The following is a 72,089-nucleotide window of genomic DNA, read 5'->3' as shown; positions in this document are numbered from 1 at the left end:
GTTCAAGGATTTTAAATTTAGAATGGGTCTCACCGAACCGTCTGGTTTCGGTACCACAAACATTGTGGAATAGTAACCCCGTCCCTGTTGAAGGAGGGGAACCTTGATTATCACCTGCTGGAGGTACAGCTTGTGAATAGCCGCCAGTACTACCTCCCTTTCCCTGGGAGCAGCCGGCAAGGCTGATTTGAGGTAACGGCGAGGGGGAGTCGCCTCGAACTCCAGCTTGTATCCCTGAGATACAACTTGTACAACCCAGAGATCCACCTGTGAGCAAACCCACTGGTTGCTAAAGTTCCAGAGACGTGCCCCCGCCGCACCTGGCTCCACCTGTGGAGCCCCAGCGTCATGCGGTAGACTTAGTGGAAGCAGGGGAGGATTTTTGTTCTTGGGAACTGGCTGTTTGGTGCAGCTTCTTTCCCCTACCCCTGCCTCTGGGCAGAAAGGATGCGCCTCTGACCCGCTTGCCTTTCTGAGGTCGAAAGGACTGTACTTGATAATACGGTGCTTTCTTAGGCCGTGAGGGAACCTGAGGTAAAAAAGTCGACTTCCCAGCTGTTGCTGTGGATACGAGGTCCGAGAGATCGTCCCCAAACAATTCCTCACCCTTATAAGGCAAAACCTCCATGTGCCTTTTAGAATCAGCATCACCTGTCCACTGCCGAGTCCATAATTCTCTCCTGGCAGAAATGGACATTGCATTAATTCTGGATGCCAGCCGGCAAATGTCCCTCTGTGCATCCCTCATATATAAGACAACGTCCTTTATATGTTCTATGGTTCGCAAAATAGTATCCCTGTCTAGGGTATCAATGTTGTCTGACAGGGTATCAGACCATGCTGCTGCAGCACTACACATCCATGCTGAAGCAATAGCTGGTCTCAGTATAATGCCTGAGTGTGTATATACAGACTTCAGGATAGCCTCCTGCTTTCTATCCGCATGCTCCTTTAGGGCAGCCGTATCCTGAGACGGCAGTGCCACCTTTTTTGATAAGTGTGTGAGCGCCTTGTCCACCCTAGGGGATGTTTCCCAACGTAGCCTGTCCGTTGCCGGGAAAGGGTACGCCATCAGTAACCTCTTAGAAATCACTAGTTTCTTATCAGGGGAACACCACGCTTCTTCACACAATTCATTTAACTCATTAGATGGGGGAAAAGTTACAGGCAGCTTTTTCTCCCCAAACATAATACCCTTTATGGTGGTAACCGGGTTAATGTCAGAAATGTGCAATACATTCTTCATTGCAGTAATCATGCATCGGATGGCCCTTGTGGACTGTACATTTGTCTCATCCTCATCTACACTGGAGTCAGACTCCGTGTTGACATCTGTGTCTGCCATCTGAGCTAGCGGGCGTTTATGAGCCCCTGATGGCCTCTGAGACGCCTGGGCAAGGCGCAGGCTGAGACCCCGGCTGTCCCCAGGCTGCCGCTTCATCGAACCTTTTATGTAAGGAGTTGACACTGTCGGTTAATACCTTCCACATATCCATCCACTCCGGTGTCGGCCCCGTCGGGGGGGACACCACACTTATCTGCCCCCGCTCCGCCTCCACGTAACCCTCCTCATCAAACATGTCGACACAGCCGTACCGACACACCGCACACACACAGAGAATGCTCTGACTGAGGACAGGACCCCACAAAGTCCTTTGGGGAGACAGAGAGAGAGTATGCCAGCACACACCACAGCGCTATATAACACAGGGATTTACACTAAAAGGAGTGATTTTTCCCAATAGCTGTTTATATCACATTTGCACCTAAATTTATGTCCCCCCCCTCTCTTTTTTACCCTTGTTGTACTGGATACTGCAGGGGAGAGCCTGGGGAGCGTCCTTCCAGCAGAGCTGTGAAGAGAAAATGGAGCTGGTGTGCTGAGGAAGATAGCCCCGCCCCCTCAGCGGCGGGCTTCTCCCGCGTTTGTATAATGTTAATGACGGGGGATTTTGCACATATACAGTTTTATAGACTGTATTATGTGCCAAAAGGTAATCTAATTGCTGCCCAGGGCACCCCCCCACCCCCCAGCGCCCTGCACCCAACAGTGATCGGAGTGTGTGGTGTGCTATGGGAGCAATGGCGCACAGCTGCAGTGCTGTGCGCTACCTTAATGAAGACAGGAGTCTTCAGCCGCCGTTTTACGTCTTTGTCTTCTGTCTTCTGGCTCTGCAAGGGGGACGGCGGCGCGGCTCTGGGAACGGACGATCAAGGTCGGGCCCTGTGTTCAATCCCTCTGGAGCTAATGGTGTCCAGTAGCCTTAGAAGCACAAGCTAGCTGCAAGCAGGTAGGTTTGCTTCTCTCCCCTCAATCCCTCGTAGCAGTGAGTCTGTTGCCAGCAGATCTCACTGAAAATAAAAACCCTAACAAATACTTTCTTTTCTAGGAGCTCAGGAGAGCCCACTAGGAGCACCCAGCTCTGGCCGGGCACAGATTCTAACTGAGGTCTGGAGGAGGGGCATAGAGAGAGGAGCCAGTGCACACCAGATAGTACCTAATCTTTCTTTAGAGTGTACAGTCTCCTGCGGAGCCCGTCTATTCCCCATGGTCCTTACGGAGTTCCCAGCATCCAATAGGACGTCAGAGAAATGCATATAAATTAGGCACTCCACAAAAAACAATACTAATTATATTATATACATACATACATACATATATACACATTTATATATAATCACTAATAATAAACTTCTGCTTGTTATTTTTAATAACATTATACTGTTGTGTGTAATATCTACATGTGATATTTGTCATGGATAGCCTTGTGTTAGAAACACCCAACTGAGAACAGGGCTGATGGCGGAGGAGGGTGTAGGATAAGAGATTGCTGTAGTGACTGAGCAAGGAGAATATGTGACTTCTGTAATAAGTGTTTATTACTCACCTGTGCTGATATCTGTAGGGATCTCCTCCTCCTTACACTGCTGATCACCCCTCACATACGTGTCTTCTTCTCCCTCTGTATCTTCTGCCTTTATATCAGTCACACACGTCTCTTCTTCTCCCTCTGTATCTTCTGCCTTTATATCAGTCACATACATCTCTTCTTCTCCCTCTGTATATTCTGCCTTCATATCAGTCACATACCTCTCTTCTTCTCCCTCTATATCTTCTGCCTTTATATCAGTCACATACGTCTCTTCTTCTCCCTCTGTATCTTCTGCCTTTATATCAGTCACATACATCTCTTCTTCTCCCTCTATATCTTCTGCCTTTATATCAGTCACATACATCTCTTCTTGTCCCTCTATATCTTCTGCCTTTATATCAGTTACATACATCTCTTCTTCTCCCTCTATATCTTCTGCCTTTATATCAGTCACATACGTCTCTTCTTCTCCCTCTATATCTTCTGCCTTTATATCAGTCACATACGTCTCTTCTTCTCCCTCTATATCTTCTGCCTTTATATCAGTCACATACGTCTCTTCTTCTCCCTCTATATCTTCTGCCTTCATATCAGTCACATACGTCTCTTCTTCTCCCTCTATATCTTCTGCCTTTATATCAGTCACATACGTCTCTTCTTCTCCCTCTGTATCGTCTGTTTTAATATCAGACAGATGTTCTTCCTAAATAACCAAAAAATAATACAACAGCATTTGCATAGTGTTAGATTAAACTGAGCTGAAACAGTATAATATCAGTGTATAAGACACACACAGCTCCTCTACAGATCATATAGTGACAGTCACTTTGGAATATTGGTGAGACCCTAAATCCCACCTACCTGATCCTCCTGTGGGATCCTGGGATTCTCTTCTGTACAATCCTGGGAATACAGAGGACGGGAACATCTCTCTGGGGTATCTCTTTTACTGGGCCCATCTGTAGGAGACACGCAGTGACTGAGTACAGTGTATATATGTGATTATCAGATGATGTGTGTATATAGGGGGCCCCCATACCTGCTCTCCCCTGTACAATACATGACAGTCTCCTCTTACCCAGTGATGTGAGGGGCCGGTGATTCTCCATCATCACGTCCTTGTACAGACCCCTGTGTTCCTCTATATACTCCCCCTCCTGCATGGAGACATAGACAGTGACATCCTGACACCTTATAGGAACCTGACACACACAGTGATACAGTCATCACCCAGACACATTCACTGGTGTTACTGTATAATGTCCCATTCCCAGCAGTCACCTCTCCAGTCATCACCCGGACACATCCCCCGGTGTTACTGTATAATGCCCCACTCCCAGCAGTCACCTCTCCAGTCATCACCCAGACACATCCCCTGGTGTTACTGTATAATGTCCCATTCCCAGCAGTCACCTCTCCAGTCATCACTCAGACACATCCCCTGGTGTTACTGTATAATGCCCCATTCCCAGCAGTCACCTCTCCAGTCATCACACGGACACGTCCCCTGCTGTTACTGTATAATGCCCCATTCCCAGCAGTCACCTCTCCAGTCATCACCCGGACACATCCCCCTGTGTTACTGTATAATGCCCCATTCCCAGCAGTCACATCTCCAGTCATCACCCAGACACGTCCCCTGGTGCTACTGTATAATGCCCCATTTCCAGAAGTCACCTCTACAGTCATCATCCAGACACGTCCCCTGGTGTTACTGTATAATGTCCCATTCCCAGCAGCCACCTCTCCAGACATCACCCACACACGTCCCCCGGTGTTACTGTATAATGTCCCATTCCATGCAGTCACCTCTCCAGTCATCACCCAGACACGTCCCCTGGTGTTACTGTATAATGCCCCATTCCCAGCAGTCACCTCTCCAGTCATCACCCAGACACGTCCCCTGGTGTTACTGTATAATGTCCCATTCCAGCAGTCACCTCTCCAGTCATCACCCAGACAAGTCCCCCGGTGTCACTGTGTAATGTCAAGGGGTCAGCTTGCTGGTGGTAGCTTGCGTGGAATTTAACAAGTGTGGAATTAAGAAGTGTGTTATCCGAACAGTTAAATAAACAGTTGAACAAACATTGAGCACCATCAAGGAACGGTAACTTACTTAAACAACTTATTCCTACACCACTCAACCCAAAATTATCTCACAAACGACCACAGCATCTTCATCAAACTACTGTTTCTTATTTCAATTCATGGAATTCTCACCAAATGTAACACATTCTACACTCACCCTAAAACTCGCCCCTCTGTGCACATTACAGCTTCTATTCTCCACTCCCCTCTTCTAAATACTCATGAGCTTTATACTTACTTCTCTGCAAGTACTTTGACAACCACAATTGGCCACCAGAATAAACACTCGCAAACATCCACCAATATTTATCTCACTCTTCTGCTTTTATTAGCTGGTGCCATAACACCAAATCCAGGCCCCAACCACCTGTCCCTCTCACACTCAGCTATCTCAAAACAACATAGAAATCCATCTAACCTCATAAATATCACGTCTCCCATCCCCCTCCAAGTCACTAAAATGTGGCTTATGGAATGCACGATCTGTTTGTAACAAATTACCATCCATCCATAACCTCTTCATATCTCACAACTTTAATCTGCTGGATATAACAGAAACCTGGCTCACACAATCAGACACGGCCTCCCCTGCAGCACTGTCACACGGTGGTTTCCACTTCACACACACCCCCAGGCCTGGTAATAGTAAAGGTGGAGGTGGGTTGGAATTTTACTGTCCCAATATTTCACATACACTGTTCTACCTCAGGTTCCATCACTCGCATTCACATCATTTGAAGTTCACTCTATCAGGATTTTCACCCCCTTTTCTCTGCATTTTGCAGCTATCTATCGCCCTCCTGGGCAACCCAAACAACAATTTCTAGAAGATTTTTCTGCCTGGCTCCCTCACTTCCTCTCCTCTGACATCTCCACCATCATTATGGGTCGATATCAATATAGCTCTTGACAGTGCACAATCTGTTCATGCCTCCAAACTCCTCTCTCTAACCTCCTCTCTGGGCCTCACCCAATGGTCTGACACCTCTGCACACCAGGAAGGCCACTGCATTGATCTTGTGTTCACCAGGCTCTGCTCAGTTTCTGAATTCATTAACACTCCTTTCCCTCTCTCTGATCACAACATGATCACCTTCACGACATGATCACCTTCACAATCTCTTCTATGATCACCTTCACAATCTCTTCTATTACTCTAAATTCTATGACACTAAAACCTAGCAAGCCTCCTCTAACCCACAGAAATACTAACAGTATACATTTTCAACAACTTTCCACTTCTCTGCAACAACTGCTCTCACCAATCTCTACATTTATCACACCTGACACTTGTATCACACCTGCACAAGACCCTAGAGAGTGCCCTTGATGAAGTGGCTCCAGCTTCCCATCACACTCCACGTAGGCTTAGATGCCAACCATGGCACTCTAAATCATCAAGACACCTACAAAAACTGTCACGTAAAGTAGAACGTCAGTGGCGTAAATCTCAGAATCCAAGTGACTTCCTCACATATAAGTACTAGGATATAGAGAGATAGACGGATCTCTAGTGGTATGCCAGTCCCACTCTCCCGGCGCTTATATATATATATATATATATATATATATATATATATATATATATATATATATATATAAAAAAATATATAATAAATATAATCTTTTCTATATAAAAATATAACCAGTATAGGCAGACAGCAGCGAATGTCTCGAGACTTGGTCAGAGTCTCTAGCATAAACTAAACAAAGAAAGATCTATAAGACATCGCGCTTAGGAATGTATACTATAATTATATAATATAACATAACAATATAGCAAAAAAAAATTTTAGTTTTGGAAAAATGGCTGTGAAGTAGTCAGAAATGAGGTTGGGAGACTGTTTATAGATAATAAAAAAGATACATTTTATTTTATACCAAATAATCCATCATATGAAAGATAAAATATCCTTGTGTATCAATGCCTATTTCCCCATAGATTGTAAGCTTGCAGGCAGGGCCTTCCTACCTTTGTGTCTGTCTGTTTTTACCCAGTTTTGTTCAATAACTGCTGCTGTAATTGTAAAGCACAACAGAATATGCTGCGCCATATAAGAAACTGCTAATAAATACAACACAGGCCGCTGCACCTGTATATTATGACAACACAGGCCACTCCCCTTGTATACTATGACAGCACAGGATGCTACCCCTGTATATTATGACAACACAGGCCGCTCCCCCTGTATACTATGACAGCACAGGATGCTACCCCTGTATATTATGACAACACAGGCCACGCATTCTGTATAGAAAGAAAATACATTCCGCCCACCCTATATAATAATAGTAACAAGACACCACAGGCCCTTCCGCCTGTATATTATGACAACACAGGCCGCTCCCCCTGTATATCATGACAACACAGGCCGCTCCACCTGTATAATATGACAACACAGGCCGCTCCACCTGTATAATATGACAACACAGGCCGCTCCCCCTGTTTACTATGACAGCACAGGATGCTACCCCTGTATATTATAGCAACACAGGCCGTTCCCCCTGTATATTATGACAGCACAGGCCGCTCCCCTGTATACAATGACGGCACAGGATGATACCCCTCTATATTATGACAATACAGGCTGCTCCCCCTGTATACTATGACAGCACAGGCCGCTCCCCCTTTATATCATGACAACACAGGCCGCTCCACCTGTATAATATGACAACACAGGCTGCTCCCCCTGTATACTATGACAGCACAGGCCGCTCCCCCTGTATATCATGACAACACAGGCCGCTCCACCTGTATAATATGGCAACACAGGCCGCTCCACCTGTATAATATGACAACACAGGCCGCTCCACCTGTATAATATGACAACACAGGCCGCTCCCCCTGTTTACTATGACAGCACAGGATGCTACCCCTGTATATTATAGCAACACAGGCCGCTCCCCCTGTATACTATGACAGCACAGGATGCTACCCCTGTATATTATGACAACACAGGCCACGCATTCTGTATAGAAAGAAAATACATTCCGCCCACCCTATATAATAATAGTAACAAGACACCACAGGCCCCTCCGCCTGTATATTATAGCAACACAGGCCGCTCCCCCTGTATATCATGACAACACAGGCCGCTCCACCTGTATAATATGACAACACAGGCCGCTCCCCCTGTTTACTATGACAGCACAGGATGCTACCCCTGTATATTATAGCAACACAGGCCGTTCCCCCTGTATATTATGACAGCACAGGCCGCTCCCCTGTATAATATGACAACACAGGCCGCTCCCCCTGTTTACTATGACGCACAGGATGCTACCCCTGTATATTATAGCAACACAGGCCGTTCCCCCTGTATATTATGACAGCACAGGCCGCTCCCCTGTATACAATGACGGCACAGGATGATACCCCTCTATATTATGACAATACAGGCTGCTCCCCCTGTATACTATGACAGCACAGGCCGCTCCCCCTTTATATCATGACAACACAGGCCGCTCCACCTGTATAATATGACAACACAGGCTGCTCCCCCTGTATACTATGACAGCACAGGATGATAACCCTCTATATTATGAAAACACAGGCCGTTCCCCCTGTATATTATGACAACACAGGCCACTCCCCCTGTATACTATGACAACACAGGCCACTCCTGTCACAACTGAGGCCTGGAGACCGTGACTGGTAGCCTCAGTTGTAGGAACTGACGGGTACTAGAATTTAGGAGGAGCTATGGGACTCCTGGACATGCGTAATGACAGTAGCAATGAATGCCCGAGGGCGTGACCACGACAACTGGAATTGCCTTCAGTGCTTTTATTAAATAAAAAGTCAAATAACGTGCAAGAGAATAATAGAAAGTCACAAATGACAATTAGGTGCACGACTGATTAAGACCAGGAACCTGGAATATGGAGGAAAGTTCTGGAAACAATAAATGAAGCTAGGGTTCGCTGGAAGATGAAGCTGGGGTTCGTAGGTAACTGAGGACTGAAGCTGGAGTGCGCAGGAATACAGAGAATGTAAATGGAGGAAGGCTGCTGGAAAGCCGGAGTTCAGACACAGGTGAATCAGGGTAGACTGTAGAGGGTTAATCACTGGAGAGTCGGGTTACACTGCAGAGTATAATCACCAGGGAGTCAGGCTGTATTGCAGATAAAGTCCATGGGAGAACTGCACACTGGAATCACTGAAGACAATTGAAGCACTGACATCCTTCAGTGCTGGGACAGGCTATTTAAACCCACAGGTTAGCAGGGATTGGTGGGCAATTAGGCTCAGCACTTGTCAGCACCGAGGATAGGAGAAACAATGTCATGTGACTGAAGTCCAACATGGATGCCCATGAATACACACAGAAGGGGAATAAACTACTATAGGAAAGGAATAGCAGAATCACATGCGCCCAGACGCGCACAGCGGCCACAGGTACAGTCACAGGAGGCATTTGGAAGTAACATACTAATAAGGAATTACCTGGATCGTGACAACTCCCCCTGTATATTATGACAACACATACCACTCCTTCTGTATAGAAAGACTATACATGCTGCTTACCCTATATAATAATAGTAACAAGACATCACAGGCACCTCCCCCTGTATAAAAGGGCAACACAGGTCGCTCACAGGTCGCTCCCCATGTAGAGTAGGACAACACATAGCGCTCCCCTTTATAGTACAATGCCATTATATGTATAGAATAGCGGTAACGGCGGGGTCTGCTCCACCTGTATTACAGTAACGGCGGGGTCTGCGCCACCTGTATTACGGTAACGGCGGGGTCTGCGCCACCTGTATTACGGTAATGGCGGGGTCTGCGCCACCTGTATTACGGTAACGGCGGGATCTGCGCCAACTGTATTACGGTAAAAGCGGGGTCTGCGCCACCTGTATTACGGTAATGGCGGGGTCTGCGCCACCTGTATTACTGTAACAGCGGGGTCTGTGCAACTTGTATTACGGTAACAGCGGGGTCTGCACCACCTGTATTATGGTAACAGCGGGGCCTGCGCTACCTGTATTACGGTAACGGCAGGGTCTGCGCCACCTGAATTATGGTAACGACAGGGTCGGCGCCACCTGTAATACCGTAATGGCGGAGTTTGCGCCACCTGTCTTATGTTAATAGCGGGGTCTGCGCCATCTGTATTACGGTAACGGCAGGGTCTGCGTCACTTGTATTACGGTAACGGTGCGGTCTGCGCCACCTGTATTACGGTAATGGTGGGGTCTGCGCCACCTGTATTACGGTAACGGCGGGGTCTGCACCACCTGTATTACGGTAACGGCGGGGTCTGCGCCACCTGTATTACGGTAACGGTGCGGTCTGCGCACCTTGTATTACGGTAACGGCGGGGTCTGCGCCACCTGTATTACGGTAATGGCGGGCTCTGCGCCACCTATATTACGGTAACAGTGGAGTCTGCGCTACCTGTATTATGTTAACGGTGGGGTCTGCGTCACTTGTATTACGGTAACGGTGCGGTCTGCGCCACCTGTATTACGGTAACGGCGGGGTTTGCGCCACCTGTATTACGGTAACGGCGGGCTCTGCGCCACCTGTATTACGGTAACGTTGGGGCCTGCGCCACCTGTATTACGGTAACTGCGGGATCTGCGCCAACTGTATTACGGTAACGGCGGGGTCTGCGCCACCTGTATTACGGTAATGGCGGGGTCTGCGCCACCTGTATTACGGTAACGGATGGGTCTGCGCACCTTGTATTTCGGTAACGGCGGGGTCTGCACCACCTGTATTACTGTAACGGCGGAGTCTGCGTCACTTGTATTACGGTAACGGCGGGGTCTGCGCCACCTGTGTTATGTTAATGGCGGAGTCTGCGTCACTTGTATTACGGTAACGGCGGGGTCTGCGCCACCTGTATTACTGTAACGGCGGGGTCTGCGCCATTTGTATTACAGTAACGGCGGGGTCTGCGCCACCTGTATTACGGTAACGGCGGGGTTTGCGCCACCTGTATTACGGTAACGGCGGGGTCTGCGCCACCTGTATTACGGTAACGCCGGGGTCTGCGCCACCTGTATTACGGTAACGCCGGGGTCTGCGCCACCTGTATTACGGTAACGCCGGGGTCTGCGCCACCTGTATTACGGTAACACCGGGGTCTGCGCCACCTGTATTATGGTAACGCCGGGGTCTCCTGTATTACAGTAATAGGACACTAGAGTGTCAGCCACCTGTACAGGGATAATGCAGCACCAGAGGCTGCTCCAGCTGCACTATAACAAGGCACCAAAGGCTGCTCCAGCTGCACTATAACAAGGCACCAGAGGCTGCTCCCCCTGTAGTACAGAACCTGACACCAGAGCTGCTCAGCCTATAGAATAATAATAATAATAATATCATTACCTGCTGCCAGACACAGCAATGGCTGCTCTCTGCTCCTGCTGCCTTGTGGGAATGATATGAGGAAGGCGGAGCTCAGACCAGGGGAAAATGGCCGCCGCTCCTGACGTCACTACACGGCCAGGGAACCTATTGCTGCTGCAGCTGCTGCCGGACTGGTCTACAAGAAAATAGCCGCCGGCCTCCTGCACTGAGGACATGTATGGTAAACGTCATTATAGAGGGCGGGGCTGTGGGCAGGGTGAAGGAGGGGAGGGGCTAGTAACCAGGAAGCTGCCTGTGGCAACCATGCCCTACTTCCTGCCTGTGCGTTCCACCTTACTTCCGGATGTGCGTTCCACATACCGGAAGTTAGTTTTCATTGACTGCTGCAGCCTCGCAGTGTCCGTGTAGATCAGGTAAAGGCGTCTTACTATACAGGGGGAGCAGCCTGTGGTGTCCTGTTATTATTACTATACAGGAGGAGCAGCCTGTGGTGTCCTGTTATTATTATTATACAGGGGGAGCGGCCTGTGGTGTCCTGTTATTATTATAATACAGAGGGAGCGGCCTGTGGTGTCCTGTTATTATTATAATACAGAGGGAGCGGCCTGTGGTGTCCTGTTGTTATTAGTGTTATATAGAGGGAGCAGGTTTTTGTGTACTGTTATTATAATTAATATGCATTGGGAGTGGTGGTGGTGTCCTGCTTTTAAAGACGTCTGTCTTTATTTTTATACTGGGGTGCAGCCTTTAGTGTCGTTATTATTATTATTTATTATTATTAATTTTATTTTATATAATTGTGGGGATTGAAAATATTGCTCAGTATGAAGCAAATGTATATCACACATCTGGGAGCGTCATTGTGGCATCACTTATCTATAGTCATAGTACAGGGACATGACTGGGGAGGTGAGGAAATCTGGGAGTGTCACAGTGACATCACTTATATCGGGTTCAGTATGGTATGCCGGCGGTCGGGCTCCTGGCGACCAGCATACTGGCGTCGGGGGCCCGACCGCCGGCTTACCGACAGTGTGGCGAGCGCAAATGAGCCCCTTGCGGGCTCGCCATGCTACGGGCACGGTGGCGCGCCACGCTATTTTATTCTCCCTCCAGAGGGTCGTGGACCCCCACGAGGAAGAATAAGTGTCGGTATGCCGGCTGTCGGGATTTCGGCGCTGGTATACTGTGCGCCGGGATCCCGTCAGTCGGCATACTGAGGATCACCCCTTATATCTATAGTAATAATACCGGGACATGACTGGGGAGGTGAGGAAATCTGGGAGTGTCACTGTGACATCACTTATATCTATAGTAATAATACAGGGACATGACTGGGGAGGTGAGGGGAACTGGGAGTGTCACAGTGATATCATTTATATCTATAGTAATAATACAGGGACATGACTGGGGAGGTGAGGGGATCTGGGAGCATCACTGTGACATCACATATCTATAGTAATGTAAACCCTCTTTTACCTGGGGGTACAGTGTATATGTGCAATGTGCCTCCATCCAAGCTATTTAGAGCCCAATACTCTAATCGCTTAAGAAATAACCTACCCCTGTAGTAGTCGCCTATAACATTAGTATGTGATGTAACCAGATAGGACTATGCACATTTACCTATCGTACCTTTCCTTTGTGATTTCAGGCTCTTCCACAGATACGGAGACCGTTCCACAGGTAAGTATACTAGTTTTAATATGTAACAAGTTATAGGCCACCTTATACAGTTATATCATATAATACTCAAACCATGAACCGTTCTAGTAATATACCCCACCTATACATAATAATATACCCCACCTATAGATAATAATATACCCCACCTATACATAAGGTAATGCATACAATACATAAAATACGATTCCACAAGAAAGTTGTGGGGCTGCGTTTGATAAACCACCATGGATCTCTTACTATAATCGTGCATGGTTGGGGCCCTTTCGTGTCTGTGTATAAGAAGTACTCTGGGTTATATGGGTCTCCACTTGGAGCAATTGTCCTCACGATTGTTGAGCAATCCTTACTTCATGGCAATGAATAGCATGGTTTCCATGGAAGATCTAATTGTAGCGCTCCTAGACAACCTGAAACAGGAAGGTAGTACGTGGAGCTGTCCACCCTGGAATCCCTGACACCCGTGGTCTACTCGTTACATATAGTGGGGTGATGATCTGTGTTACCTGTCCCAGTATAAGCATTGCCCCACTTTAGATCCGTGGGGGTGGCTCCAGAACATACAGAAGTCCCGGTTATTGGCACCTGTCTCTGATAGGTGAGGGGTGCTTAGTCTCCCCAGTGTATCATTTCCAAGTTTAGGCGACCCTGCGCACTCTCCGAGCTGCTTTCATCATTATACACCACCGCACTCTTTATGACTGCTACCCGGCTGGTCATTATCTAATGTATATGGAATCTCTAGAGGTGATATTCATACTCCTCAGATCCACCGATGCTGCTGGTCCCTGTGTTACTGTGCTGGGGGCTGGTACTTTAATAGTTAAAGGATGATAGGGGAGTATGCAGATTAGCAGGATTTATAGGGGGATATCCTGCACTTACAATGATAGTGTGCCCGGTCTGGACCTCCCTCCGACTCCGCCTCCACCAACAACCGGGCTCTCCCTGCGGGTTGGGTGGGATGAGGGACACAGCTCTGCCTCGGGGGGGAAACTGTCTGCTACTGCTGGACTCCTGGTAGCTGCTGCCCGCACTGCGGTCTCCTTCCATGTACTAGCCTGCCCCGCCAGCACTCCGCCTCCCAGCACTCTCCATGACAACCAGGTACCGGGACTTCCCTGATCGGCGTCCACCAGGGGAAATTAACACAGCGCTTCTCACCTGCAGCGGGAGACATCCAATTCCTTTCCCCCACAGGGGCTCTCTCACTCGCAGGGAACCGCCTTCCTGTAATCTCCCTTGTCTCAGCCGCCAGCCTTTTTCTCTCCCCTTAGTCAGCCCACCAACAAAACCGCCACTACACGCGCCCAGCCACCTCTCTCAGCACACGGGACCTCTGGAAGCTTCTCCACGATCTCCACTACGCGCTTACCAGAGTCCCCTCACCTTCACCAGGCACAGAATAATAACATGCATAAACACTATACATTATTGGATCACTAGAAAGATCCAAGTTATTATCACATATATGGTATACATCAGTTGGCAGCATCTCTATTACCTTATAGATCTACACATTCATTCATTGATTTGCCCCCTCATAGTGTCCCAAGGCCTTCAGATCACTAGGGTACTACAGTAATAATACAGGGACATGACTGGGGAGGTGAGGGGATCTGGGAGCGTCACAATAACATCACTTATATATATAGTAATAATACAGGGACATGACTGGGGAGGAGAGGGGATCTGGGAGCATCACAATAACGTCACTTCTATCTATAGTAATAATACAGGGAAGTGACTGGGGTCTGAGGAGACTTGTGAGTACAGTAATACCGGGGGATGTGTCTTGGTGATGACTAGAGAGCTGACTGCTGGGAATGGGGCATTATACAGTAACACCAGGGGATGTGTCTGGGTGATGACTGGTGAGGTGACTGCTGGGAATGGGGCATTATACAGTAACACCAGGGGATGTGTCTGGGTGATGACTGGAGAGCTGACTGCTGGGAATGGGGCATTATACAGTAACACCAGGGGATGTGTCTGGGTGATGACTGGTGAGGTGACTGCTGGGAATGGGGCATTATACAGTAACACCAGGGGATGTGTCTGGGTGATGACTGGAGAGGTGACTGCTGGGAATGGGGCATTATACAGTAACACCAGGGGGGGGGGGTGTCTGGGTGATGACTGGAGAGGTGACTGCTGGGATTGGGACATTATACAGTAACACCAGGGGATGTGTCTGGGTGATGACTGGAGAGGTGACTGCTGGGAATGGGACATTATACAGTAACACCAGGGGGTGTGTCTGGGTGATGGCTGGAGAGGTGACTGCTGGGAATGGGACATTATACAGTAACACCAGGGGGTGTGTCTGGGTGATGGCTGGAGAGGTGACTGCTGGGAATGGGGCATTATACAGTAACACCAGGGGACGTGTCTGGGTGATGACAGGAGAGGTGACTGCTGGAAATGGGACATTATACAGTAACACCAGGGGGTGTGTCTGGGTGATGACTGGAGAGGTGACTGCTGGGATTGGGACATTATACAGTAACACCAGGGGATGTGTCTGGGTGATGACTGGAGAGGTGACTGCTGGGAATGGGACATTATACAGTAACACCAGGGGACGTGTCTGGGTGATGACTGGAGAGGTGACTGCTGGGAATGGGACATTATACAGTAACACCAGGGGATGTGTCTGGGTGATGACTGGAGAGGTGACTGCTGGGAATGGGAAATTATACAGTAACACCAGGGGATGTGTCTGGGTGATGGCTGGAGAGGTGACTGCTGGGAATGGGGCATTATACAGTAACACCAGGGGACGTGTCTGGGTGATGACAGGAGAGGTGACTGCTGGAAATGGGACATTATACAGTAACACCAGGGGACGTGTCTGGGTGATGACTGGAGAGGTGACTGCTGGGAATGGGACATTATACAGTAACACCAGGGGATGTGTCTGGGTGATGACTGGAGAGGTGACTGCTGGGAATGGGACATTATACAGTAACACCAGGGGGGGTGTCTGGGTGATGGCTGGAGAGGTGACTGCTGGGAATGGGACATTATACAGTAACACCGGGGGACGTGTCTGGGTGATGACTGGAGAGGTGACTGCTGGGAATGGGACATTATACAGTAACACCAGGGGATGTGTCTGGGTAATGACTGGGGAGGTGACTGCTGGGAATGGGACATTATACAGTAACACCAGGGGATGTGTCTGGGTGATGACTGGAGAGGTGACTGCTGGGAATGGGACATTATACAGTAACACCAGGGGATGTGTCTGGGTGATGACTGGAGAGGTGACTGCTGGGAATGGGACATTATACAGTAACACCAGGGGATGTGTCTGGGTGATGACTGGAGAGGTGACTGCTGGGAATGGGACATTATACAGTAACACAGAGGGACGTGTCTGGGTGATGACTGGAGAGGTGACTGCTGGGAATGGGGCATTATACAGTAACACCGGGGGACGTGTCTGGGTGATCACTGGAGAGATGACAGCTGAGAATGGGGCATTATACAGTAACACCGGGGGATGTGTCTGGGTGGTGACTGGAGAGGTGACTGCTGGGAATGGGACATTATACAGTAACACAAGGGGAAGTGTCTGGATGATGACTGGAGAGGTGACTGCTGGGAATGGGACATTATACAGTAACACAAGGGGAAGTGTCTGGGTGATGACTGGAGAGGTGACTGCTGGGAATGGGACATTATACAGTAACACCGGGGGATGTGTATGGGTGATGACTGGAGAGGTGACTGCTGGGAATGGGGCATTATACAGTAACACCAGGGGATGTGTCTGGTTGATGACTGGAGAGGTGACTGCTGGGAATGGGACATTATACAGTAACACCAGGGGAAGTGTCTGGGTGATGACTTGAGAGGTGACTGCTGGGAATGGGATATTATACAGTAACATCAGGGGACGTGTCTGGGTGATGACTGGAGAGGTGACTGCTGGGAATGGGACATTATACAGTAACACCAGGGGGTGTGTCTGGGTGATGGCTGGAGAGGTGACTGCTGGGAATGGGACATTATACAGTAACACCGGGGGACGTGTCTGGGTGATGACTGGAGAGGTGACTGCTGGGAATGGGACATTATACAGTAACACCAGGGGATGTGTCTGGGTAATGACTGGGGAGGTGACTGCTGGGAATGGGACATTATACAGTAACACCAGGGGATGTGTCTGAGTGATGACTGGAGAGGTGACTGCTGGGAATGGGACATTATACAGTCACTGGGGGATGTGTCTGGGTGATGACTGGAGAGGTGACTGCTGGGAATGGGACATTATACAGTAACACAGAGGGACGTGTCTGGGTGATGACTGGAGAGGTGACTGCTGGGAATGGGGCATTATACAGTAACACCGGGGGACGTGTCTGGGTGATCACTGGAGAGATGACAGCTGAGAATGGGGCATTATACAGTAACACCGGGGGATGTGTCTGGGTGGTGACTGGAGAGGTGACTGCTGGGAATGGGACATTATACAGTAACACAAGGGGAAGTGTCTGGGTGATGACTGGAGAGGTGACTGCTGGGAATGGGACATTATACAGTAACACCAGGGGAAGTGTCTGGGTGATGACTTGAGAGGTGACTGCTGGGAATGGGATATTATACAGTAACATCAGGGGACGTGTCTGGGTGATGACTGGAGAGGTGACTGCTGGGAATGGGACATTATACAGTAACACAAGGGGAAGTGTCTGGGTGATGACTGGAGAGGTGACTGCTGGGAATGGGACATTATACAGTAACACCAGGGGATGTGTCTGGGTGATGACTGGAGAGGTGACTGCTGGGAATGGGGCATTATACAGTAACACCAGGGGACGTGTCTGGGTGATGACTGGAGAGGTGACTGCTGGGAATGGGACATTATACAGTAACACCGGGGGATGTGTATGGGTGATGACTGGAGAGGTGACTGCTGGGAATGGGGCATTATACAGTAACACCAGGGGATGTGTCTGGTTGATGACTGGAGAGGTGACTGCTGGGAATGGGACATTATACAGTAACACCAGGGGAAGTGTCTGGGTGATGACTGGAGAGGTGACTGCTGGGAATGGGATATTATACAGTAACATCAGGGGACGTGTCTGGGTGATGACTGGAGAGGTGACTGCTGGGAATGAGACATTATACAGTAACACCAGGGGGGGGGGTGTCTGGGTGATGACTGGAGAGGTGACTGCTGGGAATGGGACATTATACAGTAACACCAGGGGACATGTCTGGGTGATGACTGGAGAGGTGACTGCTGGGAATGGGACATTATACAGTAACACCAGGGGATGTGTCTGGGTGATGACTGGAGAGGTGACTGCTGGGAATGGGGCATTATACAGTAACACCAGGGGACGTGTCTGGGTGATGACTGGAGAGGTGACTGCTGGGAATGGGACATTATACAGTAACACCGGGGAATGTGTCTGAGTGATGACTGGATAGGTGACTGCTGGGAATGGGGTATTATACAGTAACACCAGGGGATGTGTCTGGGTGATGACTGGAGAGGTGACTGCTGGGAATGGGGCATTATACAGTAACACCAGGGGATGTGTCTGGGTGATGACTGGAGAGGTGACTGCTGGGAATGGGACATTATACAGTAACACTAGGGGACGTGTCTGGGTGATGACTGGAGAGGTGACTGCTGGGAATGGGACATTATACAGTAACACCAGGGGATGTGTCTGGGTGATGACTGGAGAGGTGACTGCTGGGAATGGGACATTATACAGTAACACTAGGGGACGTGTCTGGGTGATGACTGGAGAGGTGACTGCTGGGAATGGAGCATTATACAGTAACACCAGGGGATGTATCTGGGTGATGACTGTATCACTGTGTGTGTCAGGTTACTATAAGGTGTCAGGATGTCACTGTCTATGTCTCCATGCAGGAGGGGCAGTATATAGAGGAACACAGGGGTCTGTACAAGGACGTGATGATGGAGAATCACCGGCCCCTCACATCACTGGGTAAGAGGAGACTCTCATGTATTGTACAGGGGAGAGCAGGTATGGGGGCCCCCTATATACACACATCATCTGATAATCACATATATACACTGTACTCAGTCACTGTGTGTCTCCTACAGATGGGCCCAGTAACAGAGATACCCCAGAGAGATGTCCCCGTCCTCTGTATTCCCAGGATTGTACAGAGGAGAATCACAGGACCCCACAGGAGGATCAGGTAGGTGGGATTTAGGGTCTCCCCAATATACCAAAGTGTCTGTCACTATATGATCTGTAGAGGAGCTGTGTGTGTATTATACACTGATATTATACTGTTTCACCTCCGTTTAATCACTACGCAAATGCCATTGTATTTTCTGCTGCGGGGTACACTGGGCTCCACAAGGATTAACATCGAGTGTAGAGTAGGATCTTGATCCGAGGCACCAACAGGCTGAGAGCTTTTGACTGTTCCCAAGATGCTCAGTGCCGCCTCCTCTATAGCCCCACCTCCTCTATAGTCCCGCCTCCGTGCACAGCTCAGTCAGTAGGTTGGTGTCTTGCAGTAAGCAGGCATATAACAGGGGTGCTGCATTAGGCAGCCTATTGATGGGTTTATTGTAAAGGAAAAGACTGAAGATTCTTCTGACAGAGTAACAGGGCTGCAGCCGGCAACATCTCACAGACGTCCCCGACTGCAGCTCCATCACTTCCAGCGGCGCTGTATACTCCCGCGCCCTGGTTGCCGGGTCACTGCAGCGGAGGCTCCGGTTCTTTCACAGCATCAGTCACACACACGCCGCCGTCCTCCCGGATCGTGGGGGCCGCAGGTACGGGGGGGGGGGGGTAAGGGGTCTCTCTGGCCGCTCTTTACCGCGATCAAGCGCGGCTGTAGGAGGCGGGCTGCGCGTGCGCTGGCGTGGACACTTTTATTGGGCAGCCGCGCCACTAGCCACCAGGGACAATTACAGGGCACAGGTCTGGGTTTTTTATTATACATAACCCTGCTTTTCCCTGCCCGCAGCGCCCGGTGGGGATGTCAGCAGGGGGAGCAGATCTGACCTGTGGCCCCTCCCCCAGACCCAGGGCGCTATTTCTGCAAATGTTCCCGTCCTGGAGCTGCATCTCTCTCTCTCCCTCACTCCCGGGCAGCGGCCATTACAGACTGGACTGAGCTGTTCCTGGGAATGCTGGGGCAAATCCTCCTCTGTAGAACCGCCTGATCGCCAGCGCTGTGCATTTTACAGGACACTTAGTATTCTACCTATCACTGGGACTGTGTTAGGTAAGAAAGAGTGCATACAGTCAGGGTGGTGTGGTACAAACACCCTGTGATATACGTCCAGTACCTACTGTGCTTTGCTATATCTATTGTTATCACATATAGCCGTACTGAGTATTACTTTGTATTGCTAGTCCAGTGCAGTTTATGGTGTATAATGTCTGCATGGTACGTGTGTGACTATATATGTATGTGTGCATGTAGCTGCTGCGTGGCTGCCTTATTACAGAGTATTTCACTCGGCGTGCTATTCCTATATTGTTATATCTATTGTTATCACTTATAGCCATACTGAGTATTACTTTGTATTGCTAGTCCAGTGCAGTTTATGGTGTATAATGTCTGCATGGTACGTGTGTGACTATATATGTATGTGTGCATGTAGCTGCTGCGTGGCTGCCTTACTGCAGGGTATTTCACTCAGTGGGCTATTCCTATATTGTTATATCTATTGTTATCACATATAGCCATACTGAGTATTACTTTGTATTGCTAGTCCAGTGCAGTTTATGGTGTATAATTTCTGCATGGTACGTGTGTGACTATATATGTGTGTGTGTGCATGTAGCTGCTGCGTGGCTGCCTTATTGCAGAGTATTTCACTCAGTGGGCTATTCCTATATTGTTATATCTATTGTTATCACATATAGCCATACTGAGTATTACTTTGTATTGCTAGTCCAGTGCAGTTTATGGTGTATAATTTCTGCATGGTACGTGTGTGACTATATATATGTGTGTGTGCATGTAGCTGCTGCGTGGCTGCCTTATTACAGAGTATTTCACTCGGCGTGCTATTCCTATATTGTTATATCTATTGTTATCACATATAGCCGTACTGAGTATTACTTTGTATTGCTAGTGCAGTGCAGTTTATGGTGTATAATTTCTGCATGGTACGTGTGTGACTATATATGTGTGTGTGTGCATGTAGCTGCTGCGTGGCTGCCTTACTGCAGGGTATTTCACTCAGTGGGCTATTCCTATATTGTTATATCTATTGTTATCACATATAGCCATACTGAGTATTGCTTTGTATTGCTAGTCCAGTGCAGTTTATGGTGTATAATTTCTGCATGGTACGTGTGTGACTATATATGTGTGTGTGTGCATGTAGCTGCTGCGTGGCTGCCTTATTGCAGAGTATTTCACTCGGCGTGCTATTCCTATATTGTTATATCTATTGTTATCACATATAGCCGTACTGAGTATTACTTTGTATTGCTAGTCCAGTGCAGTTTATGGTGTATGATTTCTGCATGGTACGCCTGTGACTATATATGTGTGTGTGCATGTAGCTGCTGCCTGGCTGCCTTATTGCAGAGTATTTCACTCGGCGTGCTATTCCTATATTGTTATATCTATTGTTATCACATATAGCCGTACTGAGTATTACTTTGTATTGCTAGTCCAGTGCAGTTTATGGTATATAATTTCTGCATGGTACGTGTGTGACTATATATGTGTGTGTGTGTGTGTGCATGTAGCTGCTGCGTGGCTGCCTTACTGCAGGGTATTTCACTCAGTGGGCTATTCCTATATTGTTATATCTATTGTTATCACATATAGCCATACTGAGTATTACTTTGTATTGCTAGTCCAGTGCAGTTTATGGTGTATAATTTCTGCATGGTACGTGTGTGACTATATATGTGTGTGTGCATGTAGCTGCTGCGTGGCTGCCTTATTGCAGAGTATTTCACTCAGCGTGCTATTCCTATATTGTTATACCTGAGGGACTAAGTGTATCAGATTTCTTTCTGTATAATATAGGATTGTGTCACAAGATATACTTGCTGTGTATTTTTCCTTGTGATTTATAGTCACCATATTGATTTATATCTCTTGAACTCCCGGTTTGTGCTGTCATAGTCACATCACCAAGTGTTCTTGCTGGGTATATTGCTGCTACACCTTGTACCAGGTTTCCCGATATTGTGCACGCTCTTATGTCTGCTACACGTGGCAACGACGCTGGGGCTTCTCCCACACTGCGTGGTAGTGAGGCTGTAGACGTAATGGAGGAAATGGTTGTTTCCTCTGCTCTACAAGTAACTACCGTCACCTCCCTGAAGGAACCGACGGATAGACATGTGGAGTGTTTTTTAAAAGCGATTTATACCCTAATGGGGGCGGTGCATAGGCCAACCATTGCAGCAACTTGGGCTGCTGAAGCTGTTGAGGCGTGGGATTAGGAGTTTGCGGCGGAACTGCCTTCCAATGCGTCTGAGCATGCTCGACAATGTCTCTTGTATATTACCACGGCTTCTCTGTACCTTAAGTAGGCGGCCTCCGATGCCGGGGTGCTCGAGACCAAGGCTGCTTCTATGTCTGTCTTGGCAAGACGTATCCTTTGGTTGAGATTCTGGTCGGTGGATGTGGATTCCAAGAAAACCCTGGAGGTGCTTCCTTTCAAGGGAGACATTCTCTTCGGAGAAGACCTCAATAAGATTGTGGCTAATCTGGCTACTGCTAAAACTGCTTGCCTACCTAGTACGGCTCCTTCCGCACAGAAGGCTAAAAGTACTTTCCCTCGGTCCTTTCGTACTCCAGGTAAAGCAAAAGGTCAGGCGTACCCAAAGCAAGCTGGTGCTTCCAGACCTGCCAAGCCCAGACCGAAGCGTGCCTGGGCCGCCCATCAGCCTGCTTCCATAACTGACAAGCCTGCCACATGACGGGGCGTGCCTCCCACTGGGGGATCCCAAGGTGGGGGACCTACTTCTAGGTTTTGCCCATGAATGGTTGCAGACCACTTCGGATAACTGGGTAAGGGAAGTCGTCACTCGAGGTTACGCCATACCTTTCAAGAATCGTCCCCCTCATCGATTTTGTTTGACAGATGTGCCTCTGGATCCGGCAAAAGCATACACTTGGCATTTGGTGGTGCACTCCCTCCTGTCCACCGGAGTGGTGGTACAGGTTCCTCTAGCTCAAAGAGGCAACGGGTTCTATTCAATGCTGTTCCTAGTCCCGAAAACCGGACGGGTCCTCACGGCCCATTCTCAATCTGAAGTCCTTGAACAAGCATGTGCGGGTCTCCCAACTTTCGTATGGAAACTCTGCGCTCTATTGTTCTGGCCTTGGAGCCTGGGGACTTTATGGTCTCCCTGGACATACAGGATGCCTTCCTGCATATTCCTATTGCGGTATCTCATCAGCAGTACCTGAGGTTTGCGGTGGGCAACCTACATTATCAATTTCGGGCGTTACCCTTTGGTTTGACAACGGCTCCCCGAGTTTTCACCAAAGTTATGGCGGTCATGACAGCTTCACTCCGCCGTCAAGGGGTCAGGATCCTGCCGTATCTGGATGAATTGTTGATCCTGGCGAATTCCCCAGATCTTCTCCTGTGTCATCTCGATCTGACGGTCCAGTGCATGAAAGCCCACGGGTGGCTGATCAACTGGAAGAAATCCTCCCTGGTTCCTGCTCGGAGCATGGTACACCTGTGAGCGTTATTGGACACTCACAACCAGCAGTTGTTCCTGTCTAAGGAGAAAGTCCTGAAACTTCAGGACAGGATTCAATGCTTCCTATCTCGTCCGCAAGTGTTGATTCATTCGGCAATGCAAGTGCTAGGTCTCATGGTGTCGGCTTTCGACATGGTGGAGTATGCTCAATTCCATTCTCGCCCTCTGCAGAAGTTGATTCTGTCCAAGTGGGACGGCCTGCCTCACCGGATCAGGTTTCACATGATCTCCTTGTCTCCGGGGGTCCTCCTGTCACTGAGCTGGTGGCCCCAGGACCAACGGTTGTGCAGGGGCCGTCCCTTCTGGATATCCAACTGGGTCCTGCTGACGACGGATGCCAGTCTAAGAGGTTGGGGAGCAGTGTTGGAAAAGCACTCTCTTCAGGGTCGGTGGACCAAGGAGGAGTCTCTACTCCCGATAAATATTCTGGAACTGCGGGCAGTGTTCAATGCGTTGACAATGGCCCAGCATCTCATACAGAACAGACCTGTTCAAGTAGAATGGACAATGCCACTACAGTGACGTACAGCAATCAGAGCGGCTCTCGAAGCCGCATGGCATTGAGGGAAGTATCACAGATTCTTCAGTGGGTGGAACATCATCTGCCAGCCATATCGGCAGTGTTTATTCTGGGCGTCCTAAACTGGGAAGCGGACTTTCTCATTCATCAGGACGTACATGCCAGAGAGTGGAGCCTCCATCCAGAAGTGTTTCAACTCCTCGTGGACAAGTGGGGCCTTCCAGATGTGGACCTGATGGCATCTCGACACAATCACAAGGTTCCAGTTTTCGGAGCAAGGACAAGGGATCCTCAAGCTGCGTTCGTGGACGTTCTGGCAATACCATGGAACTTTCAGCTACCTTATGTGTTCCCTCCGGTGTCACTCCTGCCCAGAGTAATACGGAAGTTCAAGCAAGAAGGCGGAAACCTACTTCTGGTTGCTCTAGCATGGCCCAGATGGCACTGGTTCTCCGATCTACTGGGACTCTCGTGGGATCGTCCCCTTCTACTTCCACAACGACCGGACCTCCTCGTTCAGGGCCCTTGTGTTTACCAGGATTTGGCCCATCTGGCATTGACGGCGTAGCTCTTGAAGCTTCCGTCCTGAGGGCCAAGGGTTTTTCTGAGGTGGTCGTTCAAACTGTGTTGAAGGCCCGTAAGCCGGCTTCTGCTCTGATCTACCATAGGGTCTGGAATGCTTACTTCACTTGGCGTGCGTCTCATAATCATGACATTTCGAAGTTTAGTACGGCCAAACTATTGGCCTTTCTACAACAGGGCCTGGACTTAGGCCTGCGTCTGGCCTCCCTCAAGGTTCACATCTCTGCCATCCCTCAAGGTTCACATCTCTGCTTTGTTCCTTTGGTTTCAGAGAAAGATAGTTACCCTACCTGATGTCCATACATTCACTCGGGGTTTGCAGCGGATTCAGCCTACATATGTGCCACCTGTGGCCCCTTGGGACTTGTCGTGGTTTTGGAGGCCTTGTAAGAGTCTCCGTTTGAGCCCTCTTGCCTTTGCTGACCTTAAGTGGCTGTCCCTTAAGGTCCTCTTCTTGCTGGCGATTGTTTCAGATAGAAGGGTATCGGACTTGGGTGCCTTATCCTGTAAGTCTCCCTATTACATTTTTCACCGTGAACGGCCGGTTCTTAGAATGCGGCCAGGTTATTTGCCTATGGTGGTGTCTTCCTTCCACCTTAACCAGGAGATTGTGGTTCCGGCTTTTAATTCTCCTGAATTGTCTTCCAAAGAGCGGTCTTTGGATGTGGTACGGGCTCTCCGTATCTATGTGAAGAGAACTACCTCTTTTAGGAAATCTGATTCTCTTTTTGTGTTGTTTGGTTTTCACAAACGTGGCTGGCCTGTTTCCAAGCAATTGGCCAGGTGGATTAGAATGGTGATTGCACATGGTTATGTACAGGCTGGTCATCCGGTTCCTGCTACCATTAAATCCCATTCTACTTGGTCGGTTGGACCTTCTTGGGCGGCCCACCATGGTGCGACCCTTGAACAGTTGTGCAAGAGGGCAACATGGTCCTCTGGGAACACGTTTATAAGGTTCTATGCCTTCGATACTTCCGCCTCCCAGGATGCTTCCTTTGGACACCGGGTTGTTGTACTCGCTACAGTGCTTCCCCTCCCATAAGGAACTGCTTTAGGATATCCCCGATGTTAATCCTTGTGGAGCCCAGTGTACCCTGCAGCAGAAAACAAGATTTATGGTAAGAACTTACTGTTGTTAAATCTGTTTCTGCGAGGTACACTGGGCTCCACAAGGCGTCCACCCTTACGCACTTAGCTTCTTTGGATTGGTATTGGCATTAGCCGCTGACACCCTTTCCTGTGGGGAGTGTGCGGTGTACTTGGCTACGAGCGATTGTCATCTCTGATACCTGCTACTGCATTGGGCTGGTTAACGAAACTGAGCTCCTGTGCACGGAGGTGGGGTTATAGAGGAGGTGGCGCAGTGTATCTTGGGAACAGTCAAAAGCTTTGAGCCTGTTGGTACCCCGGATCAAGATCCTACTCTACATCCGATGTTATCCTTGTGGAGCCCAGTGTACCACGCAGAAAGATTTAACAACGGTAAGTTCTTACCATAAATATCTTTATTTTTTGGTTATTTAGATAGAACGTCTGTCTGATATTAAGGCAGAAGATATAGAGGAAGAAGAAGAGACGTATGTGAATGATATAAAGGCAGAAGATACAGAGGGAGAAGAAGAGACGTATGTGACTGATATAAAGGCAGAAGATATAGAGGGAGAAGAAGAGACGTATGTGACTGATATGAAGGCAGAAGATATAGAGGAAGAAGCAGAGACGTATGTGAGGGGTGATCAGCAGTGTAAGGAGGAGGAGATCCCTACAGATATCAGCACAGGTGAGTAATAAACACTTATTACAGAAGTCACATTCTCATTGCTCAGTCACTACAGCAATCTCTTATCCTACACCCTCCTCCGCCATCAGCCCTATTCTCAGTTGGGTGTTTCTAACCCAAGGCTATCCATGACAAATATCACATAGAGAGTTATTACACACTTATTATAATGTTATTAAAAGTAACAAGCAGAAGTTTATTATTAGTGATTATATAGAAATGTGTATATATGTATGTATGTATGTATGTATATAATATAATTAGTATTGTTTTTTGTGGAGTGCCTAATTTATATGCATTTTGTTAGATGATGCAGGTATGAAATATTTCCTGCTATACAGTAGACCTGAGCCCACCAAATACAATTCGTATAAGATTCAGAAATAAAATGAAATTTGAATCTAGAACTTCAAGTAAAACAGATTAAAAGCTTATCACAAGTACATATCTGTATAATCATAAGACAAGCATTTTGCACTTGTTGTCACCCTTGCATGGGTGGGCTTGTTCTTATCCACTCCAATTCACTCTAAATCCAAATTGCGTGTCTTCCAACGCGTTTCGTCAATAGCGACTTCTTCAGGGGTGTTTTCTGTTAAAGGCTTTATTCTCAAATATCAGTGTAGACTTGAAATAATTGTGTAACCTTCAGACGGTAATTGTGGACTTGTTCATGATGAACACATTCCTAATTACTTGTGAATAATAGTTCCTGCTCTGTGCAGTTCTGAGGTTATGACTTTAGGGAATGTAATGGCCAGATCCAATATTGCTCAATCTAAGGTTTCCCAGTAGCCTTACTACATACATAAATGTGTCTTGCACTCACTATATTAACTAACAATAATAAACAGTGGAGTTTTAGTTCATGTATTGCTCAGTGCATTTAAGCCTGCAGCCCCGACAAGGGACCCCACTATACTGCAGGTGCTACTCTATTGCTCAAAATAATTACCATAAAAACAGCTATCACATTAGTGTTAAACTTTAGGTATGCTCTCAGTGGCGGAACAGTTGCCGAAAGGCTTGGATTGGTTTTCAGAGCACCAGTCTGACGTGCTACCACATCTCACGTGGCCCTCCAATTCACCAGATCTGGGACTGCTTGGCTGGGTCCGGCATTGTACTGTTGGTGCATTTCCTGATGCGTTTGGAATGATTGATGGTTGCTAGGCGCTTTAAATGCCTGTGGTCCTGATTTGTCATGATCTGCATTCGCCCACTGTTCCGCCGCTGAGATTCTTGGTGTCCATACTTCTTCCACTGTAGATGGATACTACTCACTGTCTACAAGGGATCACCAACAAACAAATGCCGGTCTCGGCCAAAACCAATGGCTCCCTTTTGCCAGTCGCATCACGTGCACGACCCATGGTTCCATCTGAAAAAGAAACAATATCTCAACAAATTTGCATTGTATCAATACCTCAGACATTCACAATGATCATCCAGTAGTTGTAGTGTCACCATCTACACGCATGTGCACATCAGTGTTTTGTTTGGTGCGGCAGGAGCCAGACCATGGTCAGAGGGCTGCTGTTTTTTTAGCAGCCATAAGTTTTCTTATTTCTCATACGTCCTAGAGGATGCTGGGGTCACTTCAGAACCATGGGGTATAGACGGATCCGCAGGAGACATGGGCACTTTAAGACTTTTCCAGAGTGTGAACTGGCTCCTGCCTCTATGCCCCTCCTCCAGACCTCAGTTTAGAATCTGTGCCCAGGCAGACTGGATGCACTCCAGGGGAGCTCTACTGAGTTTCTCGGGAAAAGACTTGTTAGGTTTTTTATTTTCAGGGAGCACTGCTGGCAACAGTCTCCCTGCTTCGTGGGACCTAGGGGAGGATGTAGGAACCAACTTCTGTGAGTTTCATGGCTCTGCTTCTAAGCTGACAGGACACCATTAGCTCCTGAGGGGTACAGAACGCTAGCTGCGGCTATGTGCTCACTCCCACAGCCTGCCGTCACCCCCCTTACAGCGCCAGAAGTCAGAAGACAGGTGAGTAAGAGGAAAAGACTCTTCAACATCGGGACGGCTAGAAAGGTACCGCGCAGCGGGCGGGAACGCTGTGCGCCATGCTTCCACACACACAGGTACTGCAGGGTGCAGGGCGTGGGGGGAGGGGGGGTGCCCTGGGCAGCATGAACCCTTATAGGACTGGCAGATTAGGGGCATAAGTTGCTGCGGCACAGTCCTACCCCACGCCAGTATAAACATGAGTCTAAGTCTGAGTGAAAGCGCGCCATTACGGGGGCGGGGCTTCTTCCTCAGACAGCCAGCACACTGCTCAGCGCCATTTTCTCTCCCTCCAGGCTGCAGAGAAGACCGCTGGTCCTCCTCCACTGCTGAAACAAGTATCCGGGTGTAAAACGGGGGGGGGGGGGGGGGGGGCGCAGTGAAATTTGGTGCTATGTACATTGTGTAATTATAAAAGCACTGCAGCTCTGTAGGCATTTTGTGTTTCACAGACAATTACTGGCGCTGAGTTGTGAGCTGGCAATTCCTTCTGTATCCTTCTGACAGATTTTACTGTGGGTCTGTCCCCTATAAGCCCCGGAGTGTCTGTGGTGTGGTGTACACGCGTGTGACATGTCTGAGGCAGGGAGTTCTTCCCCTGAGGAAGCCATTATGGGGACACAGGGTTGTAATGTGATGTCGCTACCGGCACACCATGAGCCTGAATGGGTGAAAGAATTACGTGATAGTGTGAATCATATCAGTAAGAGATTGAATAAGTCTGAGTCTCATGCAGAAACTTGGAGAAAGTCTGTGGAAGATGTGATTTGTCAAAACTCTGTGTTTTCAACCACAGGGGATCCCTCTGGGTCCCATAAGAGGTCATTTGCTCAGGTTATACAGACCGACACGGACGCTGATTCCTGTGTCGACACTGGTGATTCCAGGGCAATAGATCCAAAATTAGCTAAAAACATTCAGTACATGATTGTGGCTATAAAGGAGGTGTTAGAGGTTACGGAGATCCCTTCTTTACCTCAGCAGAAGGTTTACCTCTATAAAGAAAAGAAAACTAATGTAACGTTTCCTCCTTCTCATGAACTGAACACTCTCTTTGGGGGTGTCTGGGCAAACCCTGAAAAGAAATTTCAGATCCCCAAAATAATTCAGGCTTCTTATCCTTTCCCGGTAGAGGACAGGACAAAGTGGGAGTCCCCCCCCCCCGTTTTAGACAGGGCCCTGTCACGGTTAACAAAAAAGGTGATTCTCCCTGCACCTGGGACGGCTGCTCTCAAGGAGCCGGCAGAACAAAAGTTGGAGACTACATTAAAGTTTTTATGTGGCCAATGGGACACTACTCATGGCCTACCATTGCCTGTGCGTGGGTGAGTAGTGCTATTGAAAAGTGGTCAGATAACTTGTCTTCTGAAATTGACACAATAGATAGAGACAAGATTCTCCTTACGTTGGGTCATATAAAAGACGCTGCAGCATACATGCGTGAAGCTATGAGAGATATTGGGCTCTTGGGATCAAGAGCATCTACCATGGCAGTCTTGGCACGGAGGGCGTTGTGGATTCGCCAGTGGAATGCTGACGCAGATTCCAAAAGAAATATGGAGTCTCTCCCTTATAATGGAGAGGCCTTGTTTGGTGATGGGCTAGATGCTTTAGTTTCTGCGGCTAACGCAGGTAAATCAACTTTTTTGCCTTATGCTCCTACGTCGGCAAAGAAACCTCATCACTTTCAGATGCAGTCCTTTCGGCCCAGTAGATACAAAAAGGGTAAAGGTTCCCCTTTCTTGGCAGGTAGAGGAAGGGGACGAGGAAAAAGGTCCTCAGCGTCCCCAGGATCACAGGAGCAGAAATCACCTGCTTCTGCCAAGTCTACAATATGACGCTGGGGCTCGTCTGCAGCTTTTCAGTCAGTTCTGGGTTCATTCTGGCCTAGACCCGTGGGTCTTACAAATTGTGTCCCACAGGTACAAACTGGAGTTTCAAGGCTTTCCCGCTTTTAGAAATCGGCCTTACCAGTTTCTCTCCCCGATAGGGAGGTGGTAACTGTAGCAATACAAAAATTGTGTCAGGATCAAGTCATTGTCCTGGTTCCCTTCTCACAACAGGGAGAAGGTTTTTATTCAAGCCTCTTCGTAGTTCCGAAGCCGGACGGCTCGGTCAGACCGATCCTGAACCTAAAATCTCTGAATCTATACCTGAAAAGGTTCAAATTCAAGATAGAATCTCTGACAGCAGTGATCTCCAGTCTGGAGGAAGGGAATTTCATGGTATCCGTGGACATAAAAGATGCCTACTTACATGTTCCCATTTATCCTCTGCATCAAGCTTATCTGAGATTCGCGGTACAGGATTGTCATTACTAATTTCAGACGTTGCCGTTTGGACTCTCCACGGCACCGAGGGTCTTCACCAAGGTGATGGCGAAGATGATGGTCCTCCTTCGTCAGAAAGGAGTCATTATAATTCCCTACCTGGACGATCTCCTAATAAAAGCGAGGTCCAGGGAACGGTTGGTGCAGAACATTGCACTCTCCCCGACAGTGCTTCAACAACACGGTTGGATCATAAACATTCCAAAATCACAATTGGAACCTACAACAAAGTTATCCTTTCTGGGAATGATTCTGGACACAAAAGTACAGAGGGTATTTCTTCCAGTGGAAAAGGCTCTGGAAATCGCTTTTGTGGTGGCTACACAGTGCTCACCTACTGCAGGGTCGCAGGTTCGGGATTCAGGGTGGTTCGGGATTCAGGACTGGGTCCTGGTAACCACGGATACAAGTCTCCGAGGCTGGGGGGCAGTCAAACGGAGTAAGCTTCCAAGGAAGATGGTCAAGTCAGGAATCTTGTCTTCACATAAACGTTCTGGAGTTGAGAGCCATTTACAACGGCCGTCTACAAGCGGAGCATCTTCTTCAAGATCTAACCGTACAGATCCATTCCGACAATGTAACAGCAGTGGCGTACATAAACAGTCAGGGCAGAATGAAAAGCAGAGCGGCGATGGCAGAGGCGACAAGAATCCTCCTCTGGGCGGAAAAACATGCAAGCACTCTCTGCAATTTTCATTCCGGGAGTGGACAACTGGGAAGCAGACTTCCTCAGCAGACACGATCTCCATCCAGAAGAATGGGGCCTCCACCCACACGTCTTCGCAGAGGTGGCAGATCTTTGGTGAGTCCCTCAAGTAGACATGATGGCATCTCGTCTCAACAAGAAGCTTCAGAGATATTATTCCAGGTCGAGTGACCCTCAAGCAATAGCAGTGGATGCACTGGTGACACAGTGGGTGTTTCAGTCGGTGTATGTCTTCCCTCCACTTCCACTGATTCCAAAAGTTCTCAAGATTGTTAGAAGAATAAGGGTTCAGGCGATCCTCATTGTCCCAGACTTGCCAAGGAGGGCTTGGTATCCAGATCTTCAAGAGTTAATCATAGAAAATCCTCAACCTCTTCTTCTTCGCGAGGACCTGCTGCAGCAGGGGCCGTGCGTGTATCAAGACTTATCGCGGCTACGTTTGACGGCATGGCTGAACGCCAGATCCTAGCCCGAAAGGGTATTCCAGAAGAAGTCATTCCCACTTTCATTCAGGCCAGGAAAGGAGTAACGTCTAAACATTACCACCGTATTTGGAGAAAATATGTATCTTGGTGTGAATCCAAGAAGGCTCCAAAGGAACAGTTTCACTTGGGACGTTTTTCTCCTATTTCTACAGGCGGGTGTGGATGTGGGTCTGAAATTGGGCTCCATTAAGGTCCAGATTTCGGCCTTATCAATTTTCTTTCAGAAACAACTCCCTTCCAGAAGTTCAGATGTTCGTGAAAGGGGTTTTGCACAATTAACTTCCATTTGTGCCTCCAGTGGCACTGTGGGATCTTTTTTAATTCAATATATTTTTATTTGATTTTCTGTCAAACATACATAACATAGCAATAACAATGCAAAAATAAAAAGAAAGAAAAACCATAGCATGTGCTCTGTGTATTCGTTTTTGGTTCAACAGTTATTGTAAAGAGCGACATAGCAACATAAGCATATAACGAGAGTTGCAGACAACTATATTATAACCGCACTAAGCATCCTTTGTACATCACATCAGGTCATGCAGTAGTATTATATAAATTTATCAAAAGAACAACACAGGTTATCAGTGGGGAGAGGCTTGGGTATATTGGTACCATGGTGACGATAGCCACCTATCCCATATCTTGTAATATTTTACCGGGGCTTTCCTAGATATGTAAACAAATTTTTCGTGGGACGCAACCGAATTCACTAGTGGTATCCATTTATTAACATCGGGGCCGGCAGCCGCCATCCATGAGCGTGCTATCAGTACCTTTGCCAGAGCACATAGGTTAAGAGTATATCTTCTGGAATGGGCATCCAGTATCTCCTCGTCTATGACCCCTAGGGTACACACAAGGGGAGTAAACACATCTAGGGGGATTCCCGTAGCGGCCATAATCTGTATCAGCTCCCGCCAAAAGTCCTGCACAACCGGGCAGGTCCATAATAGATGCCAGAAGGTACCGTCAAGAGAGGCACACTTCGGGCATCTAGAGTCGCTCCGTCCCCCCATATTGACAAGACGTCTGGGAGTGATGTAGACTCTGTGTAGTATAAACAGGTGTATCTGTTGAAAACGGGCCGATGTGGTAGCTGCGCGCGCAGCCCCCAGGGCTTCCTCCCATATTTCCAGGGAGATCGGACCCACATCCACCTCCCATTTGGCTTTAAGGTGCAAGAGACTGTTAGAATGATGGGCACCGAGCAGAGTGGAGTAGAGAGCGGAGATAGACCCCGTTCCTAGGCTATCGGTCAGGAGCAGGTGGGCTGGGGACTTCCGAAGGAGAGGCGGAGCAGCCCCAAACTGGGACGTGCAAGCGTGGCGAAGCTGAATATATCTGTAATAGTAGGATGCGGGTATATTGAACTCAGTTCGCATTTGTCCAAAGGAAATGAATGTACCCGAGGAATATAAGTGATTAATGGAGAGAACCCCCCAGCGTCCCCACACCGAACCTACATGTAGGGATGTGAAGTGTGTGAGAGCCCGAGTGTGCATCAATGGGGTGTCAGGATCCCATCCCTCTCCTTCTAACATGGAGTGTATCTGTCTCCAAACCATAATTGCTTGTTTGACCAGCGGCATCTTTAGGAGTGCTACATTATCACTAAGTAGGAGCTGAAGGGGTGTCAAATTTATGTTAAGCGCTAGTAAGACGTTAGAGATTAATAGGTCCCTGGACGGAACAGATACCCAAGGAATTAGGTGGAACAGCTGAGCTGCTAAGTAATAAAATCTAAGTTTCGGGAGAGCCAGCCCACCCGAGTCCCGGGACCTAGTTAAAGTATCCAGTCCAATCCTAGCTCTACGGTTAGACCACACCAGTGAAGACAAGATACCATCTATGATACCAAATAGTTTCTGGGGGAGGTAGACGGGGGAATGTTGGAGGACATATAGCATTTTAGGTAATACAACCATTTTAATTAGATTTATCCTACCCTTAACTGTAAGTGGCAGTTTACTCCACACCCTGATACGGGACCGCAGATAGTCTATTTGTGGGTGTATATTCAGCTCAATAAATTGCGTGGACTGGTTAGTAACCCATACCCCCAGGTATTTGAAGGAGTCCACCCAGCGAAGCGGCAGGCCCCCGGGGGGGCAGACAGGACAGGGGCCTCTTAGCGGAAGGACACAGGACTTGTCCCAATTGATGGACAGACCAGAGAATCCCCCAAAAGTGACAATAATTTCCAGAATATGAGGCATATTAGCAGAATAATCAGGTACGAACAACAATATGTCGTCTGCATAAAGAGCAATTTTGTCTGTCCTGCCACCCAACCGGAGGCCCGCCACCCGCGGGGAAGATCTAACAATGCCGGCCAGAGGCTCTATTGCTAGAGCAAATAAGATTGGGGACAGAGGACAGCCCTGCCTTGTCCCTCTCTGTAGGGAGAAAGATGAGGATATATGGCCATTAACTGATACCCTAGCCCGGGGTGCAGAGTAAAGTAACTGGACCCACTTTTTAAAAATAGGTCCGAACCCAAATCTGTCCATCGTCCCCCACAAGAAGCCCCACTCCACAGAATCAAATGCCTTAGCTGCATCCAGGGATACTATAGCTGAGGAGCAGGACCCCTCGCGAGGGGCTTGGAGCTGCGTGTAAAGTCTACGTAAGTTAGGTAAAGTGGACCGGCCCAGCATGAACCCTGATTGATCTTCGTGTATCAATTGTAGAATCACCTCACTGAGCCTTGTTGCTAGAATTTTAGCTAAAATCTTAACGTCAGTTGTCAGCAAGGAGATCGGGCGGTAAGATTCGACCCGTGTTGGGTCCTTATCTGGCTTAAGGAGGACTATAATTAGGGCCTCAGCCATAGAGTCAGGCAGCCGACCCTGTACAAACAGTGTATTATATAGAGTAAGGAGTTTAGGGCCATAAAAGGGTAAGTGCTTTTTATAAAGTTCCAGGGGGATTCCGTCAAGGCCCGGGGTTTTCCCTCCAGGAAATGAGTTAATCGCTGATTCCACCTCAGTCAGTGTCAAGGGGGAGTCCAGAAAAGCTGTAGCGTCTTGGGACAGCCTGGGTAATGAAATATCAGCCAAATACGCCTCTATTTCGGTCTCGGAGTGGGTAAGCCTAGAGCTGTACAGTCGTCTATAGTAATCTGCAAAGACCCCCACAATATCAGGCGTGTTAGAATGAGTAGTTTTGTCATTGGTACAAATTACAGACACCGTGTTAGATGCTCTATCTGCACCCGCCAACACTGCCATGAAGCTACCAGACCTATCGCCCGTTGCGTAGTACGTGTGTTGAGCATAGAGTAGGCGGTATTTAGCCTTCTCAGCCAGACATTCACGCCACTCAGCCTGCGCAAGCAGCCACCTCTCCCTCGTAGTATCCAGACCATCAGTCATATACTGCAGCTCCAGCTTCCTACATCCTGCTTCAAGGTTACGCTCATCCCGGGCATAGCCAGATTTCAAAGCTGCCACTCTCTTGATCAGGGTGCCACGGACATGTGCCTTAAAGGCATCCCATAGTATTGTATCAGACACCGAACCCTGATTTTCCCGCAAAAAGACCTCCCATATCTCCTCCAACTCCGCACCGGTGCCCATCTGGGTCAACCAAAAGGGATTAAACCTCCAAAACCGCACCCCCCTAACATCTCCCATATCTAGACTAAGGATTACCGGGGAATGGTCTGATATGCCCCTAGTAGCATAGTGAACATCAATCACCCGCGGCAGCAGGCCCCTAGAGGTGAGTGCCAGATCTATCCTAGAAAAGGATAAGTAGGTAGGAGAAAAACATGTATACTGTCGTGTACCAGGATGACGAGCCCTCCATGCATCAACCAAGCCCAGACTGTCTACCAGTAGCGCAAAGTCCCTCCTCCGCGTCACCGGAGCATCAGGGGACCTTCTAGTTCGATCTAGAGCATGGTCGAGGACATTATTAAAGTCTCCAAGACAGACTATTGCAACATTCGGATACATCGCTATAAACTCAGCTGCCTTTCTGAGAACCGCCGGAGAATAAGGGGGCGGTATATAAACAGCCAGGATAAGTACAGACATAGCATAAACTTTGCATTTTATAAAGACATATCTGCCCCACTGGTCCAGTTGGACCTGATCAAGAACAAACGGGACCGACCTTCTAACTAGGATCGACACACCCCGTGAATGTGTCGTGTGGGTGGAGTGGTAAGCCCATCCCACCCATGGTTTCTTAAGAGCAAGGACTTTTGCCCCCACTAAGTGGGTCTCCATGAGGCAAATAACATCTGCAGCATATTGTTTCACATGTCGAAGCACTAGTGAACGCTTGACCTTATCGTTTAGCCCCCGGACGTTCCAGGATATTAATTTGAGTTGGTTAGAGGCCATAAGTCAGGACACTCCATAGTATACGGTCGGTCCCGCGTATCCCCGCCAGACCCTCTACTTCAAAACTAGATGCAGTAGTAAAAATCAATAACCCCATAGCGTCTGCAACACATACAAGAAATGAAAAAAAGGAAACAAACAACAAAATACGTTCCCTCCCATCCTGCCCCCCCCCCCCCCCCCCACCCTGTATACCCTCCCGAACTGAGGCATACCTTCCCCCATTAACCTGTTCCCTTACAACAAAGAGAAAAAACACAAAAAACAAAAATTAGCCTAACATGTGAGGGCAATGAGTAAAATGGCCCAAAGACAAAAAGCGTAGGTCCCCCTCCCTTAGCTAGAAAAGGTGAGGAGATCCCACCCCGAGCCCTAAACAGAGACATCAACAAGCCGAGTAATGCACTGCGATATGGATAACAGTAAGAAGTACCAGCCTAGACATAGGACTTTACATCACACATTAAGGATCAGGAGCAAGCGCCCGTCTGGCCGGGGCCCATCGATCCAACCACAGGGCAGCGTCCCGAGGTGTAGCAAAAAATCTTGATTCTCCATCCGCCACTACCCTCAGCCTAGAGGGAAACAGCATTGCATATTGTAGATTAAGTTCCCTGAGGCGTCTTTTAATCGGAACAAATTGTGCACGCTCCTTTTGTACCTCCAGCGCAAAGTCCGGAAACACTGAAATTTTGGAGCCATTCCACATCAGGGGTCCCTTGGTGCGTGCCAAGGATAGAACTGCATCTCGATCTCGATAGTGAAGGAATTTCGCTATGAGTGTGCGCGGCGGCGCACCCGGCGGCAACGGCCTGAAAGGAATTCTGTGGGCTCGTTCCACCGTGAAGAATGGCGTGAAGGATTCAACTCCAAGAGAATTTTTCAGCCAAGATTCCACGAACTGCTCAGGGGAGCTGCCCTCCTCTTTTTCCGGGAGCCCCACAAAACGGATGTTATTCCTTCTCAGTCTGCCTTCCATGTCTAGCATCTTGCTTTTAATATCGGACAGCTGACCATCCATGGCGGTGACACGGGAGCTAAGCGGGGGGAATTTATCCTTTAGCGTGGATGTTCGTGTCTCGACCTCACCGACCCGCTCTCTAATCTTTTGGATATCGTGGTGGATTATGGTCAGGTCGGCTTGTACTTGGCCTATCTTGTCAGAGAGACGGGATTCGCTAGCCGCCAGGGCTTCCAACACTTTATGCAGCACATCATCCGAGGCAGCGCCGGAGGATGTCGAGTGGCTGGGGGACCCCGGTGTCGGGGCGTCTCCACCCCCATCCGCCGCCGCCGCGCGCCCTCTGGGGGTATGCGAGTATTGTGCGAGCCGGGCCGCAGTCGATTTATGATGATTCTTCACCATTTTGTAGATATCTTATAGTAGTGCAGAATCAGTAGATCAGAGAGTATCAATCAGCAACCCAGAGGTTATGTGGTTCAGAATAACAGTGAAGTATGCACACCCTGGAAGCAGCAGGACACAGTCTCAGCTCCTCAGACCACCATATATAACAGATCAGTGCCTTTCCTCAGAAGCATGCAGGGGAGACCTCTGAGGAGGATACCCGACCCCTATAATATATGGGCTTCCCAGCCCAGGGCTATTTAGCACTCAAGTAGCACAGAAGATATGAGGGGGGGTTGAGGGTGTCTCGGTTTACTGCAGCACTGGAGGGAGCAAGGAAAACGGTGTACAGGGTCCAGCAGTCAGGTACCTTATTCCCCCATGTGAGGGGGGGACGCGGGCAGTACAGCACTCAGTAGCTGAGAGGATTATTGCAGGCTCCGGCAGGGTCACTCATGCGCTCCCCGTGTAATCAGCTCCAGCACAGCGCATTCTCCAGGGGCCGCGCCAGAGAGCCGGGACCGGAAGTCACGGCGCCATTTTAGGTGCAGAGGGAGGCCAGAAAGGAGAAACTTCGGCTCTCCGAGTCTCCGCAATCCGCGCCCGTCCGGCGGCTCACGACGGTCTCACTGCTGCCTCAGACCTTCCCCTGTCCGCCGATGTATTTTGGGCTCGGGGGGTCCACACAGGATGTCCAAACGGATATACGGGAGTGGAGAGCACTCACGCCGAGCTGCTACTCCATGTCCCGTTAGGCCACGCCCCCCCCGGCACTGTGGGATCTTAACGTGGTGTTGCAGTTCCTTCAATCACATTGGTTTGAACCTCTACAGGAGATAGAGTTAAAATTTCTCACTTGGAAAGTGGTCATACTGTTGGCCTTAGCATCCGCAAGGCGGGTGTCTGAGTTAGCGGCCTTGTCTCACAAGAGTCCTTACTTGATCTTCCATGAAGATAGGGCGGAGTTAAGAACTCGGCAGCAATTTCTTCCGAAGGTGGTTTTCTCTTTCCATATAAACCAGCCTATTGTGGTGCCAGTGGCTACTGACACCTTCTCTGCATCAAAGTCCCTAGATGTGGTCAGGGCTTTGAAAATTTATGTCGCAAGGACAGCTCAAATTTGGAAACCAGAGGCTCTGTTTGTCCTGTATGCTCCCAACAAGATTGGGTATCCTGCTTCTAAGCAGACCATTGCGCGCTGGATCAGAGGTACGATTCAGCACGCTCATTCCACGGCAGGATTGCCGTTACTGAGTTCGGTGAATGCCCATTCTACTGGAAAGGTGGGCTCTTCCTGGGCAGCTGCCCGGGGTGTCTCGGCGTTGCAACTTTGCAACCACGGGGGCAAACACGTTTGCCAAGTTTTACAGGTTTGATACCGTGGCCGATGATGACCTCAAGTTTGGTCAATCAGTGTTGCAGGGTCATCCGCACTTTTCTTCCCGTTCTGGAGCTTTGTTATAACCCCATGGTTCTGAAGTGACCCCAGCATCCTCTAGGACGTATGAATAAATAGGCTTTTAATACCTACCGGTAAATCCTTTTCTCCTTGTCTGTAGAGGATGCTGGGCACCTGGCCCAGTGCGTACCTTACCTGCAGTTGTTAGTTGTTGTTACACAAGAGTTGTGTTACATTTCTTTTCAGCATGTTGCTGTGCATTTGTTCATGCCGTTGACATGTGTAACGTTGAATGCCCTGTTGTACGGCATGGTTGAAGTGTGAGCTGGTATGACTCTCACCGTTAACTTTATAATAAATTCTTTCCTCGAAATGTACGTCTCCCTGGGCACAGTTCCTATACTGAAGTGTGGAGGAGGGGCATAGAGGGAGTAGCCAGTTCACACTCTGGAAAAGTCTTAAAGTGCCCATGTCTCCTGCCGATCAGTCTATACCCCATGGTTCTGAAGTGACCCCAGCATCCTCCTACGGACTAGGAGAAAAGGATTTACTGGTAAGTATTTAAATCCTATTTTTATAGTATTACTATTTTTTTTGAGTGATCTTTCTAAAAAGCATCTTATACGCACCTTAGAGTCGCTCCAACAACTCCCCGCCGGGTCGCGACAAAGCTTACCCACGTGTACAGTGAGGCAGGCAGAGGTTCTGGTGAACCTTCATGGGCTACTTTGCACAGACATTATCCAATGTAGCTGAGCAGTTTATACCAGCTCCTATACCAGTGACAGGTTTCCCTATTAACCCTTACATGCAACATTCATTCTGAGGTTTATACACCTAGGGAATTGTCAGCCTCTCAAAAAAGCAGGCTGAAAGGCTGGTGGTAAGTAAATCACATAGACATGATACAACATCTTCACAGTCTACACATGTTTTAGATGAGGATTCGTTGGAGGATGAGGACTCATTGCACTTCGGAAGGTCTCAGCTCAGTGGACATACCTGAGCTAATTAGTGCTATTTAAGCCATTCTATCCTTAGAAGAGGCAGCAGAGCCTGTGTTAAAAACTAAGGCAACTGTGTTTAAACATCCCAAAACAGCTGATGGAAATTTTATGTTTACGCCCAGTAGGAAGTTAGAATTCCAAGAAATGGAATTCCAATTATCCTCGTCCAGCTGGGGAATGTTTAAAAAAAAAAAAAAAAGGGAGGTGGCTCCCAAAGTAGATTCGCAGGTCTTAGATTGGTGCAAAAATCTACATTACTTCTATTTACAACATCAATAAATGATGTCACGGGGGAGGGGGGGTGACTGGAAAGGCAGCAGGAAGCAGGATAAAGGAGCTCCTGCTTATATAGGTCCTTTCTGCCTTTTACAGCTGTCCTACGGGCTCTTTCAGGCCCTTTCTTGCCCCTCTGTGTGTTTTGTAGGTTGCGGAGCCATTCATCTGGATTTTGCAGGGTGCGGAGTACTCCCGGATCCGAAGCCGCGGACTGAAGTTGTGCAGTGTTCCCACCGCGGACCGGACCTCAACGAGGTAGCACTGCTACTCACCCAGGGCTGTGCGCCCTGTCCACTCTTGTGCCTAGCCGTACTGTTGGAATCGTGTGGAGAGGCTGACTGGAGATCAGCAGTGACCGCGGCTGGAGACAGAGCAGAGCTGCTCTCCCGGCATCTGATGCGGTGCATACTACGGGGATTGGTGGCCTCAGCAGGGACGCGTCAGGTTAGTCAGCTCACCTGTCCGCAGCCTGCCTTCTCCTACTGTCCGGCCGTTGAAGCCCTGAGTTGTGGCAGCGGGAAATACATGGAGCGCTTGCCTGTCATCTCTCCAGCAGTGTCCCGGCATCTCCCCTCTCCTCGTAACCCATGGTGCTACGGGGGAAATCTGGTGGAGCTGTGAATTATAGAGGACATACAGGTGTGGTTTCTGTGCAGCCAAATACGCTACCCTGTGCCCCTGCATCCTATTACCCTCTCCTCTCCTGCCTTATTACTTACCTGGTTCTCCCACCATAGCCGGACAGTTTCTTCTGATCTGGGCTTCCCTGCCAGAAGTGGCCATCTTGAAAACTGGCAATATAACCACATGCCCTCCTGAAACCAGCCGCTTCCCTGAGAGCTACAGACACTGCCAGCCCATGATCAGTGCCCTTCACTACAGCCTCAGTGATTTCTGGCAGGGACTTCTGCCGCTGCAGCCCTACCTGGGCAGTAAGTGGTCGCCTGAACTGCTTTTATTATTATTATTGCCTGGCCTCCACTCCTGCTCTGTCGACTCCCTCTGGTGGCAGACTGTGCTGACTACATCCTCCATACTGTTTGACTGCTGCTGGGGTTTTTTTCCCTCCTGCTCTTATCAATCCCCGTGAGATCCAATTAGAGCTCTTGGGGCATCAGTATAGCTACGGTGTAACAGTCCATGTGTCCAGGACAGTAGCAGGCTCCAGTTGCTGGCTCCTATAAATTACTTTACCGCTCAAGGATGGCATCTTCTTGCTATTACCCATAAACAACTGACCTCACAATGTTTCTGTAACCGATGGCCACTGGGGGTCTATGCTCACTGATGTCTCCCTATTTCCACACTTTAATACTTATGCTATGTTGCTACTGGCCTCCTGACCTTGTTCTCTAATCTCTGTAATGTTATGCTGAAGAATGGGCAGAACTGGAAAATCATCTCATAAGAAAGCTAAACCTCGTCCTTAACAGGAAACCTCTCAAACTGACTTGAGACCTTTTTCTTCTTCCTAATCAACTAACATTAAGTCCCAGTCCTGATCATTCAGAATCTTCTCCCATTCCGTCTTCTCCAAGTCCTTCCATGATGGCTTAAACCCATTGTTTAAACTCGTTGTTTAAACCCATGGCAAGCCAGTTGGGCTCACTACTTCTCTCGGTTCTCCTTTAAACTATTAACCGCCCAGGAACCTTAAATTGAAGAGCAGATGCACTTTCTCGTTCTTTTCAAACGGATGATTCACTCAACTCCTCTGAGAAACAATTTATTCTGAATCTGGCTTCATTTGCTTCAACTCGTACTGTTCCTCTACCTCCTCTGGGGAGAACTTTTGTAGCACCAAAATTTTGCAGGAAATTGCTTACTTGGGCTCATTCTTTATCTTTCATGGGTCATACCGGTGGTCATAAGACTCTCAAGTTCATTCAGCGATTCTACTGGTAGCCTCATCTTAAAACAGATGTCTTTGAATTTGAAGCAGTCTGTTCCAAGTGTGTTCAACAAAAGGTCCACGAACATCTCCCTCGGGTCTTCTTCATCCACTTTCAACACCTCAAAAGCTTTGGACTCGCATCTTTATGGATTTCATAACCGATTTGACAGTCTCCAGAAGGCACAACACCATTTGTGTCATTGTGGAATGATTTTCAAAGATGGCTCACTTCATACCCCTCACCAGTCTTCCCTCTGCTCCTCAGCTATCCAAATTGTTTTTCTCATAGATTTTTCATTTGCATGGCCTTCCACAGGAAATAGTTTCTGATTGGGGTCCTCAATTCCTCGCCAAATCTGGAAAGCTCTCTGCTCTGTCCTAGGAATCAAGTTGAACTTCTCTTCAGCCCACCATCCCCAGACTGACGGACAGACTGAAAGAGTCAACCAATATCTGGAAACTTTCTTACGGATGTTCATGTCCCCTGCTCAGTAAGACTGGATGGATTACCTCCCATTTGCTGAGTTTGCATACAATAACCTATATCATTCTTCTACCAATTCCACTCCTTTCTTCATTAACTATAGTTTTCATCCACGAGTTCCTTCCTTCTAATCTCTCCCATCTCTTGAGGTTCCTGCTGCTGAATCCGCTCTTCGTCAGTTCACTAAGATTTGGAGTCAAATTCATAAGGCGCTACTTGAGACTTCCCAGAAATAAAAGACCTATGCTGATCAGAAACATAGGGCTGTTCCTAGTCTCAAAGTGGGAGATCGTGTTTGGATATCCACCAGAGACCTCAGACTCAAAGTTCCTACCAAAAAGTTTGCTCCAAGATTCATCGTTCCGTATCCTATTACGAGTGTTGAATCCTGTTTCTTACAAGGTGAAACTGCCTCCCTATTTGAAAATTCCCAATGCCTTCCACATTTCTCTGCTAAAGCCTCTTGTACTAAATCATTTTCGGGCATCTTTCCCTTAACCTCCCAAGGTTCAAGCTGCTCAAAATGAGGAATTCGAGGTTCATAAGTTTCTTGACTTCCGCAAGAGGTATGGTCGTCTCCAGTATCTCATAGATTGGAGAGGATATGGTCCGGAGGAAAGATCTTGGGTGGCTGCAGAGGATGTTCATGCTCCAAGACTGAGTTGTGCCTTTCATGCCAAGAATCCCACTAAGCAGCGTGGGTGTTCGGAGACCACCCTAAAAAGGGGGGTACTGTCAGCATCCGGAGTCTTACCACCGGTTCTGGTCCCTGTGGCTTTCCTCTTAGCTGGCTGGTGTCGCTGCGATGGATAGGAGCTACAGCAGCAAGGTCTTCCGGTGCGGCTGCTGGGTGTCTGGAGGCCGGGGTCCGGGTCCTGGGGAGCGGAGCATGGCAGCCGGAGGTGTCTGTTTCCAAGTGTCCTGTTACTGGAGTGCGGCGTCTGGGAGGCTGAGGCCAGAGGTAGTGGCTGTGTGCTGGTTCCACATGTGTCCTCTGTGCAGGGAGCCATCATGTTGGAGATCAATCCAAGACGATAGGTATCCCAGTTCGCGTCCAGCCAATCAGGTACAGGCTTCCCTTATAAAAAGGGGTTGATGCTTAGCTATGTTGCCAGTACTTCAAGTTACTTGCTGCTGTAAGGTGCCCTGCGCTCCCAGGTTAACCCCTGGTATCCTGGTTCTGTTGTGTCCGCCTGGTGGTCAGTTCTGTTATTGCAGTCCTTTGCTCCCAGTCCACCTGCTCTTATGGTTTAACCCCTGGTATCCTGATATCTGGCAGAGGGTCTCCGTTTGCGGATGGTGCTCACAGCGATCCTCTCTTCAGCATCGTTTACAAATCACAAGTCTCTTCTTCATTCAGTATTCTTCAGCATCGTTTACAAGTCATGTACCTTTTGTCTTTCAGAATTCACTCGGACGTCTCTCCTAGTCGTAGTGTATGATTTGCGGTCTCATTAAAACTGAATTCCTCTTTCTTCAGTGTATCATTCTCGGTCATTGTCCTCATTGCCTACCCCTCTACATCTTCAGGCCTAAGTATTCAATCCATGAGTAAGAACTACATTCAGCCACCTCATTTCCTTCCTTTGCCGATAGCTGCTCCCTCAGTCAATTATCAGTCGTCAGATCCCCAACTCAAGCCAAGCGTGACATGGAAGAAGGGGAATTCCTGGTTTCTCTGGCTATTAAGGATGCATATCTTCACATCCCAATATGGTCGCCTCTTTAGACTTACCTCAGGTTTGCACTGCAGGACAGTCACTACCAGGTCCAGGCCTTGCCTTTCGGCTTATCAACGGCACTGAGGGTGTTATCAGGGGTGATGGCAGAGATGTTGCTACAACTCCGCAAGCAGGAAGTGAAAATCATTCTATACTTGGGCGATCTCCTCATAATGGCTATATTCAGAGCACTTGATGGAAAAGATCAGCCTTCAAACACGACTACTCACGGATCATGGGTGGATTCTTAATCTGCAGAAATCCCACCTAGGACCTACGCAGAGGCTTCAGTTCCTGGTAATGATATTGGACACGGTGTCTCAGAAGGTGTTCCTTCCTATGGACGAGGCAAAGATAATTCAGACAATGGTATGTTCCATTTTGAAGCTGAACAAAATCTCGGTACATCTTTGCATAAGCTTACTGGGAAAGATAATGGCCGCCTACGACGCATTTCGGTAAGGAAGATTCCATGCATGACCATTCCAGCTGGATCTGCTGGACAAATGGTCTGGGTCACATCTGCACATACGCCAGATGATATGCCTTTCACTTCAGAATTCAGGATTGGATTCTGTTGACAACGGATGCGAGCCTCCATGGTTGGGCTGCAGTGACCCTAGGGGCTCGGTTCCAATGAAGGTGGTCTGACCAAGAGGCTTCCCTTCCGATAAAAGTTTTGGAACTCGGGGCGATTTACAATGCCCTTCTGCTGACCTCTTTTATATCCTTCAGTATCAGGCCATACAGGTATGGTTGGAAAATGCACCAACTGTGGCATACATAAACCAACAAGGAGGTCCAAACAGCAGAAATGCAATGAGGGAGGTGTCACAGATACTCCTCTGGATGGAGTGGAATTCCAAGGCCATTTCCACCATATTAATTCTGGGAGTAGACAATTGGGGAGCAGACTTCCTCAGTAGACATGATCTGCACCTGGGGGAATGGGGCCTCTACCTGCAAGTGTTTCAGCAGATATTTCATCGGTGTGGCTACCCGCAAATCGACTTGTTGATTTCTCAGCTTACCAAGAAGCTTCTGCGTTGCTGATCTGGGATGAGGGATACACAGGCCGCAGCAGTGGACGCTCTGGCGACACCGTGGATTTACCGGTTGGTGTACTTGTTCCCTCCAGTTCCTCTAATTCCAAGAGTTCTCAAAGGACTTAAGGGGACAGGGTTCAGGCAATTCTGATTGCCCCAGACTGGCCCCGCAGGGCCTGGTATGTAGACATTCTAGCCTTATTACTCGTAGGCCCCTGGCCTCTGCCAATTCAGGATGATCGTCTTACACAAGGGCCATTCATCTATCCAGACTTACCACTGCTATGTTTGATGCATTGGAAGTATATTGGGAGGATTTTTGCCAGGAAAGATTCCGGGCAAGGTTATCTCGACTATGCTCCAAGCCGGCCAGATGGTCACATCGAAACATTACCATCGCATATGGAAGAAATGTGTCTCTTGGTGTCAGGGTCAACCGTATTCTGCTGTGGATTTTCATCTGGGACATTCCTTGCACTTCCTGCAGGCTGTTGTGGATGTGGGCATACGTTTACGCTCCATAAAAGTTCAAATCTCAGCCTTGTCTTTTTTTCTTCCAGGGAAGTAGATTATAGTGGTACTATATAAATAGAAGGTAGTTTCACTTCCAGGCAAATGCTTCAATTTATTGTAGTGACCCCGGTCCAGCCGTCAGGACACTGTTATATTAAACCTTATTGAAGGCAGAAGGCAAAGCATTCAGTGGCCACGCACCAGGATCCAAAATGGCAGCCATCTCCCTCCCCAATATCACCGCTGGGCTCCGGTGACTGTGGGCAGCCCGTTCTGTCCCCAGCAGTAGCGGGAGCTACGCACCTGTGTTATCTGAAGAGCAAGTACTCCCGTCTGAGCCAAAAGCACCTTCAAGTCAGGTATCTGTCCGAAGCATGCAGGAAAGACTGGCCGCACATAGCCCCAGAATACAGCCCGTGGCTTCAGCAGCGTCACTAGGCTGCGGCAGTGAACAGTGCCCGGAGTGAGCAGAGCGAGCCGCTATAGGGCAGTAGGATTGGGGCATAAGGAAAAAAATACCCAGGGGTATTCGGGCGCTATGAAGCGAGGTGCTTGGCTAAGCAGCAGCCAGTATTTAGGGGAGTCACTCCCTATATGGTAACAATAGAAAAGAATAGGATGCTGCGCTATGAGAGGAAAGAACAGTACCATTCACTAAGTGTGTACATTTGAAAACAATTTATTAAAAAACAATAACTCTTTAAAAAGCAGTATTTTGTGCAAAATAAGCCAATTGTAAGCAAGGAATGATTTAGCCAATGATATAAGATGGATGAAGTTTACCCCAGGAAATTATTCAGGACTGATGTTTTGTATTCTCTAGGATCCGTTCCACATTTTGCCCATAGATGATATGTCCAGTTAAATTCCACTATAAAGAGTCCCTTTTAGATGGTATAGAGTCCAAATAAAAGTTCCATATGCCGCTAGAGGGTTATTGCAATATCCCATGTATGGTGGGTACCTCATGCGATGCGGAGATAGGATGGTGCCTCTCTAGGACTCCACTGGATAGCTGGTAGGTGATATGGGCTGGTTCGGGTCCAATTCCGGGTTGTCCTGTTCAAAAGGGTAAATGCCTGACGCGTTTCGCTGCATAAACCTTTGAAAAAGCTGCAAGGTTTATGCAGCGAACGTATCCTAGAGAATACAAAGTATCGCGGCAGCAGTATAGATTCTGATATGTAATTCTCTGTATCATACTTACCGTACACACATCATCCTTATTACTATTGAGAGAATAGAGGTAAGACACTGATGATGGGGATGTCCTTTTCTCGTAGTCTGTTGGGGATGCTGGGGTCCATTTAGTACCAGGGGGGCTAGACAAGTCCTTTGGGACCCACTGGCACTTTGAGAGTTTAATAGTGTAGGCTGGCCCCTCCCTCTATGCTCCTCCTACTAGACTTAGTCTAGAAACTGTGCCCGAGGAGACGGACATACTTCGAGAGAAGGAATTACACAGATAGTGGTGAGATTCACACCAGCTCACACATAACATAAGGCCAAACTAACCAACTTGGAACAATTCAGCAACAGCTGAACCAACAATACTGAACCAATTAACAATGCAGTAATACGAAGCACAGGGCGGGCACCCAGCATCCTCTATGGACTACGAGAAAAGGATTTATCGGTAGGTAATTAAAATCCTATTTTCTCTTACGTCCTAGAGGATGCTGGGATCCATTTAGTACCATGGGGATGTACCAAAGCTCCCAGTACAGGAGTGAGAGTACTGAGGTTCCTGCAGAACTGATTGGCGTCTGAGGACCTCAAGTTTGGTCAAAGTATAGAACTTGTAAAACCTAGCAAACGTGTTCGACCCTGACCAAGTAGCTGCTCAGCAAAGCTGAATAGCCGAGACACCCTGGGCAGCTGCCCAGGAAGAACCCACTTTACGGGTAGAGTGGGCCTGAACAGATTTTGGAATTGTCAATCCTGACGTGGAATAAGCATGCTGGATAGTAAGCCTGATCCAGCGTGAAATTGTCTGCTTAGAAGCAGGACACCCAATCTTGTTGGGTTCATAAAGTACAAATAGTGCGTCTGACTTCCTGTGACGAGTAGTTCTCTTCACATAGATTTTCAAAGCCCGCACGACATCCACGGACTTTGAGGTAATTGAGGTGTCAGTAGCCACTGGCACCACAATAGGTTGGTTTATATGAAAAGCCGACACAACCTTAGGGAGAAATTGCTGACGCGTTCTGAGCTCCGCTCTATCCTCATGGAAAATCAAGTAGGGGCTCTTGTGCGAAAATGCACCCAATTCTGACAGACGTCTGGCAGAAGCCAAGGCCAACAACGTGACTGCATTCCAAATAAGAAACTTTACGTCCACCTCCTGTAAAGGTTCGAACCAATCCGATTGCAGGAACTGCAGCACCACATTAAGATCCCAAGGTGACATAAGAGGCACAAAGGGTGGTTGGATGTGCAGAATTCCTCTCAAGAAAGTGTGAACCTCAGGGATAGCAGCCAATTGTTTCTGGAAGAAAATAGACAAGGCCAAAATCTGGATCTTGATGGAGCCCAGGCGTAGGCCAACATCCACACCCGCTTGCAGAAAGAGAAAATGTCCCAGTTGAAACTCCACCGTAGGAAACTTCTTGGATTCATACCAAAACACATACTTTTTCCAAATCCGATGGTAATGCTTAGACGTTACCCCCTTCCTAACTTGGATCAGAGTAGGAAAAAAAATTTATTCGGTATGCCCTTCCGAGCTAAGATCTGGCATTCAACCTCCATGCCGTCAAACGTAGCTGCGGTAAGTCGTGATAGGCGAACGGCCCCTGCAGTAGAAGGTCCTCACGAAGAGGAAGAGGCCTCGGAAGATCCGCGTGCCAAGCCTGCATTGGCCAGTCAAGAGCAATGAGGATCGCTGGAACTGGTTATCTTTTTATTAGTTTTAGAATCCTTGGGATGAGTGGAAGTGGAGGGAACACATATACTGACTGGAACACCCACGGAGTCACCAGGGCGTCCACCGCCACTACCTGTGGGTCTCGTGACCTGGAACAGTACCTCCGAAGCGTCTTGTTGAGGCGAGAGGCCATCATGTCTATCTGAGGTACACCCCATCGGCGTGTTACCTCTGTGAATACCTCTGGGTGGAGGCCCCATTCTCCTGGAAGGAGATTGTGTCTGCTGAGGAATGAACGCCTACAGCACCAGCGCATGTCGTTCTGCCCAGAGGAGGATTCTTGTTACCTCTGACATTGCAGCCCTGCTCTTCGTTCCACCCTGCCTGTTTATGTAGGACACCGCTGTGATGTTGTCCGACTGAACCTGCATGACTCGATATTGTAGAAGATGAGCCACTTTTAGAAGGCCATTGTATATGGCTCTTAGTTCCAGAATGTTTATTGGAAGGACCGGTTCCTGGCTTGACCACTTTCCTTGGAAGTTTTCCCCCTGGGTGAGGCTTGCATCCGTGGTTAGAAGAATCCAATTCTGAATCCTGAACCTGCGGCCCTCGAGCAGGTGAGAAGTTTGCAGCCACCAGAGTAGTGAAATTCTGGCATTCGGCGACAGGCATATCCGTTGGTGCATGTGAAGATGCAATCCCGACCAGTTGTCCAGGAGATCCAGCTGGATGAAGCGTGCATGGAGTCTTCCGTATTGTAGAGCCTCGTAGGAGGATACCATCTTCCCCAGAAGACAAATGCACCGATGAACCGATACCCGGGGAGGTTTCACGACATCCCGGACCATTGATTGGATCACCAAAGCTTTCTCCACCGGTAGAAACACCCTCTGCACTTCCGTGTTGAGTGTCATCTCCAGGAAAGGCAGTCTCCTTGTCTGTTCCAAATGTGACTTTGGAAGGTTCAGGATCCACCCATGATCCCAGAGTAGTTGAGTTGAGAGCTTAATACTCTGCAACAGCTTCTCCTTGGAAGATGCCTCTATCAGCAGATCATCCAGATATGGAATTATGTTCACTCCCTGTTTGCGTAGGAGTAGCATCATCTCCGCCATGACCATGGTGAACACCCTCGGTGCTGTGGAGAGGCCAGATGGCAATGTTTGGAACGGATAGTGACAGTCCTGTAGTGCAAACCGTAAATAGGCCTGGTGAGGCGGCCAGATCGGAATGTGATAGTACGCATCCTTGATATCCAGGGATACTAGGAATTCCCCCTCCTCCAGTCCTGAGAGCACCGCTTTCAGAGACTCCATCTTGAATTGGAAAACCCTCAAGTAGGGTTTCAGCACCTTCAGGTTCAATATAGGCCTTACCGAACCATCCGGTTTTGGTACCACAAACAAGTTTGAGTAATAACCCTTGATTTTTGGGTGAGGTGGAACTGGAACAATAACATTTGTTTGTACCAGTTTCTCTTTCATCCACTAGGGGACACTGGAGTCCTATACAGTAGGGGTGTGAAGCCTTGAACCGGAGGTGTGGCACAATCTTAAATTAACATTGTCTGCACAGCCGGCTCCTCCCCCTTCACATCCCTCCTCCCTCAGTTTGAAGAATTGTGCTGGAGGCACAATACATTGAGCACTTGAGCTCCTGACTGAAAATCTAAAAGGGGCTGCGTAACCCTAATAAAGGGGGGACAAAGCTGCCTAAGATCAGAGAGACAAATATCCCTATTGAAGGGACCTGCATCTCTCCACAGGAGATCCTCAAATCAGCTAATAGTGAGTACTGGTACAAGCTTAGCCTAGGGATCCAGTTAGAAAAGATATAATTTTTTTTTTCTTTCCCTCTCTCTCTAAAACCTCTACTGCGAATATTGTTTAAAATTCCCTTTTATACAGCTAATCAGGGAGGAAGGGCATGGCGGCGCGTGGGAGACTTAGTGCGGCGCGGGACTCAGCCTGTCTTCCCTGTAGCAGGGGGGACGGCGGAAGCGGTGCGCTGCACAGCAAGATCAGAGCAGAGCGGAGAACAGGCGCCGCTACGGGAGACGGACCCGTCGCGCGCGCCAGCCGGCGGCCCCTGGGCGATTTGCAAATGGGGTGACTCACGTGCGGAGAGGAGCACGGGCACCGCTGCGGAAGACGGACCCGTCGCGCGCACGCCAGCCGGCGGGTCCGGAGCGCGCTGTGTAGCGGCAGAGGGGGAGATCAATGTTAAAAGGCTAAGGATATTAACAGAACCACACCATATGAACTTACATAGTGGGGATCATGTTTGTTCGTTTTGGCGCCAGGATGAGGTGAGGGATGGGTCCTCCCCTTCCCCCTGCTGCACGGCCTGGTTAGTACAGGCATAAGATAATAGAGAGAGTTAGGAAACCGCTCCCTCTGCTGGGGAAATGTGTATATATACAATATGAGGATCTCCTGAAAATTAAACAAACTTTACAAATTATATTTTCAAGGGACGTCTGTTCAAAGATCCCGGAGAAAATACACAGAAGCAAGCCAACTTTAACATCGTGGCTGATTTACAGTTGGGGTGTGAGGGTTGAGAGTCGGCTGGTGTTTTATTTTTTATTTTTTATTTTTTGACCTGTTCCTTTTATAAAGAAAAGGGGACAGGTAATTCCAGCCGGATCCAATACCTTCGCTTCCGTCATCTCCCAGTCTTTCTCTTCCTAGTTTAAAGGGTGAAAGCGCTGCGTAATACCCTGATGAGGGGGTTTTAAAAAGAAAAACAACATGTCTAAGGCTACCAAGACCTCAAAGACCTGCTATGTTTGTACGAAATGTAACAAGAAGAGCACGCGGGTTGGCAGCTCCGGGGTGTGCGACTCCTGCTTAGACAAGGACGCTCCACCTGGGAGCAGTGCTCTGGCTAAGGCATGGGAAGACAACCTTGCCAATAGAATCTCCAAGGAAATGGCAGAATCCCGCAAGCAGCAATCAGAATGGGCTGCGGGATTCTCAAAGACAATGGAGGAATTTCTCATCAAGTTAACACCGCCCACACACGCTGAGACGAGTGTGCGCAGGGCTGTTAAAAGAACTTTTCCTATTATACCAGAAACTGCGGAGGAAGAGGGTTTTCTTCTGGATACGGAAGAAGGTGAGTTAATTGAACCCATCCTAGACGCCGATTTTCCTGAAGAAGACTCGGCGATCTCTGGTCTGGATTCCTTAATTGACGCGGTTAAGGACATCCTAAGCTTTAAGGAAGAGGAAGTCCGGGAGCCGGAGGATTTCGATTTGTTCGAATCCCAGAAGCCGCGTTCAGCAGCGTTTCCCATTCCTAAATCCCTCCAGTCTCAGATGGAGGAGGCTTGGAAACAACTTGACAAACGTTTTCAATTTCCGAAACGTTTTCAGGTAACTTACCCCCTACCTAAGGGTGTAATGGACAAGTGGGAAAACCCACCGGTAGTGGATGCTTCACTAGGAAGATTGTCAAAGAAGACAATCTTGCCAATTCCTAACGTAACTACGTTAAAGGATGCGTCCGACCGTAAAGTTGACACGGCGTTAAAATCAATGTTTGTAGCAGCAGGTGCAGCGCAGAGACCTGCGATCATCTGTGCTTGGGTCAACAAAGCCATGGGTGCATGGTCTGGCCGGATCGTACAAGCTATTGAGGAGGAAAATAGCTTAGAAGAGATTACACATTCGAGAATCTGCTTCATACTTGTGTCAAGCTTCTAAGGATATTAGCAGAATAGCATCGCGCATATCTGCATCGGCCATATCGGCTAGAAGGATTTTATGGCTCGGAGAATGGCAAGGTGACTCTGACACCAAGAAGGCGGTAGAATCCATTCCCTTTGGGGGTGAAATGCTGTTCGGACCAGAGTTGGACAAGTGGATTTCGCAGGCTACAGCGGGGAAGTCCACTTTTCTGCCAACTCCTTATACGAGAACCGCTCCACAAACTAGGAGAGGTTATTCAGGACCATCTTTTACTTAATTTAGGTCACAGTCCTTTCGAGCCCGAGGTAGGGGGTTCGGTGCACAAGCACGCGGGGGCAGAGGTAGAGGCTGCTCGCAAGCAGCAACCAGAAAGCAGGATAAACCTGCTGACAAGACCGTGGCATGACGGCCTCCCAGCTCACCTGGGGTCCCCCTTGGTGGGCGGCCGACTGGAAGGTTTTCAGGACATCTGGGCCAAAACCTCACCAGAACTTTGGGTGAACAACTTAATCTCTCAGGGATACAAACTGGAATTTCAACAGAGGCCTCACAGTCAGTTTTTTACAACAGGATTGCCTCAGTGCCCTCAAAAAGCAAGGGCACTACGGGCAGCAATTCACAAATTGCTTCAAGCAGAGGTCATTATTCCGGTTCCCGCTTCTCCGAGAGGAACGGGGTTCTATTCCAATCTTTTTGTCGTGCCAAAACCAGACGGGACGGTCAGACCAATACTCAATTTAAAAGTTTTCAACCAGTTTTTAAGAGTCTACAGATTCAAGATAGAATCAATCCAATCAGTCATTGCAGGCTTAGAGCCAAGCGAGTTCATGGTATCCATGGACATAAAGGATGCATATCTGCATATCCCAATCTGGACTCCTCACCAGGCTTACTTACGGTTCGCACTGGTGGCGGAGCACTACCAATTCCGGGCTTTACCGTTCGGTCTAGCGTCAGCCCCAAGAATTTTCACAAAGATCATGGCGATCATGGTGGCAGGACTGAGACTGTTGGGGGGTCACGATTATACCTTATCTGGACGATTTACTGATCAAAGCTCCATCTCAGAATCGACTGCTCAAGGATGTTCAGACATCACATCAATTTCTAATTCAACATGGATGGATTGTCAATTTCCAAAAGTCCAACCTCGTACCGACTCAACGGATTCAATTCCTCGGTCTCATCTTGGACACGGTCCTATTACGTGTGTTCCTACCAGAGAGTAAGGTACAGGACCTACAGAGATTAGTGGCTCAGGTACTGAGGACGTAGACCGTTTCTCTGCACCTCTGTGTGCAACTTCTCGGGAAGATGGTGGCGTCGTTCGAAGCTCTCCAGTATGGCAGACTTCATTCCCGACCATTCCAGATGAACCTCATTGCTCAGGGAGCAGGCTCGCACTGGCTCCTACATCGGAGAATCCGACTTCAACCACAAGTACGGGTCTCCTTGACATGGTGGTCGTTACACAAGAACCTTACAGCCGGCAAGAAATGCGGCATTTGGGATTGGAAGATCCTGACGACGGATGCCAGTCTCAGAGGTTGGGGAGCCGTCCTAGAGGACCATCAGTTTCAGGGACGGTGGACGCTACAATAAAGCAAATTACCCATAAATATACTTGAACTAAGAGCAGTCTACAATGCCCTTCTCTTAGCAGAAGACCTAGTCATGAATCAACACATCAGGATTCAGTCTGACAATGTCACGACGACAGCTTACATAAACCATCAAGGAGGAACAAAGAGCAGGATGGCGTTAAAGGAGGCCACAAAGATCTTGTTGTGGGCAGAAAGAAAAGACATCATTCTCTCCGCAGTGTTCATTCCAGGTGTGGAGAACTGGGAGGCAGATTACCTCAGTCGCCAGGACATGCATCCGGGGGAGTGGTGCCTTCATCCACGGATTTTCAACATGATTGTGATAAGATGGGGTCTGCCTCAGATGGATCTAATGGCGTCTCGACAAAATCATCAGCTGCCCAGTTATGTATCAAGAACTCGAGATCCAGCAGCAGAAGGAGTGGACGCATTAACACTTCCTTGGTGTTACAGGAGGGTTTACATTTTTCCACCTTTCACACTCATACCCAGGGTTCTGAAAAGAATAAAGCGGAAACGAGTGTGGGTCATTCTAATCGCACCAGATTGGCCCCGCAGGAGTTGGTACACCGACCTGCGAGGGTTATTTGCGGAAGATCCTTGGAGGTTACCTCAGAGAGAGGACCTGCTATCTCAGGGACCGTTCCTACACCCCGATCTGAACAGGCTGCGTTTGACGGCGTGGCTATTGAAACCCGTATCTTAAGAAACAGAGGGATCCCACGAACGGCCATTCCTAGAATGATTGCCGCAAGGAAACCGGTCACAGCCAGGCACTACTACAGGATTTGGAGACGGTACATGGCTTGGTGTCAGGAACGGGGATGGAATTCATCTAACTTTATCGCGACTTCTACTTTTGTCCTTCAGGCCGGTCTAGAGGGAGGACTCAGATTGGGCTCCTTGAAGGTTCAGATTTCGGCTCTCTCCATCCTTTTTCAAGAGCGGCTAGCATCCTTACCAGAGATTCAAACCTTTTTACAGGGGGTTCTGAGGATTCAATCCCCTTTTCGTCCTCCCACGGCACCATGGGACTTAGGGTTGGTGTTAGAATATTTGAAGTCACCGACTCTTGAGCCATTGACGAGAACGGACCTGAAATATCTTTCTTGGAAGGTCACGTTATTACTGGCCTTGGCTTCGGCATGGCGGGTTTCTGAGTTGGGAGCTTTATCCTGTAAGAGCCCTTTCTTAGTTTTTCATGAGGATAGGGCGGAACTCCGTGCAAGAGCAGACTTCCTTCCGAAGGTGGTGTCGGGGTTTCATGTAAACCAGCCAATAGTGGTCCCGTCTTTCCATGGTCTCACAGATGAGGACGTGTCATTGGATGTTGTCCGAGCTTTACGGGTATACGTACAGGTTACGTCGTCCTTCAGAAAGTCGGACCATTTATTTGTTCTTTATGATGGGCCAAAGAAGGGTTGGCCGGCCTCTAAGCAGACTTTGTCCAGATGGATTAGACTTGCCATTCGGCAGGCTTATATTTCCTGTGGCAAACAGGTTCCGGGTCAGACGGGTGCTCATACTACCCGATCAGTGGGTGCCTCGTGGGCGGCTGCCAGACGTGCTTCCACTACTCAACTTTGCAGAGCGGCGACGTGGTCTTCAGCCCACACGTTCATAAGATTTTACAAGTTTGATACTTTTGCGTCCGGAGAATCTAAGTTCGGACGTTTAGTTTTGCAGGCCACCGACAGCACTCCCTCCCTGGGGGAAAACTTTGGGACGTCCCCTACTGTATAGGACTCCAGTGTCCCCTAGTGGATGAAAGAGAAAAGAGGATTTTGGTACTTACCGATTAAATCCATTTCTCTGAATCCTCTAGGGGACACTGGACGCCCGCCCCGGTGCTGTCAGCCTGCTGTGTTCCAAGTTCTTGTTTTAATCAGTTCGTACAAACAGCGTTTGTTATTCGGTTAAGAGTTCTTGGCCGCTCTTTGATATGTTGTACGGTTCGGTTCCTCGCCATGGTCTATAGTGTTATGTCCTATTCTCAGTCACAATTCTTCAAACTGAGGGAGGAGGGATGTGAAGGGAGAGGAGCCGGCTGTGCAGACAATGTTAATTTAAGATTGTGCCACACCTCCGGTTCAAGGCTTCACACCCCTACTGTATAGGACTCCAGTGTCCCCTAGAGGATTCAGAGAAATGGATTTATCGGTAAGTACCAAAATCCTCTTTTTTGAATGGCTTCCTGTAGAATAGCACTTTCTGTCTGCGAACCTGGTAAGCCTGATTTGAAGAATCTGTGAGGTGGGAGTTCCTGAAACTCCAGTCTGTACCCCTGGGTAACAATATCCGTCACCCAGGGGTCTAGGCATGATGACGCCCAGACGTAACTGAAATCTTTTAGTCTCGCTCCCACCTGTCTGATCTCCAGGCTGACAGGTCCACCATCATGCTGAATATTTGGAGGAAGCAGAACCTGGATTCTGTTCCTGGGAACCTGTTGGTGCAGGTTTTTTTGATCTTCCCCGACCACCTCTAAAGAAGACGGGAGGGGGTTTGGATTTTTAAAATTTTGCGGTCCGAACGTCATCATCCCGCTGTCGGATTCTCGAATCATATTCTATATAAGGAGCCGCGCGTTGCCGCCATTTTCACTCGTGCATTGGAGATGATAGGGAGAGGACGTGCAGTATTCTATCAGTTTCTGTATTCAGTGTGCTGAAAATATCTACGTTCTCTGCCTGAAAAACGCTGCATTGTAGTATAGGAGGACAGTGCAGAATTTTGCTGACCAGTGACCACCAGTATTATATAGCAGTACGGTACAGTAGTCCACTGCTCTACCTACCTGTGTGTCGTCAAGTATACCATCCATCCACACCTGTGGTGCATTTTAGTTGTGCGCAGTATTATATAGTAGGACAGTGCAGAATTTTGGTGACCACCAGTATATATATATAGCAGTACGGTACAGTAGTCCATTGCTCTACCTCTGTGTTGTAAAGCATACTACAAAAGTTCAGTAAAATGGCCCAAAAATCTAAATTAAAAGCATCTGATGAGAAGCGTAAACTTGCCAATATGCCATTTACGACACGGAGTGGCAAGGAACGGCTGAGGCCCTGGCCTATGTTCATGGCTAGTGGTTCAGATTCACATCCTCTCGCTAGAAAACTGCAGTGTCACTCCTAGGTGGGCCAGGTGTTTGTGTTGGCCACTTGGGTCGCTTAGCTTAGCCATCCAGCGACCTTGGTGCACCTCTTTTTTTTTTATTTGCATCATGTGCTGTTTGGGGACTATTTTTTAAATCGGCCATCCTGTCTGACACTGCAGTGCCACACCTAGATGGGCCAGGTGTTTGTGTCAGCCACTTGGGTCGCTTAGCTTGGTCATCCAGCAACCTTGGTGCAAATTTTAGAAGTAAAAATAATAATATTGTGAGGTGTTCAGAATAGACTGGAAATGAGTGGAAATTATGGTTATTGAGGTTAATAGTATGGGATCAAAATGACCCCCAAATTCTATGATTTAAGCTGTTTTTGAGGGTTTTTTGAAAAAAAAAAAAAACAACAATCCAAAACACACCCGCATCTGACAAAACATTTTCAGGGAGGTTTTGCCAAAATGCGCCTGAATCCAAAACACGCCCGCGGAACCGGAACCGAAACCAAAACACAAAACCCGAAAAATTTCCGGTACCCATCACTATTCTTCAGGAAGTTAGTTTCTACCCCCTCCCCGCCTAAAACCCACGAAGCAGGGAGGCTGTTGCCAGCAGCCTTCCTGTAACCTATGTCTAGAAAATAAAAAGCTAAGAAAACTCCTAGGAGCTCCCCTAGCTGTGACCGGCTCCTCCGGGCACATTTTCTAAACTAAGTCTGGTAGGAGGGGCATAGAGGGAGGGGCCAGCCCACACTATTAAACTTTTAAAGTGCCAGTGGCTCCCAAAGGACCCATCTATACCCCATGGTACTAAATGGACTCAAGTGTCCTCTAGTACATAAGAGAAAGTAGAGTATAACCTAGCAGATGATGATGATGATGATGATTACAGGGTATTATATGGTGTATTGCATGTAAAGTACCTTGTTCCACACCTACTCTGCTGTAGCAATATACGTTATATAAGGGTGAGTAACACATGTACAGGCTTACCAGCGTATGAGCACACATAAAGGAATTCTACCTTACCAATGCTTCCAGGAGTAACGTTAGGAGACATTTCTCTGATCCATCAGCTCATATGACTGATATTATTGTTCATCTAGAATCTCCAAATCATACGATATGTTCCCCTATCCATTGTTTTACATTGTTGCTGACATAGGACTTGGCGAGTGACTACATCTCCATTTATACTTCATGGTTAGTTACCAGTACAAGAGAGAGATATCTAAGTCTTATTATAATATTACATATGTTATTGTGAGTGTTCTCAGGAGGGTGGACACAATGATAGTCTGAGACACAATATTATAAAGCCTTCATTAAAAGTTATGTTTTATTATACACACACATTTACAATTAAGTGTCCCAGAGAGTCGTCTTCTCCTATTGTTTACAGGATTAATATTGTTACAGAAAATGTCACATTTCCGTAATGTATTTTATTTCCAGCAGATGGACACACAAGCAGGAACATCTCAGAAGGACATCTAATGTTATCCTCGGATTGTGACATAAAAGATAATGACAGTAGACAGGATTCTCCAGGAGCTAATCCCATTACCCCAATTATACATCCAGCTCTATCAGCTGATCCCCCTGATCCTGGGAAATGTTCTCCTGATGACTCTGATATTGGTGCATCTGTTACAGCTCTGACAGTAGATACAGTGTTTCCCTGTTCTATAGATGCCAAATGTTTTACAAAGAACACAAAGCCTATTAACCCACACACAGGTAAGGCAGGTGGAAGGCCACTGATATGTTCAGAGTGTGGGAAATGTTTTACAAAGAAATCACAACTTGTTATACATCAGAGAAGTCACACAGGTGAGAAGCCATTTCCATGTTCTGAGTGTGCGAAATGTTTTACAAAGAAATCACATCTAGTTATACATCAGAGAAGTCACACAGGTGAGAAGCCATTTCCATGTTCTGAGTGTGGGAAATGTTTTGCACTTAAATCACTTCTTGTTAGACATCAGAGTAGTCACACAGGTGAGAGGCCATTTTCTTGCTCTGAGTGCGGGAAAAGTTTTACCTGGAAATCCAATCTTGTTAGACATCAGAGAAGTCACACAGGTGAGAAGCCATTTCCATGTTCTGAGTGTGGGAAATGTTTTGCATGTAAATCAGATCTTGTTATACATCACAGAAGTCACACAGGTGAGAGGCCATTTCCATGTTCTGAGTGTGGGAAATGTTTTGCATGTAAATCAGATCTTGTTATACATCACAGAAGTCACACAGGTGAGAAGCCATTTTCTTGCTCTGAGTGTGGGAAATGTTTTGCATGTAAATCAGATCTTGTCATACATCACAGAAGTCACACAGGTGAGAAGCCATTTTCTTGCTCTGAGTGCGGGAAATGTTTTACACACAAATCACGACTTGTTACCCATCAGCAAAGTCACACAGGTGAGAAGGCATTTCCATGTTCTGAGTGTGGGAAAGGTTTTGCAGACAAATCACATCTTGTTAGACATCAGAGAACTCACACAGGTGAGAAGCCATTTTCTTGCTCTGAGTGCGGGAAATGTTTTACACAGAAATCAGTTCTTGTTATACATCACAGAAGTCACACAGGTGAGAAGGCATTTCCATGTTCTGAGTGTGAGAAATGTTTTACACAGAAATCAGAACTTATTACACATCAGCGAACTCACACAGGTGAGAAGCCATTTCCATGTTCTGAGTGTGGGAAATGTTTTGCACACAAATCAGCTCTTGTTAGACATTACAGAAGTCACACAGGTGAGAAGCGATTTCTATACTCTGAGAAATAAATCATCTCTTGTTACACACAATAGACATCACTCAGATGAGGAACCATTTTAATCTTCTGGAGTATACTTATCATTGCCATGCATTGTTCTTCAAGGTTCTTATCCTATCTCCTATGCTTTTTGCAATATACATGTTACCACCGGGTGAAATAATCAGATGTCATGCCCTCATCTACCACTGCTATACAGATGACCTGTCTTTGCTCTAGGTACTGAGAACCCAGTACCAATCCTAAAGGGTTGTCTAGCTGAGCTCCAGGTGTGGGTGATGCCAGTTGGCTGTGATTCAGTCCTGATGAAGCAGGTCTTTAAGCTCACCACCAAAGGGCAGGGCTACAGTTCAGCTTTGCAAACCAACCAGACTTACGCTTGGGGGTTCAGAGTTACAAAATGCTGATCATGTGTGGAATCTTGGTGTCCTGGATAGTGGAGTGACACTTAGACATCAGTATCTGCCACAATCAGATCCTCATCTGAGGAACATAGTCAGACTCCAACACTTTATTCCCTCAGAAGATCTACCTACAGTCATACATGTACTTGTATCATCACGCATAGACTACTCCAATTTCTTCTACCTGGGTCTCCTAGCAAAAGAATTGCACCGCTTGTAGCTTGTACAGAATGCAGCAGCCAGGCTTTTACCTAACCAGCCCGTTCCTGCCACATAACACCCATTCTCTGCTCCCTTCACCGGCTGCCTGTAAGATGGTGACTCTATTACATAATGGGCTATCCCAACCCTACATGACCAGGGTCCATGGTACCAGAAGCAGCTTCTGCCTCGTTACTGCCCTGCTTGCTGCCATCTGCAGATGAAGAACTGTTACCAGCAGTACCAAGAATCCCCAAGAAGTTCTTAGATGTCAGAGGTGGAGACAGGGTGGTGGCACTAGTGCTGCAGCGGGGGCTGCCGGAGGCACTGTCTGTGGGTAATATTGTCCTCAAGCAGCACTAAGGTGTCAGAGGGGAGACAGGGCAGTGGCAGTAGTGGGGGGATACAGGGCGGGTGGCGGTAGTGGGGGGAGGCAGGGCGAGTGGCAGTAGTGGGGGGAGATTGGGCAGGTGGCAGTAGCGGGAGGATATGGGGTGGTGGCAGTAGTGGGAGGAGACGGGGTGGGTGGCAGTTGTGGGGGGAGATGGGGCGGTGACAGTAGTGGGGGGAGATGTGGCAGTAGTGGGGTGGGAGACAGGGTGGTGGCAGTAGTGGGGGGAGACGGGGCGGATGGCCGCAGTGCAGTACCTGGGGCTGCTGGTGGCAGTAAAGAGGTGTATGGGTCCCACAGAGAACCAGTTGATAATTAGACTTAATGATGATTGTGCTTCCTTATTTCTAATTAATCCCTTGTATGTGTTACTGTTATTTGCTGTGTCAGCCTTTATGTGTGTTCTGTGTAATAATCCTGAAAGTAGTGCTGCTACCGATCTCATATCGTTTGTAGTAACTTGGAAAAGATGAGATATGAGGTGCACTCTGGAAGCTTATAGGGGGTTAAAGAGGAACGCATATGTGATATCACGCAGCCCCCCGGAAAATGGTCCCGGCCCACCTGTGTTCACCCCTCAGGGATGCGACCGCAATGTGTGTCTGCACGACCGCTGCGCACGTGTATATTGCCACCACCAGCAAACTGCTATTGCAGTTGGGTCTGAATGACCCCCATAGGGTTTTGGCTCTCCTGATATGTATCTGTTTTACTTACCTGCAATACTATAATGTAACTTGAATTGTTTCTGTGATTTAAAGGATATTTTATCCATGTTGTGCAGAGTAAAGTATTTTTTAAGTTTAAAATATAGAGAAAAATCTGTATTAAAGATATGAAATAAAGTTGTTTAAAAACAAAAGATTTCCGTTGAGTCTTTTTATGTGTCTGTGTATTATCTTATTTCCAGATAATTGTCGCTATGATGACAGAAACAATTTCCTGTTAATGTGTCACTTGTAGTGTTACTTTTGTGTCCAGCGGGTGGGCTCGGAAATGTTATCCTTTTCCTCGCAGCTCCAGCTGCTGGAGAAAATGAAGGAGGAGCTGTTGACGGGTCACGTTCCGCTTGAGCTGACAATTTTCTCACCAGCAGGTCTTTCCTCCTCTGCAGACTTGTGTCCGGAAAGAGAGATACAACGTAGGCTTTAAACCTAGAATCGAGCACGGTGGCCAAAATGTAGTGCTCTGATTTAAACAGATTGAACACCCTTGAATCCTGCCTAAGCGAATGAAGGGCTCCATCCACAAGTATTTCCAGGGAAGACGTTAAGTCTGAGGGACTATGCACAGGCCCAAATGATAATTGTTTTATGATCCTTCTATGTATGAACCAAAGATTAGCTAATCTGGTTGGAGGTGCGCCATTAAGCAAATTGCAATGACTGGTTAGGTGGTTTAGAAAAAAACGCTAGTGGACTTATATCTAAAGAAGCCTTAATGTGTGGTGCACTCTTTTTTCTTTGTTTCATGAATAAATTAAAACATAACTTTTATTTTTATTTAAGATAGATTTTTCAATAGGCATGAAATAAGTACCAACCAAGTATATCATTGTAAAACCCTGTACCAGAGCAGAATCCCCAATCACATGTGTTACCCATTCAGTACATATATAAATTGATAACTGACCACATCACAAAGATATGCACATTGAATAAAACAATATTGTTGGTAATAAAAGGTGTTCTCCTGTGACTGAGCATATCATGTGTAACCATGTAACACAGCACAGTTCTCTAAGGCATGCATATCCAATGCTACACATTTGTATCACTTCTGTGACAATATTGTTATTGAGAAGGGATATTCCCTGTAACAAGGTATACAATATGAAACCCTGTCACAGAGCGAGGTATACATTATATTATCCCAAGGTTAGTACATAGATAATATCCAGCTTTCTGCCTGTTTCATTCCAAAGGCCTGCTAAGTTGTCCCAACATGTATCTACACAATACTATTGCCAATCACTGAGTGACGCCTGATATAAATATAAATCAGTCAGATAACGAGTAGTAACCAGTGACTAGTAATGACGTCTGTATGTAATGACTCCACAAATCAGGAGAACCACCTTTCTGTATCTCCAGCACCCGCTACAGAAATATAACATCTGAAGAATGAATGAGGCTGGGGAGAGAGTAGCAGCCTGTAATAATGATAATATATGCTGTTATATAAACAGTGCTATAACCATTCTTCTGATAGAGATCCTTCCTCTGATAGATATAAAGAAGCTCTGGTGTATATAGGCTGAATCCCCCTTCTACTTTTATCCTATGTGCCGCGGGGCAGTGACTGGGAACAATGAGAGCAGTCAATAAACTAGGATTTATCCCGCACCAGACGGAAATATAAATTTGATTAGAAGAAACCAACTAACAAAAATAGATCCCAATTAAATTAAAAATGTTAAAGCATGAAAACACACCTACAAACATTTACTTTTCACTTACAACACCAGGAAAACGCCAAGGCAACCAGAAATAATTAAAAAAAAAAAAAACAGTACATCAGGCCTGGCCAACTTGTGGCTCTCCAGATGTAGTGAAACTACACATCCCAGCATGCCCTGCCACAGTTTTAGCATTCCCTAATAGCAAAACTGTGGCAAGGCATGATGGGACTTGTAGTTTCACATCAGCTGGAGAGCCACAGGTTGGCCATGCCTGCACTACATCACCAACACATTAGAAGAATGCACAAACTGACAACCACAATTAGCTAGAAGACATTTCAGACAACTAAGGACAAAGCACAAAAAACACAACTCACCATCCTGCCTTGGCCGATCCGAATCCCGGACATAAGTGGCACCAACCACTTCTGGCGGAATGAGTGCACGCACAGGCTCTTCCCAATCACGGTAAGATGCACGGAAGGGATGTCCACCCTGGTTTGGCGGGCCGATTTAGCCTCCTTGGCCATCTTCGCCTTGACACGGCGCTTTATGTTGTAAAAACGCTTACGACGCGTGTCCTCGGTCCGCCTCACCACACCCTCACTATTCACAGCCGCAACAACCTTCCCCCACAGAACACTCTTCCTGCGTGACGACACCTTTGCAGCATCATGGCCAAACAACTGCCGATGATGCCTCATCAGCTCCCGCACCAAAGCCATATTCTCAGCGTAGCTGAATTTAACATTGCGGCCCGTCTTTGTAGTGGTGCGTGGCTGCGGAGCCACAACACCATCACTATCACTGGAGGCTGCAGCAGCAGCCACCCCCTCCTCACTAACCTCCTCACTCTCACTCACCTCCTCCCTCTCACTCACCTCCTCCACCTCACTCACCTCCTCCACCTCACTCACCTCTGACTGGGACATAATCAGGACGTTATACACATTGCAGCAGGTAGAGCACGTTATACACATTGCACCAGGTAGAACACGTTATACACATTGCAGCAGGTAGAGCACGTTATACACATTGCAGCAGGTAGAGCACGTTATACACATTGCAGCAGGTAGAGCACGTTATACACATTGCAGCAGGTAGAGCACGTTATACACATTGCAGCAGGTAGAGCACGTTATACACATTGCACCAGGTAGAGCACGTTATACACATTGCACCAGGTAGAGCACGTTATACACATTGCAGCAGGTAGAGCACGTTATACACATTGCAGCAGGTAGAGCACGTTATACACATTGCAGCAGGTAGAGCACGTTATACACATTGCAGCAGGTAGAGCACGTTATACACATTGCAGCAGGTAGAGCACGTTATACACATTGCACCAGGTAGAGCACGTCATACACATTGCACCAGGTAGAGCACGTCATACACATTGCTCCAGGTAGAGCACGTTATACACATTGCAGCAGGTAGAGCACGTTATACACATTGCGCCAGGAAGAGCACGTTACACACATTGCAGCAGGTAGAGCACGTTATACACATTGCAGCAGGTAGAGCACGTTATACACATTGCAGCCGGTTAGAGCACGTTATACACATTGCAGCATGTAGAGCACGTCATACACACTGCAGCAGGCAGAACACGTTATACACATTGCAGCATGTAGAGCATGTTATTCACATTGCACCAGGTAGAGCACGTTATACATATTGCACCAGGTAGAGCACGTTATACACATTGCACCAGGTAGAGCACGTTATACACATTGCACCAGGTAGAGCACGTTATACACATTGCGACAGGTAGAGCACGTTATACACATTGCAGCAGGTAGAGCACGTTATACACATTGCAGCAGGTAGAGCACGTTATACACATTGCACCAGGTAGAGCACGTTATACACATTGCACCAGGTAGAGCACGTTATACACATTGCACCAGGTAGAGCACGTTATACACATTGCAGCAGGTAGAGCACGTTATACACATTGCAGCAGGTAGAGCACGTTATACACATTGCACCAGGTAGAGCACGTTATATACATTGCAGCAGGTAGAGCACGTTATACACATTGCAGCAGGTGGAGCACGTTATACACATTGCAGCAGGTAGAGCATGTTATACACATTGCAGCAGGTAGAGCACGTTATACACATTGCAGCAGGTAGAGCACGTTATACACATTGCACCAGGTAGAGCACGTTACACACATTGCACCAGGTAGAGCACGTTACACACATTGCACCAGGTAGAGCACGTTATACACATTGCACCAGGTAGAGCACGTTATACACATTGCAGCAGGTAGAGCACGTTATACACATTACAGCAGGTAGATCACGTTACACACATTGCAGCAGGTAGAGCACGTTATACACATTACAGCAGGTACAGCACGTTATACATATTGCACCAGGTAGAGCACGTTATACACATTGCACCAGGTAGAGCACGTTATACACATTGCACCAGGTAGAGCACGTTATACACATTGCAGCAGGTAGAGCACTGTCAGGTTCGGTCTGGTTTGTGTCCCCGGAGGGGGCGCTAGTGGGTCAGTGGAGGTAGGATGGAAGAAGTGAGGATACTGGATTGGATTCCTGCGCATGTGCACAATGTTGTTTATTAAGCAGAAAGATAAAACAATATGGCAGCAGGAATACTTGGAGAAGTAAACAATAATAAATGCAATGGGTATGATGCAGCGTGGAAGCTGAGAGTCTATGACAAAACAGTGAGAGTCTATGGCAATACAGTGAGAGTCTATGGCAATACAGTGAGAGTCTATGGCAATATGCTGGTATGGGAACCAGAGATGATAAACACGTGGAGCCAGCAGAGGTGATAATAATGGTAGCAAACCTGGTAGCAGATGAAGAAGACTTGATGCAGGGTTCACAGTGCTATTGGAAAGCACAGGCAGCTTGCAAGCTGATTCACAGGTGAGGTGATGAGCTGCACCTGGAGATGGAGTCTCTACAGCTGAGGCTGAAGCACACTGTGTTGGAGATTGGTGTGAAGCCTGTAAATGAATGCAGGAATTGCTGATGCTTGTAGTTCCACGGAGCTGTAGTAGGATAACCAGGAACACGGAGTAACAAGCAGGTAACCAGGAACACGGGGATCTGGAGACTGGAACACAGGAACTTACACACTGAATGCAGCAGGAGAGCTGGAGTGGTTGCTGGAACTTGTAGTTCCACAGGAACACAGGAACTTGCACACTGAATGTTGCAGGAGAGCTGGAGGGGTTGCTGGAACTTGTAGTTCCACAGGAACACAGGAACAACTGGGAACTGGAACAGCTGGGACCTGTAGTTCCACAGGTCTAATACACAAGGAAATCTCTGTAGACAGAGGATTGCAAACAGGAGCCGCCTGTTCACGGGATGTGACGTGTTGTCCAAGGCAATGTGAGAGAGCCACAAACTGGAAGTTATACCTCCTGCCCAGCAGTGATTGGACACAAACTGCAGGCAGAGATACTAGCTGGATTAGGTGTCCAGATCAGCTGTGAGTTAGCTGAAGCATTCCAGGCTGCAGAGGACTGAAAACCAGAACTGGAACAGAACTGAACTGGTTAGGTGGAGCACGGTGAACTGTGGGCTGCAGGAGACTGAAGACTGGAACAGAACTGAACTGCTGGGACCTGTAGTTCCACAGCAGTGATGCGATGGAAAATGCAGATTCCTGACAGTACCCCCCCTTTTATGGGTGGGCACCGAACACCCACGCTGGAACTTGGAGGAACCTTGAAAAAGAACTTAGGAAAACACAAAAGCAGAGGTCCTCAAAAGTCTTCCCAACTTTCATCTTCAGAAGACAGATTTTCCTCGTCAGAACAAGTAGACCATTCAGGGTCATTTGAGACAGAATTTACTTCCTGGGAAAAGGCATAGCTAGGAAGGATAGAACCTCCCATAATGTAACTTGAGTCTTCATCAACAAACTCACTTTCAGAGTCAGAGTCCAGGTCTAGTGTGGTCATGGGAGCCTTTTGTTTAGGAACAACAGAATCTGAGACAATCTGTGGACCAGTGAATTTGAAGCTATATGAGACACCAGGACTAGGGTTTACGGCAGCATAGCCAACACTTACGTCAACAGATGGTAGACTTTGAACTGGTTCTGGAGCTCTCCAATTCCTGTAATTCTTGAAATCTCTGATACGTTGATTCAACAGAACCTGTTCGTGTTTGGAAGGAGTTGAGTCGAAAAACTGAGAACTGGAAGACTGATCAGAAGACTGAGCAGATGTTGAATCTGGGGAGTCAATACTTTCAGAAGTGTTGCTGTAGGATGGAGACATGGGAGTATATGCAACTTTCAAATCTGAAGTCTGAGAACCTTGTCTTGACTTTACAGCTTGGAAATCTTTAATAGCTTGGTCTAATGTATCCTGATCTTGCACAGACAGAGATGTTGGAGAGGATTTAGCAGTAGACAAACTGTTGACAAATTGGCCAGAATGCCCAGATGACTCTGAATGCATAAACTTTGGAGCAAACTCCTGTTTTACGGCTTCGCAGAAAGCGGGAAGATCACTCAGTAACGGATCTTTAGATTCAATGAGAGGATTCGCCCAGTCCAGTGCTCTACCTTTGAAGAACAGGAGGAAGTATCTGATTGCATTGGCTGGAGAAATAGTCACTGAAGGTTCAGACTCAGTAAAAGCGAGGTATTGGCTCGCCACTGCACGAAACTGAGCATAGTCACCATCAAAGTAGACTGGAGCTTTTGTATCTGGTGGACACTTGGAAGGCTGAATGTCAGATGAAGTCTCGGAAGACAATGTAGGACACTTGAGAGTTGAGGACTGGAATAAGCATTCAGAAGCAGGAGTAGAATCAACTTGAAATGCTCGAGGGTGGAGAGAGGACGTCATCTCCTGGATTGACTGACGGGAATTCTCTGCTGAGGTTGACAGAACGCTAGAAGCTTCATCTTGGGGTGAGATGCGTAGAGCCTCCATCTGGGTTGAGGCAACTGCAATATCTGCAAGAACTGTAGACTCTGGACATAGCGACAGGAGTTGTTTACTTGAAGCACCGGAGAGAACCACACCGGGTTCAGAGGAACTGGAATCGGTAGGGACCGATGGCAACTTTAGACAAATGGATGGACCTGGAACTTGTACAGGACTATTTGAATTGACTTGAACCGAAGGAGGCTGATCTGGACAGACGGATGGGACCGGATTGGGTCCAGAAAAGCTTGAACCGGCTGGAACCGGAGGAGTCTTCGGACTGACGGATAGGACCGGATTTGATCCGAAGAGACTGGAATCGGCTGGAACCGAAGGAGGCTTACTGGAATCGGCTGGAACCGAAGGAGGCTGATCCGGACAGACGGATGGGACCGGATTGGGTCCGGAAGAGCTTGAAGCGGCAGAAACCGGTGGAGTCCTCGGACCGACGGATAGGACCGGATTTGATCTGAGGATTCTGGAATCGGCTGGAACCGAAGGAGGTAGCCCATCATTGGAGCCACTCAGGCTGGCTGGAACCAGTGGAGACTGATCTGGACAGACGGATGGGACCGGATTGGGTCCAGATAAGCTTGAACCGGCTGGAACCGGATTTGATATGAAGAGACTGGAATCGGCTGGAACCGAAGGAGGTAGCTCAGCATTGGAAACAGAGCTACTCGGGCTGGCTGGAACCAGTGGAGACTTTGGACCGACGGCTGGAACCGGGCTAGGTCCATTGACACTTGACTCTGTATAGACAGAATCCGGATGTTCTGATGATCCCTCTTGGAGTGGTACTGAGCTGGTAGCACTCTCAGAAGTTGGCAAACAAAAGTTCATGTCTGTATCTGTGGCTTTAAGAATTCCTCCTGGGATCTTGGCCCTGGATTCCTCACTTGAGGATGAAACTCCAAAGACCCCTCCTGGGGTTAATAGATCAGACACACTTCTTTGAGTTGCATGCCCGGATGCCACTTCTGGAACCTGAACATCAGATACCCCTACTGGGGTCACAACAGCAGATGCCCCACCTGGGGCTGTAGACACAGACGCCCCTTCTCGGGCTGTAGGCACGGACGCCCCTTCTCGGGCTGTAGACACGGATGCCCCTTCTCGGGCTGTAGACACAGATGCCCCTTCTCGGGCTGTAGGCACGGATGCCCCTTCTCGGGCTGTAGGCACGGATGCCCCTTCTCGGGCTGTAGGCACAGATGCCCCTTCTTGGGCTGTAGGCACAGATGCCCCTTCTCGGGCAGTAGGCACAGAAACTATTTTAGTTATGGGTAACGTAGATAGTCTCTGTTGATTTCTGAACTTGGGATTGGGTCTATTTGTCACAGGACCCCAATCGTATACTTTTTGGACACTTCTGTCCGGGGTAAAGGAACTTGAAACTGTAGAGGATACGTTGGAAGGTTTGCAGGTGAAAACTCTGTGATGTTGAGACCTGTCACCAACTTTTGAGTTGCGGAAGGAACAGTCCTTAATAAGATGACTAGAACTCCCACAGTAAAAGCAGAGATGAAGCTGCTTGCGATGGCGGCGTTCAGCTTCCGTGAGTTTGGAGCGCGGGTAGCTCTGGAATCTGCCCTCTCTCTGCATAGGAGAAGAGACTTTAGCTTGAAGAAAAGTTGACACAGAGGTCGCACTAGTCTCAATACTTTGAGCAGTACTCTTCACTGCGTTTAAAGCACCACCCAGGATTTCTGGCATCATTGGAATGATTTTTGTTAGGAGACTTTGAAGTTGTTCCAGTAGATGATAAAGAGTGCTTATTGGCTCAGAGTTCACAGCAGACAACAAAGGAGTCTTGAAGCTTTCAAAGGAGGAAGTCGCTCTCTCTGGATAGTTAGCTGTGAAGGGACTGCCATAGGACTGACTTGAGCAAGATCCATCCACAGGAACGGATTGTGCAGGGAAAGTTGAAATGACTGGAGCAGGAGTGACTTGAACAGGAACTGGAGAAACAACAGAACTTGGAAGGGATTGCTGCAAGGTATCCAAACGGATAGACATTCCCTGTAGAAACAGGATCATCTGCTGCTGCGCAGCCTCTTGACCATCCAAACGGGAGACCAGATTTTGTAAGGCCCCTGACCCCACATTCTGACCACCATCCGAGTCCATGGGCCTTGGACAAACTGTCAGGTTCGGTCTGGTTTGTGTCCCCGGAGGGGGCGCTAGTGGGTCAGTGGAGGTAGGATGGAAGAAGTGAGGATACTGGATTGGATTCCTGCGCATGTGCACAATGTTGTTTATTAAGCAGAAAGATAAAACAATATGGCAGCAGGAATACTTGGAGAAGTAAACAATAATAAATGCAATGGGTATGATGCAGCGTGGAAGCTGAGAGTCTATGACAAAACAGTGAGAGTCTATGGCAATACAGTGAGAGTCTATGGCAATACAGTGAGAGTCTATGGCAATATGCTGGTATGGGAACCAGAGATGATAAACACGTGGAGCCAGCAGAGGTGATAATAATGGTAGCAAACCTGGTAGCAGATGAAGAAGACTTGATGCAGGGTTCACAGTGCTATTGGAAAGCACAGGCAGCTTGCAAGCTGATTCACAGGTGAGGTGATGAGCTGCACCTGGAGATGGAGTCTCTACAGCTGAGGCTGAAGCACACTGTGTTGGAGATTGGTGTGAAGCCTGTAAATGAATGCAGGAATTGCTGATGCTTGTAGTTCCACGGAGCTGTAGTAGGATAACCAGGAACACGGAGTAACAAGCAGGTAACCAGGAACACGGGGATCTGGAGACTGGAACACAGGAACTTACACACTGAATGCAGCAGGAGAGCTGGAGTGGTTGCTGGAACTTGTAGTTCCACAGGAACACAGGAACTTGCACACTGAATGTTGCAGGAGAGCTGGAGGGGTTGCTGGAACTTGTAGTTCCACAGGAACACAGGAACAACTGGGAACTGGAACAGCTGGGACCTGTAGTTCCACAGGTCTAATACACAAGGAAATCTCTGTAGACAGAGGATTGCAAACAGGAGCCGCCTGTTCACGGGATGTGACGTGTTGTCCAAGGCAATGTGAGAGAGCCACAAACTGGAAGTTATACCTCCTGCCCAGCAGTGATTGGACACAAACTGCAGGCAGAGATACTAGCTGGATTAGGTGTCCAGATCAGCTGTGAGTTAGCTGAAGCATTCCAGGCTGCAGAGGACTGAAAACCAGAACTGGAACAGAACTGAACTGGTTAGGTGGAGCACGGTGAACTGTGGGCTGCAGGAGACTGAAGACTGGAACAGAACTGAACTGCTGGGACCTGTAGTTCCACAGCAGTGATGCGATGGAAAATGCAGATTCCTGACAAGCACGTTGTACACATTGCAGCAGGTAGAGCACGTTATACACATTGCAGCAGGTAGAGCACGTTATACACATTGCACCAGGTAGAGCACGTTATACACATTGCAGCAGGTAGAGCACGTTATACACATTACAGCAGGTAGATCACGTTACACACATTGCAGCAGGTAGAGCACGTTATACACATTACAGCAGGTACAGCACGTTATACATATTG

General features: G+C 48.0%; 1 protein-coding gene across 2 annotated transcripts; it reads left to right on the top strand.

Moving 5' to 3' along the window:
• The first annotated feature begins 12,890 nt into the window (after positions 1-12,890).
• On the top strand, positions 12,891-61,208 carry LOC134984154 (oocyte zinc finger protein XlCOF22-like). 2 transcript variants are annotated; one of them, XM_063949780.1, is made up of 5 exons: positions 12,891-12,972; positions 18,872-18,950; positions 19,070-19,167; positions 26,311-26,566; positions 58,887-61,208. In XM_063949780.1, exons 1-5 carry the CDS (start codon positions 12,901-12,903, stop codon positions 60,215-60,217), a joined length of 1,836 nt encoding a protein of 611 aa, XP_063805850.1. In that variant the 5' UTR covers positions 12,891-12,900; the 3' UTR covers positions 60,218-61,208. The 2 variants fall into 2 exon arrangements, with proteins under 2 accessions (XP_063805850.1, XP_063805849.1); XM_063949779.1 differs by having other exon boundaries at positions 58,884-61,208.
• The last annotated feature ends 10,881 nt before the right edge of the window (positions 61,209-72,089 follow it).

This window comes from Pseudophryne corroboree (assembly GCF_028390025.1).
Source record: "Pseudophryne corroboree isolate aPseCor3 chromosome 3 unlocalized genomic scaffold, aPseCor3.hap2 SUPER_3_unloc_39, whole genome shotgun sequence".
In the NCBI taxonomy this organism is placed as follows: domain Eukaryota; kingdom Metazoa; phylum Chordata; class Amphibia; order Anura; family Myobatrachidae; genus Pseudophryne; species Pseudophryne corroboree.
This window is presented reverse-complemented; position numbering and strand designations above follow the sequence as displayed.

Coding starts and splice junctions, on each gene's coding strand:
- LOC134984154 (XM_063949779.1), top strand. CDS start 12,901: ATGCACATTTACCTATCGTACCTTTCCTTTGTGATTTCAGGCTCTTCC. Junction 12,973..18,871: donor ATACGGAGACCGTTCCACAG/GTAAGTATACTA, acceptor GTCTCCATGCAG/GAGGGGCAGTATATAGAGGA. Junction 19,168..26,310: donor GGACCCCACAGGAGGATCAG/GTAGGTGGGATT, acceptor TTGGTTATTTAG/ATAGAACGTCTGTCTGATAT.